This window comes from Corvus cornix, chromosome 9 (assembly GCF_000738735.6).
Source record: "Corvus cornix cornix isolate S_Up_H32 chromosome 9, ASM73873v5, whole genome shotgun sequence".
Classification (NCBI taxonomy): Eukaryota; Metazoa; Chordata; class Aves; order Passeriformes; family Corvidae; genus Corvus; species Corvus cornix.
The window spans coordinates 2,667,908-2,739,606 of NC_046339.1; the positions used below are offsets into that span (position 1 = coordinate 2,667,908).

The 71,699-nt window shown below is 41.7% G+C and overlaps 1 protein-coding gene and 1 long non-coding RNA gene across 2 annotated transcripts; one reads left to right on the forward strand and one right to left on the reverse strand.

Moving 5' to 3' along the window:
• Positions 1 to 5,873: 5,873 nt before the first annotated feature.
• On the forward strand, positions 5,874 to 9,579 carry LOC109950973. Its single transcript, XR_002273365.2, has 3 exons — positions 5,874 to 7,375; positions 7,568 to 7,747; positions 9,137 to 9,579. It is a non-coding gene; the product is annotated as an uncharacterized LOC109950973 (long non-coding RNA).
• Positions 9,580 to 12,321: 2,742 nt separating this feature from the next.
• SI (sucrase-isomaltase) lies at positions 12,322 to 55,497 on the reverse strand. Its single transcript, XM_020584444.2, has 48 exons — positions 55,262 to 55,497; positions 53,784 to 53,904; positions 52,426 to 52,499; positions 48,187 to 48,307; positions 47,998 to 48,107; positions 47,181 to 47,332; positions 45,718 to 45,889; positions 44,299 to 44,398; positions 43,560 to 43,672; positions 42,902 to 43,027; positions 42,309 to 42,440; positions 42,029 to 42,148; positions 41,323 to 41,436; positions 41,013 to 41,097; positions 40,297 to 40,414; positions 39,754 to 39,925; positions 39,051 to 39,167; positions 38,451 to 38,605; positions 38,090 to 38,174; positions 37,287 to 37,343; positions 36,794 to 36,918; positions 36,341 to 36,429; positions 35,096 to 35,145; positions 33,619 to 33,789; positions 32,984 to 33,133; positions 31,512 to 31,718; positions 30,530 to 30,684; positions 29,376 to 29,544; positions 28,416 to 28,512; positions 27,892 to 28,004; positions 27,670 to 27,795; positions 26,815 to 26,943; positions 26,603 to 26,710; positions 26,443 to 26,505; positions 26,044 to 26,175; positions 25,361 to 25,445; positions 24,325 to 24,463; positions 20,919 to 21,052; positions 20,359 to 20,393; positions 20,151 to 20,267; positions 18,789 to 18,937; positions 18,204 to 18,288; positions 18,053 to 18,109; positions 17,302 to 17,426; positions 17,016 to 17,104; positions 15,717 to 15,766; positions 14,273 to 14,443; positions 12,322 to 12,935 (listed from the first exon to the last, which is right to left on the reverse strand). The coding sequence occupies exons 2-48, from the start codon at positions 53,902 to 53,904 to the stop codon at positions 12,873 to 12,875; spliced, it is 5,427 nt and encodes a 1,808-aa protein (XP_020440033.2). The 5' UTR covers positions 55,262 to 55,497; the 3' UTR covers positions 12,322 to 12,872.
• Positions 55,498 to 71,699: the final 16,202 nt, after the last annotated feature.

Here is a 71,699-nt window from a genome sequence, read left to right on the forward strand (position 1 = left end):
CCAGCATTCAGGATTCAATCCCTCCCTGCAAAACCTGCTGCCTTAGGTTTTTAATTTCCTTGAAACGTCCTTTTTTTTTTTTTTTTCCCTTTCTTTCTTTCCCTCCAAACAGCAAGAGTGTGCTAAAATGTTTATCAGGACTTGCTCTTTTCCCTGAGAAACTCCAAGGATAATTACATTTCATAATTATCCGCCGCTGCCTGGAAGAGCCTTGCTCACCCTCTGGACCTGTTGTTCCATTGCTGTTCTATCTCGTGCAGCAAAATTCTCCTCAGCTCCCTGAAACAACATTAATCCCATCAAAAGTGGCTCAGATAATGTCATCAGCTCTGACACGGCGCTCTCAGAACTCCCTGCCTCTGCTGAGGTGTAATGTCCTCGTAGGTGTAATTAAATTATGTCAAGCGGATTTTCTTGGTAGGAATAGAAAGGGAACATTTAGGTACAAGATTGTTTCATTTCAGCCTAAGCCTCAGCAGCTGCTGTTGGGTGATTGTTTATCTCCACCCCATCGCTGGGAGAGCTCATCCCTCTCCAGACTGAATCCCAAAATGGCTTGGGTTGGAAGGGATCTTAAAGATCCTCCAGCCCCATGGGCAGGGACACCTTCCATGAGCCCATGTTGCTCCAAACCCCATCCAACCTGGCCAGGAATACTTGGAATAATGAGGTCTCTGCAACTTCTGGGCAACCCTTCTGCTTCCTCTCCCCTCCTGAGCCACATTCCTTAATCAGGATAAGTGAACGCGCTCTAATTCGGGCTGATTTCTCGCAGCTGGAGAAGCTGGGGTGCTTTGTTCAGCTTGAAGCTGTGTGAGCAGCTCAAATGAGGTGAGTGGAGCCCCAGAAAGGGTCACTCCAGCAGAAACATGGAATAAATCACTGGATCATCGAGGTTGAAGGGGCTGGTGTGGAACAGGACAGGGAAAAGTGCCTGGAGCCTTCTCTTGTGGGTTGGAGATGCGGAGGGAGAAGGAAAGCTCCCAAGGGACCTGCTGTGGAAATAGTTGACTCACAATTCCTAAAGATCACCTCTCCCCATCCACAAAAGAGTATTTTAGCTCCGATTTGGCTCCACTATCCCGAAGTTTGCTGCTGCCTTTCTCCTGGGAGCGGCCCCCCCAGCGTCACGGGGAGAACACCACCGGTGGGGTGAGTGAAAGCGCCGGAATTCGGTCATCTGTTAATTTTATTAGCACTGTAAATCCTACTGCTCTGAGCTGTTATTTATGGAGCCTGGAGTGCAGGAACTGCTGGATTTATTGCCTCTGGTTGCTTCATTATCTATTTAAGATGCAAAGCAAACCATTATGTTTGTTGCATTATCTTAGTCAGATTTTATTGCTCTCATCGCTGGCGAGAGCTTTAACTCTGTTCCACCACGTCTGTGTGAGCAATAATTCTCCACAGGTTTTTTTCCAGCCATCCACTTCTTTTTGGAAGTGCTGTGGAAGCCTGATAGCAGCAATACTTGCACTCAATAAATCATTAATTTGATCAAAAGTATTATGGAAGGAACAGGTTCATTTTTAACGGAGCCTTTGTCTTTTTTTTCCTGCAGTCAGCTCTTGTTTAAAAGCTTTTCAGGAAGGAAATGCACATTTATGAGAAATTAGAGCTGTTTGAACTTTGTTCTGGTTGCCTTTGGATGCATCCAAAATAGGAAAGAGGTGGTGAGATCTAGAGGTGACACAGAATTAACCCCAAAATTCCAGGTGGATCTGGAGGCTGAGTTCCTTCCTGTCCGTGTTAAGAGAAATGAGTCTGTACCTGATTTGTTCACCTTCTCAAAGTCAGTAATTCCTGCTAAAAGAGCAACATTTGGAGTTTGCAGCGAAGACAAACAAGTTCCTGGTGTACAATAGGCTCTGCCCATCTTCTTTTTGAAAGACAGGTTTGTGTTCCCCTCCTTTGTCTGAGATCTACACGAACTTCTGTGGGTGGCGTTTCAAAACAACGTGCTCAGACCTCAGGTGAGCTTTCATTACTGCTAACTGCCTCCCACAGAACTCTGAAATGGGTGGAATTGGTGAAAAAAAATGTCTGGAGTGTTCAGGTATTTAGGAAGACACAAAGATTGACAGGGTGCATTTGTGTCGGGGGAGCCCCAGCATTCCCTCCTCAGTCCTGTGGACTTCTCTCTGTTGTGATTTTCAGAATTGAGACTCATTTTTTTGACTGCCACTGCAAAGTTTTCCCCACCTCAGACACTCCATAATTCTTTCCTTTCAGAGCAGTTTGTTAGAATGATGGAAAACAGTCAAACACTTCCCATCTTCTGACTCTGCATAGGGAAAAAACTATTAATATTTGATGCTAATCTTTCTGCAGGAGACCAAACACAATCCTCTGCAAAGTGGAATAAAACACAGCACAGCTGAGCCTGCAGAGGAAATGCCCCAAACTTGGCATGTGCTTGTCATTATTTTTTATAATTTGCTAAATTGCATGATCACTGTTCCAAATAACAAACCTGAATGCTCCATGCAGCATTTTTTGATGCAAAATATAATATCTGGTGGCTTTTTGCCTTCAAGTTTCTCATTATTCTCATGGCAAAATCATCCAAACTCCTCAGGCCAGCCATGGCCTTTGGAGATGGCAGAGACCAAAAGAAGGTGTCAGCTTTCCCCTAAAGAAGGCAGATTTTATTGTCCCTCTAACCAAGCCATAAGGGTGGGTTGTAGCATGAAACTCGGCACTAAAATCTCCATCAGTGCATTTTGTTTCCTGTTATTGTCCTCAGTGGTGATAACTTCATGGAGGATTGGTTTTTATGGAAGAGAGAAATAAAAATGGGGGGGAAAGAAGCCACCAGAGCAGTGTTCTTGCATGTGAAGGTACAATTTTAAGAGCCCTCTTGATACAGATAGACACAGGGTTATTGCTGAGTTAAAGGGAAACAAAGCAGCAGAGCATCTAATCTGGATTCTAGAGGATCTCTGATCCTGATAAAAATATCTGGTAGGAGACTGTTAAATCCTAAATTCCTTTCAATGTGTTTTGTAATACTTCCAGCTGAAATGTCCAGTATAAAGCCCGAGGCTGTTTCATGATTGCATAGGGAATGAGTTAAAAAAGGGGTTAATAAAATGCCCAGCATTTTTCAGATTTTGTGTCATTTGCACAAGCCAAAAACTTTTGGCAGCTATAATAGTGGAATATATAGATATATAAATAGATTTATAGATAATATATACAGAGAGGGCTCTGTAACAAGCAAACAATATATCAAATAATTACTGATGGCACAATGCTGAGAGAAAAGGAAAATCCCCACTTGTAGGAGAAAATCTAGGATTTATTACTAAAACCAATTCAGGATAGATTTTAAACCAACGAGTCAGCAGAATCACAGCATCCTGGAATGGTTTGGGCTGGGAGGGACCTTGAAGCTCCTCTCATTCCACCCCTGCCATGGACAGGGACACCTTCCAGGTTGCTCAGAGCTCCATCCAGCCTGGCCTTGAACACATTTTTTTAGCCAAAATTTCTGGATTTTTCTCCAAACAAAACCCCTGGAGGTGGTTTAGCTCTAAATTACACTGTCCTGAATCCAGGGTCCTTTGAGTGGCTGAGTGATGCCTCCACCTCACCCTCCCAACTTCCCACCCTGAATTTATTCCACGCTTGTCCCTAATGCATTCAGCCCTGCTAAGCTGTTAAATAAGAAACCACAGAGCACTAAAAATATTGCAATTTCTGCCTTTTCAGCCTCCCTGGCTGCTCTACTGGGCCTTCAAGCACACCTTGGTTGCCTCTCACAGCACTTTGTGCCAGCCCTTGCAGACAGATCCCTCCTGCTGCCCCGCTCGGCTCCGTGCGCTGCCTCAGATCAAACTGGAGCTGATTCCCAGCTCCCTGACAGGCTCGAGGCACCAGAGGAACAGCAGAATGTGCCTCTTTTCGTGGCTTTGTTTCTCAAGTCGTCAATTAGCAGGAGGGAAAGTGTCACTCTCGCCAGCAGCTTCAGTTCCGTGCCCAGATTTTTTTTGGTTTTTTGGGAGCGTCGTTTGTCAAAGTGTCGCTCGTGGAAGCTTGCTGGGGGTTTTTATGTCTCTGGAAATATTCTTAAAGGATGTTCTTTCATTATCTGGTGTTCGTTTAGACCAAGTGCTTTTGAAGTGATGTTGTTAGGCTTCGGGAATTTCTGAAGTTGACAACAATAAAGAAGGCTGGGAAGTTGAAATTCTTTGGTTTCGACAACAGTGTTCTCTTTTTTTTTTTTTCTCCTCTTGTTGTTAAAATCTGTGGCTTAGCATTTAAAAAAGAAGGGAAAAAAAGAAAAGAGAAGTTTCCCCAGTTTTTAGGTTTTTCTCATACTACAAGCAAACTTTTTTTCCGCTCATTTGCGGCTCTTGGTGCTGCTCCCCTGCTCGTGGCCTTAGGGATGCACTTTCCCAGCCTCATCCCTCCCAGCTGCTGAGGAGCTGCAGGGATTCAGGGATACAGGGTGCCCTTGGGATTCAGGGATGTAGAGTTGGGGATTTTGGGAGGCTCCACCTGGGCTGTCCCTCCTCATCTCTCTTCTTGTGCTGGAGCGTGTCCAGGGAAGGGAACAGAGATGGGGAAGGGGCTGGAGCACCAGGAGCAGCTGAGGGAGCTGGGAAAGGGGCTGAGCCTGGAGCAAAGGAGGCTCAGGGGGGACCTTGTGGCTCTGCACAAGTCCCTGACAGGAGGGGGCAGCCGGGGGGGTCGGGCTCTGCTCCCAGGGAACAGGGACAGGAGGAGAGGGAACGGCCTCAGGCTGGGCCAGGGGAGGCTCAGGGTGGATTTTGGGGAAATTCCTTCATGGAAAGGGTTGTAAAGCATTGGAAGGGGCTGCTCAGGGCTGTGGTGGAGTCCCTGGAACTGTTCAGGCCCTGTCCCTGGGATTGTTCAGAAAATGTGTGGATGTGGCACTGGAGGATGTGGTTCAGTGGGAGTGTGGTGGTGGTGCCAGGTCATAGTTGGACCTGACATTTTAAAAGTCTTTTCCACATTTTCCTGTCCCTGCTCTTCAGTAGGATGGCACTAAACCCTTTCATTGTCCCTGCAAGTGACACCCCTGGGTCACCTTGTGCTCAGGGCTCGTTGTGTTCCGTGGGCCTGTTCAAATTAAATATTGGTAAGGTACCCACAAAGCAAATAAGAGCAGAAGAGTGATCCTTGCAGTGAAGGGGCTGAGGGACTGACGTGGCTTTTTCTCTTCGTGTAAAACATTTCCTGCTGCTGCTTGGGTGGAAAATTCTGTGGATTTGCTGCAGCACAATCACATTTGCAGCAGCAGCACATACTCAGTGCTACCTCTGGTGAGTACCTGAAGGTGTTCTCATACTCATTTTGTGATAACTCCACAGCTGCTACCTTTACTTTTACAGGATACTGGAAACAACTGAAGGTTTTAAGGGTTTATTTTTTAATATTCAAGAAAATTATAAAGGATCATGCTCCAGGAAAATTAAGTACTTATTTTGTCCTCATTCTTGAAGATAATTGCCCAAATATTCAGAATGTAATGTTTTAACCTTGCTACTGCAGGTGTGCTACTTACTTATTTTATTTCTAGGTGTGGATTTCCATGTTATTTATGGATTTTCATTATTATTTAAAGTTATCTCAAAAAAATGAAGGAAGCAGACTGCTTATAATTCTACACAGGTGAACATATGTGAATACAGGGCATGTAGATAAAAGAGGAATATCCTAAAAACAAATCCAAATAAAAACAAACTCTGGACATGGTGACTTTTTACAGAGTCTCCATAGTATGAAAATTATATTCTCCAAAGATGCAGGAATTAATATTACAATATATTATATTTTATATAATGTACAGCATGTATTATTTTTTAACATAAAAAGAAAAGAAAGGAGAGAAAAGAAAGGGGAAGGAAAAGTGAAAAGTGGGATTTTTTGTCAAGGAGCCAAATATTTTCCTTTGACGTAATCAGTTCTGCAGGATGTGGAAATGGGAGTCTGCATGTGTAAATATTTATCATAACAAACACATCCTCTATAGGCTCATGCTATAGATGAGTGTGAAAGCCACATTTCCAGCAGCTGAAAGTATTTCCTCTCTCAGGTGCTGTTCCTACACCAGAATAACAACAAAAAAATGTTCTGATTCATTCCCCAACATGGAACTTTGCATGTTGGAAGTATAGAACTTGAAATTTGACATTTTCACTATGTTGTCGTTATTTAAAAAGCTTCTTTTAGTTTTGTGCCCCCTTTATTTAAGGAAAAAAAATCACTTCATTTTGACCCATATATGCATTTGTATTCTCATAAATCAGCTTTATGGTATGGTGGGAAGTGAATTCCCTGTCTGACATCCAGAAGCAATAAATACAAAAATCTCACAGGATTATCTTGCAGGAGGTGGAGAATTTCAGCTTTTGTTATTCCCTTGCGAGGAAATGCTGAATAAAAGGAAAATCTGAACTACCTCTGCAGAGGCCTAATGGAAGACTCCATAAGAAGTGCATTAAAATGCATTGTGAGAGGCAAAAAGCCTGACCCAAAATTCTTCTCTTAAGATATTAATGAATGGTTCTATTCTCCAGGTACTCAGTGTTTAAATCATGGAATATCTGGAGTTGGAAGGGACTCGGAAAGGCTCTGGCCATGTGTGGGACACTGCCAGCGACAGCCTGGTGGCAACACTACCTTCTTGAAAGGCAGGAAAACATAAAAATGTGTGAAGAAATATCCAAAATTTCAGCTTGTGGGAAGTCAGCACAAGAAGGGCTTAAGTTATGTCCAGTAGTGGGAATGTTGGGCTGAACAAAGTTCCCAGGGTTCAGAGGAGAAACAGCAAATTCTGAGAAACAGTCAGAATAATCAGGCTGGAGAAGATGTGGGAATTCTCTTGTGGTAGGTTTATCCATGTAATTCCAGAGATTTCAGTGGTGACCTGCCTGGCATAAACCCTGTGGGAAAAGCCAGATCCAGGAAATGCTGAGGAAATGCAGAGGTGCTGTTACTGCTCAGGGTCTGCTTTGAGTTGGTCTTACTAAAACCAGTTTTGATTTATTGCTCTGTGTCCCTAGGTAAGAAAATAATTTCCATCTGGGATATGACAGTGGAAGAAGCGGGGTGGGATGTGGGACGAAAGGATATTTCCAAAGAAAAAGGAAAAAAGGGACAAAACAACCTTTGAATATGCCCCAAGCCTGCAAGTGCCACAGGATTTATAAATCACTTAGATCTGGGTAGTTTGAAACTATTTGGGGGACAAGGGGATTGATGGGAATTTGTTTGTCTGTGCTCTCTGAATGCAGAAATTCACTTCTCTCTTTGGAATTCATTTGGAAGCAAATATTAATAAGGAAGATTTTTACCTGCATCACTCTGAAGCAACAAGTCGTTGAATACAAGAACCTGAAAGGAGGTAATGATACAGTTTAGAACATTCTAAGCCATATCAAAAAAAGCAAAATTCAGACCACGACAGGATTTTTAACACGTTATTTTTTTCATTTATGCTGTATTTTCTGTAATTACTGTTGTTGTTCAACCACACACTCCCCCTGTGCTGAATTTTATTTAAAACTGTACAAACATCTTCGTTATTGTGTTCCAGATCTCCGTGGTGGTTACATTAAGAAACAAAAGAACAAAGTGAAGCTGTGCCTGTGAAGAAAAACAATAAAAGTTATTTCAGCAAAGAGAGAATTTGATTTTGATTTCTGAGGTTATGCAAGAGCTACAGGAGAAGTGGGACAAGGATGACAAGGAGGAGGTCGACATCCAGAGTTCAAAGGTAGGCAGCTGATCAAAGGTTAAACACAAGAAAAGAAATGATTCCATTCTAGTTAAATATAGGACGTCGTAACCTAAATAGGGGCTTGGCTTCAATTAAAACCCTTGGAAAAAGCTTTTGTGCTGTGGGGAAGTTCTCAAAGTCAGGCAAACTTTGTTTTTATTGCTTGGAAAGATCTGTGGGAAGGGATTAGGCTCTCCAAAGGATGGGATATCTCCATTTTCACTCCAAAATGTTTCTGGTTATTAAGGGTAGAGGGCAGAACCAATGAGATCCATTTAGGATTGTAACAAGCAGAGGTGGCATGGAAATATTTCCTGTTCTAAGGTAGAGATGGAATAGCAGAGCCTAGAAAAGCATTTTCTCCAGGCTGGTCATGGCTCAGAGCACTGAACAGAGCCGAAGGTGGTGGAAAAATGGGAAAGAGAGATCTGAGGGGGCCAGGAGTTCAATGGGGAGGGGGATTTCATGAAAGGAGTGAGCTGGAATCTTGTGAAGGAAGCAGGACCTGCCTGCATGGAAAACAACAAAATGCCCTTCCCAGCATCCCTGCACTGGAACATGGATGGGAATGCTGGAGAGCAAAGAGTAATTGGAGAGGTTGGATATGCAGAGCAGGAAATTCTGTTTTCTGTCATTAGTGAATATGAGGGAAAGGTGTGAGGAATTGTGTGGATCAAAACAGGAGAAAGAGGAGCTTCTGTGGCTGTTGTTGTTTGTCCAGAGTTGTGCTGTTCTGAGGAGAGGAAGTGTCACAACAGAGAACATTTATTAAATATTTATCTGAAAGTGTAAATACTTATAAGAGCTGCTTTTAATTTCTCTTTAATCTGTTAAAAATAATAACCAGTGGAATTAAATCTATTAGCGAAAGCAATAACAAGAAGTTGGACTTGAAGCAGAGCCCAGCTCTTTGCAGGTTTCTCTTTGCTGGCTTTGTCCAAACACATCAGAGTTTGTCACTCGCCAGTACATTCAAATTTAGGAAAAAATAGCACAAATCTGCAAATTCTGTCACTTTTAGGCAGCAGCTCTTTTGGATTCAACCCAACTCCCAAACTCCTCAGTCCTAGACTTTATCCAACTATGAAAACCAAGATCCCAAGGCCAGGTTGGACGGGGCTTGGAGCAGCCTGGGATGGTGGAAGGTGTCCCTGCCCATGGCAGGGATTGGAATGAGATTATTTTTAAGGTCCCTCCCAACCCAAACCATTCCATGATTCTACAAAACCCAGATCTGAGGAGAATTTTTCTCCATGGACACAGGGCATTGGAAGCTCTTACATCAATTCCTGGACATACCTGATTTAATTCCAGCCCCTGTGTCCTGATGAACTGGTTTGGATATCCAAATCCACAAAGATGTTGAATATTTTCTCTTTTCCACAGCAGATTCTCCCAGCTGCTCCCATGCTGGCAAAGAAAACCACGGATCTGGAGGGCCTGCTCCAGATTGGATTCCTCGCTCTCCTCCATCCCTGGGCTACTTTCAAGACTCAGTTAATGGCAAATAATGTTTTTAGCAGGTAATTTTTGGACATCCTGCTTGCATGTCATTTTTATTTGCCGCTCCTACACCCGGTACTCAATGCAAATTTTATCCATTTTTAAAAAGAGCTGGAATATTTCAGTATCAGCTGCTTTCTGGGCTGACCCTGAGTGTAGGGTTTGTATCAGGGGGACGAAAGGTCTCCTGAGATGATTAAAAAGGGACCCACTGGTCAGGGAGCATTTCTGAATCTCTTATGCCTTAATTATAGTAATGTGCATAATGCCTCATATGCATTAAACATTCAACTGGAACGACTCTGAATGTGAGAGCAACTATATAATAAAAGGAAAACAACCCTTACTTTAAATAATACAATTTAAATATTAATAATTTAAGTAATAGACATAGTGTGTGTTTAAGTGTGTCCACTTAACCATGCACTTGTGAATTATATATTTATATATAGCACACATCCCATGTGTATTTAAACACTTCAGCTTTCCACATGGGCTAATTTGAAGTGCATTGCATTGGATTAATTTTTAACATTTCAGTTGCAAATAATGATAATTCACAAATTCATATTGCAGTATATTTGTGTTGGTAATTGAAAGCACTGCCAAGCTTGGCTTAATCCTTGGAGTCACAGGAGATTGGTATTTCCAGCAAATGTAAAGAGGAACTTCCAAACTCTTCATCATTTATCAAAGATTTCCTGGTTTAGCTGAAAAAACCCCAAAGTTCCTCAACTGACCAGAAGAACAATCACAAAAGTGAGATTTTCGTATAAAAGGAGGGAAGGAAAAGGAAGGAAAAGGATCCCCAAAGGTGCCCAACCCTCTTTTCCCAGCCCACCACGCTCCAGCCGTGCTGCCAGATGTTGCCATCCACCTGCTCCTTCCAGCTCCAAGGAAAAACCCAATTATCTGTGCGTGTGTGGCAGCTTCATTAACGCAAGCACAGCCGAGCGTGACGAGGTTTTATCTTTTCCATGAGTGGAACTGTAATGCCAGGGCCATCAGTGTCTCTTTAGCACAATGTCTGCTCCTGTTCTACACAGCTACTCCTCCCCAGCCCCTCACTCCCACAGTTTGTACCCAGGAGGAGCCTTTCAGTGCAGGCAGCACTTGGGAACCCTTTGGAATGACACTGATGGGAAATGAGAGCTGCTTTTCCATCATTTCCTCCCCACCCTGGTTCGTGGTGCTTTCCCTCTGAGCTGCCCTAAGCGGGTACTTCTCTTCAGCTGCTGTCAGACCGCAACAGTTCCAACAAAATTCCAATGGTTCCAAAAACTAAAGCTCAGAAAAGAAGATTTCCAGTGCAGGACTTTGTGTCTTTCAGGCAAGGCTTTGTGCCTTCAGTGGGGATTTTCTAGTGGGGTGTGCAGCAGGATTGTGTCTGTAGGAACCCAGAGTGCCGAGAATATTTCTCTGCCTGTTTTGAAGGGTTCTTACCCCCCTGAACAACACTGTTTTAGCTTCAAACCTTGGAAAAAATTACCAACAGTCAGACAACAGCTAGAAAATACAGTGGTGTGAATTAGGTTATAGACTACTAGGTAAGATTGTCACAGGGTGAAAAATTTAGAGGCTTTGGGCTTCTCTTTATAGTAAATAGATAAGAGTAAAAAATACCAAAATGGAGGATTGTTGTTGTTCTCTAAACCTTCTTCTACCACTCCATATTCTGCAGTAAAAGAAGTTTGGAATGAGTGGATAGAAAATTCCGCAGTTCCTGGTCGTGTTACTGAATAATTGGTAAGAAAGTAAAACTAATGTACGTTTTTAGTAACTATTGGTTAAAATATCTTTAAAAGGCTGCGTAAGTCTTGATAATTAGACTTCATTCCTGCTTTCTGTGCTCTATGCTGTACCTGAGTCACACTAGTGGCTCTGTTCCTCTAGTAAGACTTAATAAACAACTATCTGGAAGCATTGAAACTCAAGGAAAAGTCTCGTTTTATCTTTGAAACTCCTTGCAAGGACTTTTAGAAAATTCTCTCCCATCAGGAGAGACTTGATTTACAGCACGGTTCAGTGTCAGTGTCAAACCTCTGGGTGTTGTTATTTTACAAGTGCTGGAAAGTCAAACTCCGAGGAGAGTGAGAGTTAAAAAATCCCATCTCAGCACAAGCAGGGTGTTTAATTCTGTGGGAAACTGGATTTTCGTGGGATTTCCTGCAATGGGACACATCTGGGCTGGATCCAGAGTGGCTGAGGGAATGTGGGATGGGAGAGGCTCTGGGGTGTGACCCCGGGGTGGCCAAGTGAGTTTGAAGCTGGGATTTCTCAACGTGGGCGAGTTTCTCAGGAATTGTTATCCTGGGCCCTCAGTACAACCATCCCCTGGGGCTGAAACTTGGGATTCAGGCGAGGTGCTGGGCCTCTCCAAGCTGAAAAGCAGACAAGGAGGTTCCCCAAATAAATAAGAAGAAATTATTTTTTTGGAAGCCTCTCAAAGGTGAAAAAAAGACAAAAATGAGGTTCCTCAAGTGAATAAGGACAAATTTGTTTTTTGGAAGCCTTTTTGCTGTCTCTAATATTTCCTATGTCAGATGAGAGGGTGCAAAGTGTGGCACATAAGGTGAAAGCTCACCCCTTGCTGCAGCAAAAGGACACATCCTCACATCTGCTTGCAGCTGGAGAAACAGGGAAGTTTTATTTGTCAAAATATGAAATATAAAATATTATATATATAATATAATATTTTATATTATAAAATGATTATTTTCTTTGCCAATTTCGTTACCATTTCACAGCAAAGTTTCAATAAATTCACCCCTATGATTGCACTAACCCACCTAGGAGATGTTGGCTATTGAGTTTTTTACCCCAAAATTTTAAAGCAAAGAGGAATCCTTTAAATGAATGTAAAGCACAGTCCCTGGAGATCACCACTACCTCCAACAGCCATTTCTTCCCCTCAAATTTAATTGTAAGTATGTTTTCCTAGTCTCTTTAGTTCACGTGCTGCACTCTTGGGATAAAAGGAGGCTTTAACATTAATTGTTATTATGGTAAAAACACAACAACAACATTTCCTTCCGTGAAATAAACACACAGAGACCAACACTCATTAATTAACCTTGAAACCTCAGGTTTAATTTTACAACTTCAGGTTCAAACATGGGAAACACAAAGATGTGACTGAAGTTGTACAAAACCCCCTCAACTTCAAATGATTTTTTCAAGTATTTGAGTATTTTGTAGATCAAAATCTTGAAATATTATTTCATGCTAAATCAGTCATCTGTAAACATTTGCTTTGACTTCAATTCTTTTCCATAGTAGTAACTTGCATGGGTGTAATTAAAATTAGGATGGAATTTAGATATGGGCAAAATAATGCCTTCAACTCCACTTAGGTAACAACAGCTGCATCTTTTTTCACAAAATGTATTAGATAATAAGTCAGACAGGAATTCTACTCTGAAAAAAACAGAGTTTTCCCTTCAGTTCTCAGCTTTCAAAGATGAAGTTCTCCTAAAGTGTCACCACTGGCACGTGACTGCTTTGTACACAAAATACCTGGATATGAACTGGCTGTGCTGGTGTGGTTTTAAGGGAAAAATTGAAAGAGGTGTTGCAAGTCTGAGAAAACCCAGTGGTGTGGCTGATGTTATTTTCCATTTCAGCTCCATTGCAGGGTGTAGTTCTGGCCCAGTTGCAGCTGGAGCTTGGTGATTGTCAGGAGCTGAGAATAAAACACACAAAATGGGCATTTAGGAATTCAGCCCTGAAGATCCACGGTGTTTTCTGTGCTCCAGGGAGATATTGGCTGCTCATTTTAACCTACAGGAATTGATTCCTCTTTTTTTTTTCATTTGTGTTTTTATCACTACAAACAGTTTAACCGGCACAGATCTGGGAGTCTGACCATGACTCTCTGATCCCTTCCTTCATTCACAGGCTCTTTTAGAAGTCAGGTTCCTTTTACTTTAAAAATAAAGGAATTTTTTAAAGACAGCCAAACTCAGAATACACTGTAATTCAGCAGTGCCTATGATTTTTTTTTCCATCAGAAAGTCAACAGCAGAATGAAACATTTCCATTCTCTTTTATATTTTTAACCCCCTTTTTTTTTGTTGTTGTTGCGTACAAAAATTTTATATTCTGATTTTGCACTGAAAGAGAGGACAAACTAGAACATGAGAGAAGGCTGAATCCCAAAGGAAGGCTAGGAACATCCCAGTAACAAGAGGTTTGTAACTCTCATTGTTTGGGGAGACAGGAGAGGGTGAATCCCTGGACAGACACAACCCACAGAGATGGAAATCCTGGTGCTCTGAAGTTGGCTGAAGGTTTCCCAATAACCTTAGAAAAAGTGGGATTTGCCTTGCCCGGGTGGGAACTGAGTGCTGCAGTGCCCAGAGCCAAAATGGGACAGGACAGAGCAGGAAATGGTGGGAGGCAAACAGGGCTGGGAGAGGGAAATGTTGTCAGACAAGAACGACAACAGCGGGGTCATGCAGAGACCAGGAATATACTCAGAGATGCTTTGCCTCCTGTCACAGCTCCAGGTTGCAGGGAAGCTGTTAGGGAACAAAATCCACTTTTCCAGAAGCAGTTTGGGTTCCTCAACAGGGACTTCTGGGCTTGAAAGCTCTAGCACGCACAATATTTTCTATGCATTAAATTGTATTAAAGAATCATTACCTGATGGCAGCTTGTGCATCTTTCTGAAAGATGGTATATTTTAAATATGGTAAATATATAAATATTTTAAATATGGTAAATATATAAATATTTTAAATGTGCTAAATACAGAAATATTTTAAATGTGCTAAATATATTAATATTTTAAATGTGCTAAATATATAAATATTTTTAAATACGCTAAACATAGAAATATCTTAAATGTGGTAAATATAGAAATATTTTAGATATGCTAAATAGATAAATAGGTAGATATATAAATAAATATGCTAAATAGATAACTATTTTAAATATGGTATTACAGCTGAATCTCCACAGGTTTCAGAGCACAAACGCAGGTGGGAAACCTTTTTTAACCCTTCAAGCAGATCTCACCTTCTTGTTGCTCTCATAGACCCTGTCGGGGGATGATGGGATTGCCTGCCCATTCTGAGACACTGTCACCTGCTGGACACTGGTGGGCACCCCCAGGACTTTGATGTCAGTAAACATCAGGTTGTTTGGATCAGTGTAATTCTGATGTATAACTCTGATATCCAAAACAGTCTGAAAGGAAAAGGGAAAATATCAGCGATTGGGATTAGACTGGGACAAATCCAGAGCAGCTGTGGCTGCCCCTGGATCCCTGGCAGTGTCCAAGGCCAGGTTGGACGGGGCTTGGAGCAGCCTGGGATGGTGGAAGGTGTCCCTGCCCATGGCAGGGATTGGAATGAGATTATTTTTAAGGTCCCTCCCAACCCAAACCATTCTGGGATTCTATGAAATCCACTTGAGTTTTCCATTTGCTGTCCTCACTCCAGGTTTTTGGTTCAAGTTTTTTTCCTAATTACCTGTGTGTTGTGATTTATTTTTCCAACACTGAAAGCTTTCCTCCACTTTGTTAACCTGGCCAAATCCTGGGCTTTTCAGGTCCTTAATTGCCACTCAGCTGATTGATGTGAGGAGTGAAGTAACGAGAAATTCTCAACCCCTGGCTGGGCAGCAAGTACTGCAGGACAAACCCCTCCTTCCCTGCCCCTGTCTCACTTTCCAGCTTCTGTGGGAGCAGCTCCAGGCTCTAATCCTTCTCCTTTTTGCCCTCCCAGAACAGCTCCTTCCTCCCCATCGCCTCCCTCAGCACTCACAGGCCCGCTCTCGTGCCATTACTGAGATTTTAAGGAGATTATGGATTTCTTCAGGATGTACCCAGATCCCACACAAATGTGCTGTGACACAATCCCACGTATTTAGGGCTCAGAGGGTGAGTGTTTTTCATTGTTGGTTGATTCAAGACCTCTTTAATTAAGCTTTTCCTTACCAAGTTTTTGTAGGAGCAGGGAAAGGTGCATTTATTTTATAATCTCCTTACAACTGCAAATACTGAGTGTTAGCAAAACAAACTCCCTGCCTTAGCAATTAACACCCTTTTATTTGACAAAGACAGAATTAAAGGAGAAGAAAGAACAGTGTGGATAAAATTAGAAGCACACTGGAAAGTAACGAAATAAGAAAGTGTGTTTTCTGCTACAATAGAAAGAGCTTTGCTTTTAAAGCAAAACTCCCTATAATTAGAGCCTAATTTATTTGCAGATACTCGATGGTTATGATAAGAAGTGAAATCTGACAATTGTACTTAACAATACACTCCAGGATCACTCCTAAGCTCATTCTTAACACAGTTTAATCACATTTCTTCTAGCCTAATCAACTGTGAGCACAGTTTAATGTAAGGTTGGGATATGTAGACATTAGGAAGACCCAAATTAAAATACCCACAGTTAAAACTACAATAAAATCACCCAAAAGTGCCTATTAAATACATATAAGCTAATGTGATTACCTGATTAGCAGTAAATGATGTTAGCAGGTAAACACCATCTTCATATGCATCTGTTGTAAAGAAAGAATAAAAGAATTAAAAGGAATCAAATGCCTTTTCTATCCACCTTATTTAACACATTATTGAAATTTCAGCTCAAGGATTGTGTCCATGGACAACTTACAAATATAAGGGATGTATTTGTATGTAAATAAAGAGAAGTCGTGCATTTCCAGAAGATAAATGCTGTTAGACATAAAATATTTTCAGTGTGTTTCAAGTTTAAATGAGGACAAAAGGAGAACATTTTAGAGGTAAGATATAAAAGCAGACAAAGAAGCAGCACTAGGAAGATCAGGAGAGTTTAGATGAGGAGAAAAATGTTCCTGTTTCTCACTGAAGAGTCATTTCCCACATCCCCCTCCATTCACTGCCCAATTACAGGTGACACCTGACCATGACAGAGGCTGCTGCCTGTCTGAAATGGCTGTTTTTATTTTCCCAGCCCTATAATTCAGCTAAGCCTGCCCTCAGAGCAGTGCTGACATCTGGGCATTGAGGCTCCTGCCTCGAGTGGTGCCTGTGAGATGCTCCTGGTAATCCACGTAAATCCCATTTATCATCAGATTCCCTAAACATCGCCATCATCTCTGGATTCCGGTGCTGACAGCGTGTGTGAAGCACCTCCAGATCCACCCCCAGTCTCCTGCAAACTCCCCCCACATCACATTTCCCGCATTCCTGATGGGAATCTCAAGCCAGAGCTCATTGTCATTATGAGGGTAAAGCACTCTGGGAGGGAAGGATAAATGACAGCATCATCCCTTACCTGCAGACAATTTAAATTTAGCTATGTTGAGGAAATCCATGAAAGTTCTCACACGATCTATGGTCATGGCTCCCATAGGATTGGGGATGGAACTTTGTTATCTGCGTTGCCTCAGGCCCAGGTCATGATTTCATTTATACAACATATCAATTCTATAAATCACAGCGTTGTGTGGCTCAGAATCAGGAAGAATCATGTTTCTGTAATGCTGATCTGCAGGTTTAATTCCGGTTTTGCCTCTGAGGGCGGGTTCAGATCTGTCCCCCAGAAATGGGGTGGCTGTGGCTGAGTCTCTCCCTTCCCCTCTCCTCCTCCTTGGACACCCCACAGTTTGTTTCATCTCTCTCTAATTCACATCCTCAGGTTTGGCTTTGTCTGCTTGAATTTGGTCTTTGAATATCTCCAAGGATAGAGCCTCTCTTGGCAGGATCCAGCCATTCCCACAGCAAAAAAAAAAAGGGTTTTAGGGAGGTAAGAAACCCTGGACGTACCAATGCGAACCCCATCATCCCAATAAAGGTGTCCTTCTGCAAACAGAGCATCATCCAGGGCCACCGTGAGTCCCATCGCGTTCTTCCGGCTGTGGAAATCACAATTTCCTCAGCTAATCTCATTCCATACTTCCCAAATGGCAATTTCTTTACAGAAATGTTGTGTACCACCCAGCCGACCTCCCACAGCCATCTTCCCATCCCATACTGTTAAAGGAGACCATTGGAAAAAAAACCAAAACCCCAAAAAAGATCACTTAAATTTAAAATTTTCACTTCTTCCTACCTGTAAGCAGTTGTATTAGCAGGTATCTGCCAAGGCAGGATGTATCCACCTCGGATATGCAGGTTGATATGATCCAAAGGAGCTTGTAAAGTTTGGAGCTGTCCCCTAAAGCCAGTATCTGCCTCCTGTGTGCAAAAACATTGAATCTTTTACAGAGTTTTCCTTCAGAATGCAGTGATAATATTTCTCTAGACAGGTTAATTAGGAGTTGTTACTGCAGGAGTAACTATTAACAAGAGGAACCCCGAAATTTCGGCCCTATAAAAGCCTGGGCTGACCGTGGGTGACAGCAGCTGAACCAAAGGGGCCAAGCAGTGAAACACAAACCTGTGATTAATGAAGGGAGTTTTGATCCTGCTCTTCCTGTTACCAAATCTTTTATTATATTCTGGGAAAAATTATGCAGGTAAACCTGGTTTGTTTTTTTCTTTATCAGAGCATTCCGTTACAAAAACCTTCTGTGTCTTGTTCAAGGGTTACAGAAAGTGAAAAGAGCTCTAAGTTAAAGGTATTACTTCACCTTTTCATTTACTGTAACTCTGGTCATGTTGTTACACATTATTATAAAGGAATCGAGGATTTTTAGTATTTTTTTAATCAGCTGAGTAGATTTTATGTTTCTAAGAACTTCTATTAAATGCAAATGAGGCAGGAGAGTGTTCCCACCTCCCTGCCACACAGCACTGTGGAAAGACAGAAGATACAAGTTAAAATATAAGTTTTAAAATGCAATTTTTATAGGATGACTTACTGTGTAGTAATCATACCAGCGGGCATTGGGGAAATAAGCCTCCACACTTCGAGCATCCTGCAATTAAACACACAAGTTTTAGGCACCTCAAATCAAAAAGTGAAGCTTAAATTAAATGACTTTAATAATTGGTGCTTAAATTGGTGCTCACTGGTTGCATCACGGGGCTGATGAGCAGGGCAGGACCCCAGAGGAACTGCTGGTCGATATCCCACGTTTTTCTGTCCTCCACAAACCTGTCAGGATGAGACAGCAAGAGCTGAACTTTCCCAAAGTGTTCCTCCTTGAAGACCCTTCTGTCAGTAATTGAACCCACTCTTTCTAATATCTATTGCCTCGTTACTGCTGTTAATAATTCAGAGATCAATTAATGGTTGCCAGGAACGCACAAAGTGAAACTCATTAGAGAAATGCAAGTTAGTACTTTAGATTTCTTTCCATTTCTTCGCTTTTGCTTTTCAGTATGCTGAGACAACAAAACTCTGAAGGTCTTATGTTTATTATTACAATAATAACAACTTGGACAACCTGGGACAGATTTTCTAATTTAAGCCACTATTTTCTGAGTTTCTTGGAAAAAAGTAAATCACCACATGTAAAAACCTCTGTTTTTCCCAGCCAGGACTTATGTTTATAATTGAAGGGGAAAATGCTGTAAACTCTGTTGTTAGGGGGTCACAACTAGAAGAGTTTTAAAGGGAATTCCTGGTCAGGAGAGCAGGGGAACTGCACTTACTCGTGGAGAAGGGGGCGGACCACGGTGCTGCCGTGGGCGTGGGCGTCATGCATTAAGGTGTAGAGATAAGGCAACAGGGTGTATCTGATGTTCAGCACGTCCCTGGAAATGCTGTGGAATGTGGCATTCCAGGCAGCAGGATCTTGCCTCTGGAGGAGAAGAGAGTGTTGTTAGAGAAGCTGGATTGGACTGCCTGGGAAAGCTAAGAAAAAAAACCAAACCCAAATCGACGTAGCAAAACAAACCAAGGAGATTTCGCCTCTGAAGCAGAGCATCCTCAGTTATTTATTCTTCAGCTCAGGAGAGAGTGAAAACAGTGGCTGCCACTGTCATCCCCAAGATGGCAACTGAAAGGAGGAAAGCTGATAAAAACTGTGGGGAAATGCTGCAAAAACGTTTAAAGCAAGGTGTCCCCAAGGCGTGACACGTCCCCCTGTGCAGCATCCACCAGCCCCCTGGGCCCGGCCTCGCAGCAAGGGTCTGAGGCACCAGTGACTGACGGCAGGAGAGCTCCCAGTCTTTAGGAAAGGTATGGAACAGTACCTTGGCAAAGTGGCTAAGACTGGAAGCACCATGATAACCCCAAATCTGCATTTTGAGGCTTTCCCAGGCCTGTGGAAGGTGTGTGCTGCGAGATAAAGCACCCGGCTCTCAAAAGGAGGCTTTAATCCATTAGATATTTGCCATCTAAATAGCTCCACTCTGCTAGACCTGAAGCTTTCCCCGGAACAGAAGTGTTGTTTCCCTTTCTTTTCTTTTCCCAGTTATCTTGTTGGACAGCTTTCTCCACTCCAGTCCTTAGCCTCCATTTAGGCAATTCTTTCCCTTTCCTTTTAACAGAACTACAATATCTGATGGTGGCAAATGTGCAAAGCACAGAAATTCCTGAGTCTCACTCCAGCATCTTATTCCACTGCCCCATTTTCTCATTTGTTGTGTAATTATGGGCAATTAGGGCTGAGAGCACTGAGGTCGGTTGTGCTCCTTGAAGTTTTTGCCATAAAATCTCCACTTTAGCTCTGCTGTAGCACATTGAAATCCAAATGGCCCAGAGGAGAAAATATGTAGAGTTTGATTCAGTCTGAGCAAAGTCAGAACATACTTCCTTCAAGTGTCCAAATCCCAGAGCTGCCCCTCTGTGGGCATAAAACCTCCCAGGTGATGGGAAGGCTTGTAGCAGAGCCAGCATAGAAAAAATGTCAATTTTCACTTGATAAAGAGCCAAAAGTGTTCTTTTCTTCTCCATTTTAATTGAAATGTGGGGAGTTGTTGTGCCAGGCCAGTTGTGAGTTGTTCTGGCTGGCTTTTCCTGGGTGTTGCAAGGGCCCAGGTGTTAACAGCTATTAAAATATTGCCACTCACCCTTGCTCCTTTCCCATTGTGATTCCTCGAAAATGGGTAAAATGCACCCAGCTGCATCCAGCGGAGGCACATCTCATACTCTGCGTCTTGGAAGAAGCCACAGATATCAGCTCCTGTCTGAAATTTTCAGAATAACTCAAATGGGAAACTGTATTACCATGTCCAGCATCAGGGTAATTAAATAGAAGTTAATAACTCATTAGCTTACATAAGATATTCCAAAGAGACTGAACTCCAGCATGCCTGAAAAGAGAAATAAATTGGTGTTACTGGCTGGGTTTTTTCACTTGATGGTTACACAGACAATGTTTATTGCACTGCTGAATCAAAAGAGAAAACAACAAACAAAAGCCCCACAATTTCTCGAATGTGTGGTGTTTTCCTACTGCAGGGATGTGGGTGGACAGGAGCAAAGAAAAAAGTGAGTGGCAGGACACAGTGCATTGAGGAGTCTGGTCCCAAGGGAATTAAAGGGGTTCCCAGCACCTGGCACAGAAAAGGTATAAGAAGAAAAAGGAAAAATAGGAATTGACCACAAATTCTGGTTGCTGAGCCAATTTTTTACATCTAAAATCACAGGAATAGAGAAAGCAAGGAAATGAAAGAGAAGCAAAATCAGGCTGGATAAAGCTTGGAGCAGCCTGGGACAGTTCAAGGTGTCCCTGCCATGGCAGGGGTGGAACTGGATGGGCTTTAAGGTCCCTCCCAACCCAAACCATTCCATGACTCAGTGATCCCAGGAATGCAGACCCTTTTCCTGCCACGTACCAACCACAGATTTGGGCAGCTGATCCCAGGCTGCCGTATTGTCCCCCAGCCAGTGCCCTGACCACCGCCCGCTGCTGGGGTACGTGGACCGGGTGATGACGATCCCGCGCTCCTTGGTGATGTTCTGCAAAGCCCTGGATGGAAAACAGACAGAGAAGCGAGTTACAGGAGAACTACTGCAGGAGAATTTATTGCATAAGGGCCTCTGAAAAGAAATCTGTGGGTTTATATTATCATAGGGAAGGGCTGCATTATATACATCCAATCCATTCGTGCTTTTTATGGCAATTCAGTATGATCCACACACAATCCCAGCAGTGTTGGCCAAGCTGCAGCTGCAAAGAGAACTGGCAAACAAAGAAGGATTAAAATACATTTTTCCAGCTCAGGCTCACTCCTGTATGGGAAAATAGGAACATAGCAAAGCTTTTCTAAGCGCATTTTCCAAAGGCTCCACAATGTGTTCCAGGGCACATCATTCCTTTGTTAAAGTACCTGAAAATTTGAAGCAATAGTTGAAAATAATTCAGCAAAAATCAAACCAAAGGAGTAAAAACAGAGGTAGCAGGATTACTGGATGTCTCAGTGTAAGTTTAGTTGACTAAAAGGTACCGGAATAAAAGAAAAAAGAAAAAAAAGAGTCAGGGATTTGTAATCCCTTCAGAAAGACCAAGGTGACAAGATATCAATAGGAATATTAGTCAGAAAATCGCCCTGATTAAATCCCACTGCTCTTCCAGCGAGAGCTCCACCTTAATTGCCCAAGCTGCTGCTTCACTAAGGCACTATTTGCTTATTTTTCTATAGAATTTGCAGCTTTAGTGACACCATAATTACAGCAAAGATACACAAGTCACTTAAATTACCACAGCAATTAGACCAGACTAATGTGCCACAGTTATTTCCTCCAGGACAAACAGTAACTTTTCCAGGATCCTTTATTCTTTTGCAACACACTGCCCAACATTTTCATTCTCCCTTTGCTTTCCCTGTGCCAATAATGCTTTGTAAGTGGCAGCTAAAATTTCAAAAGTGAAGGCAGTGAATGTCACGTGTAGACCTGCTCAGGGATGAGCACAACCTGAGTGTTCTGGGACTGGAGGCTCAGGCCTAGAGCTCCATAGCTCTATCCATGAAAATCAATTATTCAGATCACAAAGGCTGAATTAACCTCTAAACAGTTCCTGTGTTCACTAATAAAGGTTCTGGCCATGCAAAAACCTCATTACAAAAGAACAGCATCAAGGTAATATCCTGAAGTTTCTGTGTTTTAAGGATGGAGAACTGAAATGACACCAGGTTACATAAAATACTGATGCTCACTTTTCAGTAACAGTCTTTGCTGAGTTTTGTGTGCAAATAATCTTTCTGTTTGGATGGTTTAGTATCAAAATAAATTATTACATTTCTTCAGTTTCACAACTACCCCTTCAGTTACTGCCAAAAAATAAGTTTGGGACTGAAATATATGTGTGTATATATTTTGTAGATAACATTTCCTATAAATTTCCAGTGTGAGAATATCTGTGGGAACTGAGAGATTTATTGTAGTGATTTCTGTTGCAGTGCCTTGCAAAAGAGAGGGGAATATTTCAGTTCATACTTAAAGCACAGAAATGATGGCAATGTTCCTTTTCCTATCAAACTATTGTCTATTCCATTGAGTTTGCACAGCAAGGTTTTGGCAATGGGGGGGCTGCAGGGGTGGCTCCAGTGAGAAACTTCCTGGAGCTTCCCCGTTTCTGATGGAGCCAAGAGGGACCTGCCCATGGCTGAGCCCATCAGCAGCACTGAGTGGCTTCGGGATAACAGGAATAGGAAAGGGAAACATTGCTCCCAACAGCAACTGGAGCTGGAGAGAGGGGTGAGGGTATGTGGGAGCAGCAGCCCTACAGATCCCAGCTCAGTGCAGGAGGGGCAGGAGATGCTCCAGGCTCCAGAGTTGGGATTTCCCCAGGATGTTCCATGGGGGAGCAGAGATCCACCTGCAGCTCCTGGAGGAGCCCAAACCAGAGCAGGAGGATGCCCAAAGGAGGTTGTGATCCCGTGGGACGCCTGTGCCAGAGCTGGATCCTGGCAGGAAGCTGTGGACCCCTGGGGAGAGGAAGAGAGTGGGGAGGAGAGAGACAGCGTGAGATGAACTGACTGCAACCCCTGCTCCATGTCCCCTCTGCCTCTGCTGGGGAGCAGGTAGAACAAGAAATGAATTAGGAAAGAAGTGAAGATGGGGGGGAATTGAGATTTAGTTTTCATTGTCATGATCCTCTCTGATTTGATTGGTTATAAATTAGTGTCCACAACTGAGTTGCTTCACCTGTGGCAGTAACTGGGGAGTGATCTCTCTCTGTCCTTGTCTCAATCCATGAATCTTTCTTTATATTTTCTTTCCTCTTCCCAGCTGAGGAGGGGAGAGCTGGAGGGGCTTTGGTGGCACCTGGAGCTCAGCCAGGTTCCAACCCACCACATTTTGTGATGCACAAATCCCGTGACATCCAGCTGACAGCACAGGGATCAGACATTCCCTCCTGTCCTGTCAGCAATTTCACCCCTGCCTTGACTGGCAGGGCTGTGCTGGCAGGCTGCCAGTGGAGCATCCTCTCACAAATCCAAACAGCCCTGATATTTTCTCTCTTTATGGTAATATCAAAGTTACCCAGGGCTTTAAGGTCGTTAGGACCTGCACAGAAAATCTGCGCCTTGCTCACTCATTGAATTGTAAATGAAACAGCCCAGCTCCATTATCATTAGATCGGGCGTTATCTAAAGCAGGCTGAGGACAATTCAGAGGGACAGATAATGACGTTTGCCTTGGAACTGGGAAAAGAAATGCTGAAAAGTAAAGCTTTCCTCTCACACTTTGCATTTTAAAAGTCACCCTTCCCCCTTTTCACTGCATTTTAGATAGAGAACATAATCGAGCCCGTCTGAAATTCACATGATTGAAAAACTCGCTTCATTTTCCCTCACTGGATGTGAAGTGTGAGGAAAACCAGAACCAACCTGGAGTAAACCAGGCAGTCCCAGCAACACCTAGAAACAGTAAGTACATGGTGTTTTAATTACAGTAATTATGTGCCGAAGGGATTTATCGCAGGGGAACCATGGAAGCACAGCTCCAGCTCAGCCCAGCACAGACCCCCCTCACCTTCTCCTGCAGCTCTGGTCCCACCTCTTTTCCTTCACCACAGGGAGATCCCTGACTGGAATAACTCCAGGAGCTGCCCAGTCCTTGGAGCATCCAACTCCACTTGGAGCTGGATTGAAGAACCAAATTAATCAGAGTGAAGAGAAAGATCACTCAGGCATCTGAAATAAACCGCTGACAGTTTTGGCTGTAGGAATGTAGACATGGAATATCCATTTGGAACACATTTTGGAGACAGCATGCAATATGCAAAGCACTTACTCCAGCGTGGGTTTGGTTTGGGACCATCCATAAAGGTTGTGGACATCGTAGTGTCTGACTGGGGTCCCATCTGCGAGGTATTGTTGAGCTTCCATGCATATGGTTTTGTAGGATAATCCTGCCGACCTGGATCCCAAACCTCGTGGAAAGGGAAGAAATATATTTATTATTATCAATAGGCATATACTAATCATTTGAGTTACTTTTCCTTAATTTTCCTAATCTGTTAGGTATTCAGTCTCTTTATACTGTCGCTTATTTATAATTATAAAAATGTCTTCTCCAAAATGGACTATTTCCAATATTCCTCTGCAGGTGTCTGGGTCTGTGAATGTTTTAATAGTTCGGTTACAGATGCTCTTACTACAGAGGCTCAAAGAATAACCAGAGTAGATCAGAAAATGTTTCAAATCTTTTTAAACACTGTCACACCAACCACATAAACAGAAAAATGGGTGTGGTGGGGGTATGATCTGTGTCTGAATATTAATTTCCTGGAAATTCCTGACAAACCACTCATGAAACCTGAATACAACAGTAAGCAGCGAGATATGCTAATAAACCATTAATAAATAATTCCTAATTAGTACAGCACTTCAGGAAAGCTGAGCTAAGAAACCAAAGCATTTCAAGCATTTGACTGCTCACATAAATGATAATGAAAGGAAACACATGGATATTTTCTAAATTTTTAATTAATTGCATTATTCATCTGAGAAAACTGCAAAACAGAGAGCTCAATTCTCTTCCATGCCTCAAGCAAAGCACTTAGACACAAAATAGGGAACAAAATCCATATGCAGCAAGGAGCTGGAAAGAACTTTATTTTTATGAAGTGCTGCGCAGCTCCTGCCCCTGCTGAAGTGTCTGGGCTTGCAGTGTGCCCATAATCTCAGAAATAAAGGGCCACGTTCAGTGAGGAGCTGTGGGTTTATAAACCCATCTTTATTTAGGCTTTTAGGCCCCATCTACCGGGTAAGAATTTACGTAGGAACCAGAAAAACCTAAAACTGTTCTAAGGAGGGATCAGACTTACGAGGCATGTAGGGAGGATTATTTAGGAGGTCATTCCTACAGCCATCCACGGCACCATTCACAAAAGCTGCTGGTTCATTCATGTCCTAAAAACACAGAGAAAAACCCCATAGTCTGCTGCAGAACACCATAAATTCTGAATTACACATAAGCAGCGTTGCAGGGTTCCTCAGGAGCCCCTGCAGCTGCCATCTCAGCTGGACATCCCATGTTCCATAAAGGGGCTGACAAAAAGGCAGGAAAGGGCATGAGGGCATGGAGTGACAGAAAAGAAAAAGGGGGAATGGCCTTGAGCTGAAGGAGGGCAAGATTAGATGGGATATTGAGAAGGAATTGTTCCCTGGGAGGCCCCGGCACAGGGTGCCCAGAGCAGCTGGGGCTGCCCCTGGATCCCTGGCAGTGTCCAAGGCCAGGCTGGACATTGGGGCTTGGAGAACCCTGGGATAATGGAAGGTGTGGGAATAGAAGATTTTTTTAAGATCTCTTCCAATCCAAACCATTCTGTGATTCAGCGAGTCTTTGTTTCAAGGGAACACCCTCCAAGATCATCAAGTCCAACATTTCCTTACTGAGAATTTAACATGGGATACTTCTGCCAGAGCAGTGCAGATATTGGGAACTGGGGCCCTCTCCACCAATGTCTGGCAGAGAAAAACAATCCAGAAACCCGATTTCTACACTTACAATCCACAGGCCATCAAACTTGAGGCTTCTTGAGGCGTTGGGGTTGCTGTAGACCTCCAGAATTTCCTTCTTCCACCACTCCGCCGTGGAATTGCGGAAGAAGTCTGGGAAAGCAGAATGTGCTGCGTAGAGCTGTAAAAACAGAAGAAAAACAAGTCAGATAAGGGGGCAGAAGACATCCCATAGCTAAATTCTGGGATTTTTAAACGAAAATTTTAAAAAAGATGAAAAATAGTTACTTGTTCACTGATTTTTTTTTGGCTCTTAGGATGATTTAGCCAGTTCCTGCAACTTATTTTTCCATGAGATTTATCAATGAGTTTGCATCTATTTTCATTAATTAATTCCATTAATTAATGTCTATATTTGAGTCAAGAACCAAACCATGTCAATATTTACCTCTACTTGTGTTTCATGAGGTAGTGACTCGTTGATTTGGACATTGGGAAGAAATGACCAGACCTAGCAGGACAAAGAATATTTCAAATACTCCAACCACACTGAATCCAAACTGCGCATCAACAACACACAGGTTTCAATACTCCTCCCTGCACAGTACCTTGGAATATAAAATTTCATTGGTATCAGGCCGTTTTATGAAGACATCATTGTCCACGCCTCTGGAGAAGGCAGGATAATCGGTTTCATTCCCAGAAATGGCTGGATCCTACAATTAAAAACACTTTTATCCTTATGCTCAAAACTCAAGTTGAATATATTCTCCATTTTGTGATGCCGTACTGAAATTTGAAAGCAATGTTCCAAACTGACCAGGATAATGATAAATCTCATTCCTTCTGCTTTGATTTTGTCGATCAGAGCCGGTAATCCAGCAAAGTGTGTGCTAATGGTGAAGTCCGTTTGCCTGTCCATGTAGTCAATATCTGAATACTGGACATCCTGCAGTTCAAAAAAAAAAACCCAATTAATTTTAAATGGTTTTTTTCCCTTTTTTTGCCAAATATTGAAAATCTGCCAAAATAAGTAAAATACAGAACTTTTGAGGTATAAAACTGGAAGCAGTGGTAACATCAGGCTGCAGTTGTTAAATGAATATTACACATCTGTTATCAAGTCCAAAACAAAATAAACCTTTCACTGCTGCATCTGATCTGAGGGTAGGAATTGATACATGATGATAGAGGAAAAAACTGGGTTTGTCCGGATGTGTGTACACAGAAATTGCACCTATATTTCCATTGCTATGGGGAAACAATGGAAACTGTTGTTCTACCTTGAAACACTGATGTTATTATATTTAAAATGAAGACACATTCAATTTATAGCACAATTTTGTTAGATCTCTGTGCTATTCCAACTATCCCAACAACAACCTGGGCCAAATCACAGCTGATTTGACCAGGAGCATTACAGCACTGAAAAGATTGCTGCTTCATTTTTTCCTTGCTTGTTTTTCTTCTCGATCACTGCTCCTTCCTGTCATTCTTTGGTGTGAATGATAAAGAAAATTAAGCAACTTTTAACACAGCCCAGAGTCTGTGGAGCTAAACCTGCTCTTCTCTACCCCAGTGGGGTTTTTTTGGTTGGTTTGTGGTTTAGCGTTTAAATGGTTCTAGTCAATGCTACAAAGCCAAAAAGCTCAAATGTTATTTGCTCCCAACGTACGTAGGGAATCTGAGCTGCCTTCATTTCCTCCACCAGCTGGGCGATCTCCGAGTCGTTCGCGTATCCGTAGCGGCACAGCTGGAATCCCAAGGACCAGTAGGGTGGCATGACTGGGCGGCCAACCAGCTGAAAATAGGAAAGGAGGTTTGTGGTGAAGAGGTGAAGAGGAACCAAACCAACCCCCCCCCCCCCACCCAAGCCCAGCATTAGTCAGGCTCCTACTTCAGTGTATTCTTGAACCACGAGTTCAGGAGTTGGGCCCAAGACCATGTAGAAGTCGAGAATTCCTCCGATGGTGCGGTAGGTCAGGGCAGGGGTGGGCTGGAAAGTCACATCTGGAAATGGAGGGAAGGAAAGGACAAAAGGAGGCCTGGATTTGCCACTAGTGCAAAACACTGACTGTACAAAAGGAACACACGGAGGAGGATGGAGAGAGACAATTTACAAAGGTCTGGAGGGACTGGAAAAGAGGGAAAGGCTTCAAACTGACAGAGAGGAGGTTTAGATGGGATGTTGGGAAGAAATTGTTCCCTCTGAGGTCGGGGGATGAGGCCCTGAGGTTGCCCAGAGAAGCTGTGGCTGCCCCTGGATCCCTGGAAGTGTCTAAGGCCAGGTTGGATGGGGCTTGGAGCAACCTGGGGCAGTGGAAGGTGTCCCTGCAGGGGGGTGGAACAGGATGAGCTTTAATGCCCCTTCCAACCAAGACCATTTCATGATTTTATGAAATAAAGTGAAGGGTTTCTTACCCATCGCATTGCTGTTAAGCAAGAGAACACCGTGGGCATTGCCATCTTCTTCAAGAGCCATATAAAATGGCTGATAACCATAGGAGTTCATCTTGTACTGCGAATAAAATAAAATACATTTTACTGGGGAAACAGTGCAAACATTTGATTATTAACATTTAGTAATAAATTCAATAAAAGACGAGACAATTACCAAACATAGCAAATAAACCTGAAATTTATACACCTAAACCCTACCTAACCACAAAACAGATCTGCAGAAGGTCACTTTGAACTCCACAATTTGTCAGTCTCGTCCAGACTGCTCAGGCAGGAAGGAAAGCAAAGGTATTGCTGCACGTAAATGTCACTGATGAGAAGGTGCTTCCTCAGGACAAAACCTTCCCTGCTTTGCAAACAGGACCAAGTGTCTACGTGCTCAGGAGGTACTGGTGGCATTCTGTTATATTTTATTATCTCAAAATATATTCAAAACCTGAACTGGAAGTTAGAGCTATAATTAGCTGCTGCTATTTCATTGGCCATTCCCTGATAATTGGAAATTTGCTATCTTGTAGGAAATAAGATAAATAAATAGAGGTAAGATTTCTGCTTTACCCCTGTAAGTACTAAATTAATCCCCAAGCAATAGGAATTGTTCTGACTCATGTCTAATTTTCAAAACAATGAGCTGAGAGGAATAAAAAAAAGGAGGAACGTGCTGTTACTCCTAAGCCATTTGTCACCTTCCAACATCTGACCGAGGGCCTGAACTCTTCACATTGTTCTTGCAGATCACAAATAATGGGTTTACAGAAGGCTTTTGCCATGGAGACACCATCTAAATTATAAGTGATGATAAATACAGCCAGAGCCAATGCCCAGTACCAGCAGATACTTAGTGGATTTTAAAGTCCTGCCAAATATTTCTGCACTCTATTGGTCCAAAACATCACATTTTCTTCTTCTTTGCCTACTTACAGTTGGAGGCTGGTCCCTGGTGAACATTCCCCAGGTGTGCCAGTCCATGTTGTGTCGGAACGTGGGGTGCTCAGCTTCTCCGAATCCGTAGATGTACTGGGATGCCAAGCGGGTGGAAATCTGAATGAACATGTCGCTGAAGGTGAAGGTGGGCAGGCCTGAATCCCAGCTGGAATGGGAAGAGGAAAGGGAAAATAAGAATAGAGTGTGCTCAGTGCTGTGTTTGTGGCAGACACTTTGTTTTAGGCCACTCTTTTTCTCTGGAAATCGGTAAAAGTGGGCTAAGAGTGTTGTGGTTATCAAGAAAACTTAAAGCACACGAAATGGGGGTGTCTAATAACTGCTGAAGAGTTTAGGGACACGAAGTCCTCTGTGTCTCTCAGAGAGGAATTACACACAGGCATCAAGCACTGCAAGTTGCATCGTATTTTGGCAATTTAGTGAGAAAATGCATTTCAGGACACTGCAATCCTATTTTCCCCTCAGACTGAGCACTGGAGCCACATGGAATAGAGTAAATAAAGTGCTTTATACAGTTCACTGAACTTTCTGTGCAGATTACACTGAAATTCCATTCACAGGTCACATTTATTATAAATCAGCATCTTTCCAGTTAGAAACCAAACTGCAGCCTGGTGGGCTCTGCCAGAGAATTCCATTGTTCCAGGAGATTCAATTGCAGGCTGAACTACTATTCTGGCTGGCAAAAGGCAACTCAACTCACAATTAAGTTTTGAGTACTTTAAGAAATATCTAAAAATTGGTTTTTTGACTAAAAAACACATTCAACTGTTCTCTGTTTTCTAGCTCTGACTTAATCAAGGAAGAAAATGCAGCTCATGCTAGACTTGTGTATCATGTTACCAAAATCCATCTCAAGGTAGTTGGGACACTACTTCCTTCAATTTTTTTCCTAACCATTTCCCAAAACTGACCCAAATGGCCAACCCTTAATGATCAGTGCTGTGGTCACCCTAAGGAACATTTTAGGAAGTGTAGAAAATCATTGTGCCTGCCAGAAACTTGGGAAGCACATGAGAAGCAGCCTTCAGAACTGCCAGTGTTCCTCACTCCAATACATGCACAGAGAAAAGGTTTGGCTTGGAAGGAGCTACCAAAACAAGGAGAGATAAGATAAAGGGGCAGTGGCTTACATGACTGTCCCCGTGCTTTTGCGGCGGATTTGGATCCCAAAGGGTTTGATCTGGATTGCGACCTCATAGAGCCGGTCCTGGCTCGTGCTCGTGGGGGAGCTGGGCAGGTTCAGGGGCACTGGAACCTCATATCGTGGGCTTTGGGAATCAGAGATCTGTGAAGTAAAAATCAGGTTATTTCAGCAGGTCAGTTGTCTGAAATATGAACCTGATACCAGTTTAAAAATTCTTGCTGTGATGAGTATTTTCTTTCAAATGCATATTTCTTGAATCAGTTCCTTCACAGGATTTTGTTGGGGAAAAAAAATCCCAACCAACAAACCTTAAAAATTTATTTTGGATCAGGAGCAGCTCGTACAATTATCTATATTAATTTAAAGTATAAACTTATATTTAAAATATAGATGCATATACTTTGCAAGTGTAATAAAATAATTTTCTGGTTCATCTTTTACTCAACTTTTAGAGATCCTTTTTAATGTTTTCTGAAAAAACATTAAAAATGTATTTATTTTTAATGCAATTTAATGTATTTAATGTATTCTGAAAGTGGAAAGAAGTTCGTTTTTGATGTCTCACCACTTGGCTCAATATTATTAAACTCATGGCAATAAATTACAGTTACCCAGTGTATAGAATATTTTAGAATGATTTAGAATAATGGACGTAAAAATAAGTTGTAGAGTCATGATAGCGCTTACAGATACGTTTACCTGCATATTAACAAAATATTTTCAAAGGTCCTGGTTGACATGACATCTACACACTGACATTACACCTTTGATTCATGTGATTTCTTTGTAAAATGGAGTGCTAGGATTCTAGGACGCAAAAAGATGCAAGCTAAGAGCAATAATAATTGGTTAGAAGGAGAAGCATATTTACACAAGGCTGCTACAGTCTGTGAAGTATAAATTTGGCTACAAAAAGCCCTTTGAATTTCCATAAATAAAACATTCTAGGAGTTCTGGGCTGGCATTACCTTGAACTGCAGCATGTTGTTGAGATGATATTTCACCTCCAGGAGTAGGGTGCTGATCGGGGCCGTGGCATTCTCGTTAGCTCTGACCTTGGCACTGTCCAAGCTGAGGGTGGCTACGATTCCAGTGGAGGAATAATTTAGGCTCATGACAGAGTAAGGATTGTTGGAGCTGTAATAGCAGGCAGGAACACTCGAATTTGGTGTCTCCTGGTGCAAACAGAAAGAGTTTCAGGTTAGTGAGCCAGCTGGATTTTTTATTAGGTATTAGCGTGGAATCCTGTTTTTATCAGATCTCTATTAAATGTAGAATTTGGGGGAAGGTTAATGGAATCCTGAATAATAAAATAATACAGAATAATCTCTACACTGAAGCAGATATCCAGTGAAGGCTGTACAAATAGTTCAGTCAGGAAACTGAATCCTCATGCAGTGAGGATGGATTTCATTTCCCCATCTCTGTGATCTTCAGGTCAATCCCTCAACATGGTTTAATCTTGGCTTCTGGAAATTCCTAAAGCTTCCTCCCTTTTAATCCCATTGCTCTCTGGTTGCCTTCAAGGGGATGTGCCCAAAACCCATTTCATACTCAGGCAACGTCAGAGCAGATCTTTCCACTGGCTTTATTCACACAAATTATCCTTAATATATCCAGTGAAAATTACATCCTGCTCTTCTGATATCTTCTGACATTTCCAAAAGTCAAAAATTACAAAAAATTCTTTTAATAGTGCAACAAAACCAGAGCAGTTCATCACCCACTTCAGCAGGTGCTGGTGCAGGAGCAGCCAGCACAGAATTCTGAGCTTCATTCCTATGAGAAAGGCCCAAAATGGACATTTGAGATTTAGAAGAACATGGAATAATTTAGTTGGAGGCACCTCTGAAGTTCAACCCTGCCAGGACATGTTGCTCCCACATGTTTATTAATAATTAATAATAAAACCACATGTTAAAGAACTTCACGTCAGGGATTGTGGTTTGGAAATAGCTCCTTGGTGTGGATACAAACAATTAAGTTCACAAATGAACCAAAATTTCTGTCCAATTCAAGGATTTCCTCTCAAACTGAGATCCAGGGGAGTTGGTTTGACTTAAAATGTCCCTCAGTGACTGTGAAGGTGACACAAAGGGGCTGAGCCTTGCAGGCCACGGTGCCAGGGAGATGCAGAAGGGGCAGCTGAAGATGCAATTCTACTTTTTCATAACTCTAACATTATTTCTTTCCATCTTTCAAAAAATACCACATTTTTCCTCAACTTCTGATATGATTTGGAGGAGAATTTACATGGTTGCCAACTGGTGAGGTAAATAAAATCCACCAGTACAGGCCAGCTGAGGCCTGTGCCCCCATTGTATTTAAACCTGACAAATCTCCCAGACTACATTTATTCTGTAACAACCACAGAGGAAAACCTTTTATTCTGGATTTTTTTTTTTTTTTGTCTAATTAGCTTAGAGAAATAACGACTTACTTCCCAGGTACAGCCAAGTTGTTCACATTTTTCTTTTGTTGGATCGAGGTTGGGATAACAATCAAACCTTTCATTGGTGCTCACACCGAGAGTCCAGCTGATTGTGTAAGATTTTCCCAGTTCAAGCTGAAGTCCTCTTATAACAGCAACCTTATAAATATTAAACAATAAACAGTTATTAAATGCCAAACCCCATCCAGCTTTCCTTTGGTCAGAAGACGTGCTGGTCCTCAAGAATAATACACTTAAAACTTGAAAATTCACAAAATCCCATCTTGTAAGATTTGGTACAGTCTCACTTCCACAAACGCACACAACTGATATTTTTACAGATAAAATCTGAAAAATTAAGATTCTAAACAAATGGAATGAATCCCACAGCTTCCTTGGAAGCAAACAGGAATAAATCCAGGAACAACTGCATAACTAAACTGCCTGCTGCACTGAGAGCATAACTGAGGTGCACTTTTATGCGGCAGACTTGAATGCAATTGTACTTTTATTCTGTAATAAAACTCGCATTGTATTTCATTGGAGCAACACTGGCACTAAGTACTGTCCTTTGCAATGCATAAAATAAAGGTGATGCAATTGTAAATATATGTTTACTTTCCATTCTCCTGTTATTGCTTTACCTTTCTCACAGGATCATAGGTGATATTAAGGGGATAATTTTGCACAACATTGTCCTGAGACACAGAAACTGCTGTCACTTCCTGGGACAATCCCAGAATCTTGATTTCCTCAAATTTCAGGTTGTTTGGATCAGTGTAATTGCTGTGTGTAGCAGTCATTTGTAGAACATTCTGAAAAATAATATAGTAGTCATATTCTTATGGTAAAAATCTGCCCCAAATCCTCCTGATTTAACCATTTTTTTTCTGTGAAGATTTTCACACTGGAGCATAAATAAGCCAATACATTTTTCTTATGCATTAATTATTACCCTGCTTGTTGTTATCACAATAAAGCTTTCTATCATATATACAATAATCTTCAGATTAGTTTTTCAGCTTTTTCTCCTTGCTTGGGAAATAAGGAAAGGCTGGGGCGGGTCTGTGACAGGGCAGATAAACTCCACCTGTCTGGGATCTCGCTGGGTTCCAACAACCAAAGGTTCTTACTCACTTCTCTTGATATAAAAATACCACTTCCTAGTCCATGTCATTAATTATTTTTAGATTAAGAGTCCAAGCAGAGGAACTGCACCTTGGCTGTCACACGTGAGTAGAACTTCCTTATTGCTCTCCATGGGAACATTTAGGTTTATTTTTAATTCAGTGTCATCACAGTCAAGGTATGATTGGGCTACAGGAGTTTCAAACTCCAACAGTGATCAGGGTGTCTTATCTACAAATGACTCTTTGATTAATTATGATTTTAAAAAATAACATTCATGCTCTTCACTCGTGTTTCGCTGCGTTCTCTCACTTGTTCTATGCTCTTTCATCACGGCAAAGGAATGAATACCTTTACCAGAGATTATTATTATTATCATTATTATTATTGTAAAAATAATATGTTATCATGTTATTTGCAATCCTTGTTATGCAATAGTTACTGTCAATGTTGGATAGAAGCACTCTCAGGACTCCACCCTGATGTCAATTAACCCTGCAAAGGCACTTTCAGCTTAAAATAATCAACACAATAAAACTTAACCCTCATGTAGTTTCTGGGGGTTCAGACAAGGTGTGGGTTTTCCTCACTCTTTGGAGACGTTCAGCTGTATTTTCACAGTATAAAAACATATATTTTTTACATTCCCACTATCTTCAGAGTCACAAACACTCCATGCTTCTCCTTTTTTACTCCATTTTAAATGCCTCTTATGCTTTAGAGTTCTCTTGTTCAGTAAATATTGCTGCTGAGTTTATAATGTGAAAGCAAATAGGAGTTATTTAGATATTTGTATTAACTAGGAGGAGAAAAGACAACAGATCTCATCCCAGTTAAATGGGAGTACTTTGAACATGATTCCTCTTGGCTTTGGCAAATATTTTGTTTCCCAGCGGATCTTACAGGAGAAAAAAAGAGAGAAAAGAATGCTCTTGGAAGACACTGGATAAAAATCAAAAATGGAGAGAAGATCATTTAAAATCAAATACTTACATTGGAAACTTTAAACTCATAGTAAATGTAGGCTTTATTCTCAATTGTACCTAAAAAGTAAAGGGAGAAGTTACACTTGGAGTGCAGAAAATAATAAAAATAAAATAGGGCGGTGCCACTGCTAGAGACCAATAAACTATTAATTACCAGGACTGCATTCAAAGCTGCACTAAGCAACCCAAATATTTACTAATGTTTCTTTGAGGAACTGAAATGTCCCTTTTTCTTTTTTCCTTTGGCCAGTCTCCCAGGAGATCTCATTTTTTCTGCAAAAACTCATTGAAATCAGCTCTTCTAAAATGCAATGATATTTATTCTACTGTTATTTCTTCTCAGTTTGTCTTAAATATAAAAATTTGGGTCAAAACTAATCCTTTTAAGTACCCTAAATAAGGGTTGCTCATGCAAAAATAATGGTGGTGATGATGATGATGATAATAATGATAAATGCCATGGAACAATATGAGAGGAAATAACACATGACCAGGAAAAACAAATATAAAGCGTGGTCAATCTGGCAGTTTTTTCCATGTACAAATCCTGTCACCACAAGCAAATTGTAAATGGTTCCCCTGGAAAACTGCAACCTGTAAGTTTTGGGCAGGCCATGAAATGATCAAATGTTTTATTGCTTTGTTTGGCAGCAGCAGTGAGGGCAGTAATGGCTTTGTTATTTTAGGCCAAAGGAGCTCATCGAGCTGTCACCCCCACGCACAGCAGCCACCCAAGGCCTGCCGTGTTTATGGCAGCAATAATCAGCTGAACCACTGCTCTATTTCTTAAAAGCATCCCTAACTTTCCCTAAATTCCCAAAAGCAGAGGCTTGGGAGTTTTCCTGGGAGATATGGTTGGTGTAGCCCACAAGAAGATGGAGTTGTGCGAGTGGAATGCGCAAAGTTTTCCAATGTTGATATTCAGATACCTCCCTGGATGGGCAGTGGTTTGCCTAAATTCCATGGGAAAACTCTGTCATCTCCTGTCAATCTAAAGATTTCTCCTGAAAACCAGAGGTTTGACCTTAAAGTAGAGCCTAGTGTCTTTTTTCTTCACCTGTGTCATATTAAGTTGCTACTTTAATCTTACATTAATAATAGTCACAGTTTTCTACTTAAAACTGATGCAAACCTGATTTATGAGCAAGTAGCAGTAGTGTGTTACAGCATCTTCTGTTCAGTGGGGACACTGAAATTTGAGCATACTAAATCTTTGTTAATCTAATTTATTTCACTATTGATGGCTGCTCACCTGTAGATTCTCCATCATCCCAGAACAAATCCCCAGAAGCTTCATTGTTGATATCCAGGGCAATTATGAGTCCCATTGGATTCTTGCGGCTGTGGAAAGAGATTTATGCCTATAACAAATGTTTAAACAGCCTCACTACATCCTCCATGTTCATGTAAGAGTGTGACACCCAGCAGGGTCACAATCCTTGGAGAATTGCCTTAGCTTAATCCTCGGTTGCCTTTTATTTTCATGCAAATGCATTAAAATACCCAGTGAGTTTACAAATTGCTATGCAAATAAAGCCACAACTCATCCCTGAAGGTGTGGAAGGGAGGTTTGTCTCCCAGCAATTCCCACACTTCAAGGTGAAAAATCCTAAATACAATGGGCTGCTCCTTATTTGTAACCTGAAAGTCTTCAGCCCAGTTGTGGGGGAAAAAAAGCATAAAAGTTTTCAGTTTGGGAGCCTACCTTGCCACTGTGGTGTTGCCTGGTTGCTGAGTAGGGAAAATGTATCCTCCTCTCAGGTGCAGCCCCATTTTTTCCTTTGGGGTTTGTAAATCATGCCACAATTTCCTCATAAGGACTGGTTCGCCCTTATGGAATGGAAAAGAGAACAGGAATTTTGTATGACCCACTCCTAGGAGTGTTTTCTTAACACTCTTGAGTTTCATCAGATTGTTCCTTATAAAAGAAGCTTCAGTTATGTAAATACCAATGGGCTAATGGGCACATAAAGGTAAAGTAACTGCATATCACTGTGATTTAATGTCATAATCTGAGCCCTTTCTTTAGTCACCAATTCTTGTGCTTATCCCACCACCCTTCATCCCTTGTCTCCCAAGTAACACCAAAGGCTTTACTTCAGCTCTCTGTCCCCAAAGCAGGGCTGACAATCCTAGCTCATCACATTCCTATTTAGAAAATGGTGTAATATCCCATAATATTGCCTGCATTTCCTTACCGTGTCATACTCGTACCACGCTGCATCAGGAAAGTACACACGAGTGTACTCCACACCCTAAAAGTGAATAAAGAAACAACTCTCATTATTCAACTTCATCAAATAAACTCAATTCTCCCACAAAGCTAAAGTCCACTGTGAGAAAATCATTGATACTTCTGCTCTTTGCTGTTTGCTTTCCTGGTGTTTAGGATGGTGCCCAGACAGGAGGAAGGGCAATCCAAGCACAGTTTCTGCAAAGCTGCTGGGCTGTAACTGAAGTGCTGCTCTGCAAAGTGGCAGCTCATTGGAAGCCACCCAAAGTCACAGTGCTTCAAAGCCAGTGAACCAGATCATATCCACAAGAATCTCTCTATCTCCTCTATTTCCACATTTTTGGGGGCTGGCACCTTTCAGATTCCTCGCTTTCCCTTTCTGTATTTAACAAATGTTTTCTGTTTCTTCATGGCTAACATGTTGCTGGCAGGAGAGATCATTATTTACAAGATTCTGCCACTGAATAACCCACAATCTTTTTGCTTTCTTGTTGCACCGCAGAGAAGCTGAAATGCAGCAAGAGAAGCTGACTCCAAAGGAAGTTCAGAGATGATGTGAGGAAGAGGTAAACCAGAATATCAGACCAGATGTCTTTGATTCCATAGAGGAGTGGAAAACAGGAGTGGGATTTAACTACAAGATTTTCCATTTCAGCAGGGATAAAAATGTGCTGTGGGCTCTCTCACTGGAAGCAATAAATGAAGGGGGGAAACGTGACTCAACATGGCCCATAGTTACAAGATAGATCCCAAAACATCTGAACCTACCGGCTCAAGAACAGGGGAAATCAGCAGCCCAGGGCCCCACAGGAACTGCCTGTCGATGTTCCATGTTATTTCATCAGAGTAGAACCTGGATACAGGTGAAGGAGAGAGCAGAAATTGGTTTTTTTTGTGATTTATATCAGCAGCAATCCCAAGGTTTCAGGGTACTGATTGTCCTCCATCATGAGTACAGAACGTCACACAAAAATCACCCTCCTGATTAAACCAAAATGAGATTTCATGAATTGGGAAGTTGTCTACAGATATCCCGATGTGCATTTTCACAGGATAGAGGTTTAGAAAGTCCCCCAACCATATTAAATGTGTCAGATTTTCTCATTGGTTATAAAACTCCCAAACTCACTCGTGTAGCAGTGGCCTCACGACCGTGTGCCCTTGGGTGTGAGCTTTGTAGAGCAGCGTGTACAGGTAGGGCAGCAAAGTGTAGCGAATGTTCAGGTAATGCTTGGAGCTGTTCACCAACAAGGAGTTGGCTCCAAATACAGCTGGATCTTGAGACTGGAAACAAATATCCACTATTATTATTTCCAAGTTTTCAAAAACACTTCGCCAAGCGTGTGAAAAGCTGGTTCAGAGAGGCTGGGGTTCGGCAGGGCAGCTCTGTACTGGTGCTGTGACCTGATGTCCTGTCCCCCATCCCTCCTTGTCCACCAGGGTTATTCCAGGTTTCATCCTGGCAGTCAGGTTGATGCCAAGGAGCTCCCAGGAGTCAGCCTGGTGGCTCACAGAAACCTCAGTGTTCCTTGGTGGTAGGAACAACCCATGTTCATAAAACTGTTGCCAAGTAAGTGTATTCTCAATTAACCCTTACAAAAGCAAACCTCTCATATTTCATAAAGACAGTTCTGTTTTCAAACTCAGTGAGAGTGATGATTAGAAGTGATATTAAAGGAAATGTGTAACACAGTACACAAAGTAATTTTTAACAGAAAGCACAACTTACTATGGCATCTATAGCATTGTGGTTCCTGGAGAATGGGTAAAATGCTCCCACCTGCATCCATCGTCTGCAAAGTTCCTCTGTGGTGTCGCCACCAAAACCACAAATATCTGCTCCAATCTTTAAAACAAAATTTAAAAAAAAAACAGAATTCATTGGATGTACAGTGTTCTGCACCTCAAAATCTACAACACATTTGTACCTTTCTCCTTCCAAATCCAGCTATGCTGTCCAAAAAATTAAACTGACACCCTGCTAACACCACCCATCATTCTGCTTCTTCCAAATCTTTACCTTCTTGTTTGGTGATAATATGCACAGAACGGGAAAAAAGCTTCAAAGCCGTTCAAATTTAAACCATAAAAAGGAATTTGGCTGTTTCCCTTCTAAATGGATGTCTCTAATTTGAAATGATAAGAAAACCAGGAAGTGTTTCACATCCCTCACTAGTGTTTAAAAATTACTAAAATAAGAGGTGGATTGGGATATAAAAGAGAATAAGTTTGTTACCCACATTTATGTCACCACAGCCACAAAAATGAAAATAAATGGCCTAAATCAAAAATCGACAATTGAAAAGAAATGTTCAAAGGAGATTCCTAAAAAGGGTTCATTTTGAGGTGACAATGTAAGTGGTTATTTAGAGAGTGCTTGGTCAGATAATCTGTTATCTGTTTTGAAAGGATGGCACAAACTGATGTCCTACATAAGGAATTCCAAAGAGGTTAAACTCCAGCATTCCAGGGATTGCCCATCTCAGGTGATCCCACGTTGCTGCATTATCCCCCAGCCAGTGTCCTGAGTGCTTTCCCGATCCCGCAAAAGTAGACCTCGAAATGAGGAAGCTTCTCTTTCCAGGAAAGACCTCCTCAATGGCTCTGAAAAGTAAATGAGACTGGAATTACACAGAGGAACAGACAACTCAGACATCGATAATTCTGTACGAAGCTTTATACTGATTTGCACTGATTATTCATCCCAGGAATGGGGACCTCTTTGCAGCTGTATTTTAGCAAAGTTCAAGATATTCATTTGAAATAATCTTTTTACACAGCTCTGACAACCAATTTGTGGCTTTTCCTGCCAACTCCAGGCTCTGGATTTTGCCTTGGCTAAATTGGCTCAAGTATAACGCAGTGTTTTCCAGGAATCTCATTCCTTTAGGAGTCAAGTCTCATGGTACTTTGGAAAATGCAGGTCATGCACTGCTCCAAAACCTTTCTGCAGGATTTTAGGATGCTTTCCTTACTTTTTACTGGATAAGATCATGGAATATCCATAAAGATTGTGGACATCATACTGCTTCCCCCAGTTCTGCACTGCGTCCATGCAAATTGTCTTGGAATACAAGAGTCTGTCAAGAATATCTTGAAGAAAGGAATACAAATAGCACTGTTAAGGTACATTTTTATTATTAATATTTCCAATCTTTAATGCTTATGATATCCAAGCCCCTTTTTCCTCTTTATTTTTGCACTCAGGCAGTTTAATTACTCCAGACCCAAAATGCTGCTCTTGGCTGTTGGTTTGGTTCATCTTTGCTCTGTGAAACCCCCACTCCTGAGCTTTGCACCCATGCGAGGAACTGAGAACTGTGCTCTGAATTCCTGAATCACCACCTGACAACACGCTGGCAAAGGTTACTTAAACTACTATTAATACAAACCATGAACTCTGTTTTAGTTCTGCAAATATCTCAAAAACTACTGACAGTGCAAGAGGATCGTTACGTCATCAGACATAATTAATGTAATGACAAATATCCAGTAGTTATTTGGCAAGAGAAAAGAGGCAGTCCTATAAACCACACCTGAAGTAAACAAATATAAGCAGATCAATATTTTCCATCAACAGGAATGTCCAACCCCCACCCATAAGAACTACACTAAAATCACGTTGTATCCTTGAAGGCAGTTAAAATTTTATTTGGTATTTTATTGTTCTGATAAAAGCAGCTGGACTTACGGGGAGTGTAAGGAGGGTAGTTTAACTCATTCTGTGCACAACCACCTTTTGAGCCTTGAACAAAGTTGCACACTTCATTCATATCCTGGGAAGGAAAGATGCAGGATGTAATAAAGTTACCTTAATTCCTTTTTTCTAAAAAAAGTCTTCCATTCTATTCTGTCATCCTTTAAGGAATTATTAGTAGCTATTCTTCAACATCTGCTTTCTGATATCAAAAATACCGTCCAATCCAATAAAAACTTAATGTAATAAACATCTGCTATCATCAATATTTTAAAAATAGAAATGAAAATTGTGAATTACTCACAATCCAGAGCCCATCATAGGGCACAGTGTCATGGAACAATTTGCACTCGTTCACCCACCAGCTCGTGCATTCAGGGTTGGTGAAGTCTGGGAACACAGTTTCCCCTGGCCACACCTGGAATATTCAAAGGGAAACGATTAATACACTTTGAGCAAGAATAAAAAGAGTTTATAGAATCATAGATCTGCTCAGGTGGGACACAGAAAGAGGAGTCTAACTTTGGGTTTTTCAATTCTTTTTCTTGTAAGGAACCATGCACAGCTGAGAAAATTCTCAATAGAAGTTAAGAATATAAATTAAAAGGATAATGGGAGGTCAGGATCTTCAGTAGCTACTGGAAATAAATAGGAGCTGGCTGATGAAATGTCCCTTGAGCCTTCAAATCACACTTTAATGTAAAAAAATTTTAGTGTTAATATAAACAAAATGCAGGGCTAATGTGAACAAATGTGATTTTAATTGCAATTTTAATTCTATTTTTCTTTTAAAAACCTAAAATTTTAAAAAATATTAATTTGAATGTAAGATTAATGAAAAATACTGTTTTAATGGAAAAAATGGAAAAAAAGTTTAAAAAGTTTGAGAATTCATTCCATCTACAAGAGACCTTACACACTTTTCTGTCACTGGTAGATAGGTCCCCTGAGCTAAATTAAATCCTAACAGGGACAACAGATCAGGTCCCAGTGTGTGGAACCACGATTACCTCCCCAAGCAGTGCTGTTACTCCATCTGATTCATTAATCCAGACTTTTCTCTGCGTTCCCCTGACGTAGCTTCCATAGGAACTTCCATCAACCAGATTTTGGGTGCTAATGGCAGGATCCTAAAGAAATCAGAAAGCAACAAAGAAAAGAAGAAATCAGGATATGCCATCAATTATTACAGGCTATACGTGCAATAATTACATAGAATAAGAATAATAATAAATAAATAACTGTAATGAAAGTGTTTACAAGGGAAAAAATGAGTAATTAAATGCTTACCAATATGATGACATATTTTTGTCCATAGTCATGCAAATAAGCTGCAAATTCAGGGAGATTTTTGAAGTTCACTTTGTCATAAGTAAAATCTTTCCTTTCCTCCATATAATCAATGTCAATGACTTGGGTATCCTGAAAGAGAAGGGAGTTCAGCTTTTCCAGGAGAAGTGTTAGGTAAAGATTTTTATTAGTCCATTTTCTTCCCAAATATTAGCTTAATATCAGGGTATTCTTATTCTGTTGAAGACACCAGGTTCATATCCCCCAAAAATCTAATTTTAAAAGTTAATTGTACTTTGCCTATGACTGTCAATTAAGAACAATATATGGTTCCATACCTGTCCACAGATAATAAAAAAAATGTTCCATGAGAAGAAAAATGGATAGAGTTGGAAAGAATAAAAGACAAATTATTACAGTAAAGTGTTTGAATAAATCTTACTGCAGTTCACCCCTCCCCCATCCCATGCTCTGGTAATGGGTCTAACATCAAAATGTACAAAAACATTTGACACCACACATTTCCTAATCCAAACTGATGGAGAATGAACCGGGGGCAGGATCTCTGTGTCCTTCCCTAATCCCATACTCACGTAGGGCAGCCCGATGGCCCTGTTCCTCTCCACAACTTCCTTCACCTCATCCAGGGAGCTGTAACCATAGCGGCTGAGCTGGAATCCCAGGCTCCAGTAGGAGGGCAGTGCTGGCAGTCCCACGAGCTGCGAGGGGACAGCAAAAATCCCACGTGCTGTTGGACACCTTGTGTCAACTCATCCCCTTTCCCTGCATCCACATTCCCCAAATCTGCTCGAATAATGCACACTAAATGAGCAGCCCGACTCAAAATACAATATTTTTCCCCATTATTTCTTTATTTTAGGAATTACCAGTGTTTTGGGACAATGCCTGTTCTTTAAAGTGCCACTGGAACCTAAAGACACCCAGTGATATCTTATGATCATAAAATCCAGACAGCCTATAAACACACTCTCTATCCCGTAACATAGCCATAGGAACAGGAATTTGTCCTTATGGCAGGAGCAAGGAAACATAAATTATTCTAGAGACCACCTGCAGCTCTAATGATTATGGTGTAAATTACAGATTAATGAATGTTGGAGCTCTTGCGCCTCGAGCATGGTCGCCTCTCCAGCACCCAGAGAAAAAATATTATAAATAAAATATTATAAAATAAATCCCAAGCACTTAAAAAAAGTCTTTTCAATGCATAATCCCAGTAGGTGAAGGTACCTTCAGGTACTCCTGGACTACTTGCTCTGGAGTGTTCCCCAGGAAGATGTAGAAATCCAGGATGCCCCCGATGGTTCTGTAGGTCACAGCTGGAGCAGGCTGCACCACAAACTCTGCCAGACAAGAGTGCACAAAAACAGTTCTGAAGGACAGGAAATTCTAAAATAACTTTGCCGTTTTCTAATTGATAATCAGAGAGTTTACTGAAGTAAAAACCACAAAATGCCTAAGGAACACAAACTTTTAACTGAACAAAGAGGGGGAAATCAGACAACTCTTTATGTGCCCCTATTTCCATTCCTTTACATGCTGTAGAGAAGAGAATCAGAAGAAATCCAACAGTTCAACCTTTTATCTTTTAAGTTTGGGTACAACTTTCCAGCCTCAAGACATGCAGAGCTCTGTAAATATAAATATGCTTATCAGAAGGGACTAAAGGACATTTACTTCCAAGTGTTGTTCACTACAAATTTAACCCTTTCTTCCAGTTCAGACCTGTACAGACTTTGGATCAGTTGCTGACCCTCAGATTTCCATCAAAATCCTCCAGTTAACTGGGAGCTACCCACTGCTTGTACTGTGTATGTGAAATATTATTAAACACAGAGTAATGATGCCTCAGATATTGGGGGTGTTTTTAAGAAGGGACATCTACATCAGCTCAGTTTTGATCACAGTCTCACAGATTTCAAAAGAATTTTAACTGCACTGCTCAGAGCCACAGAGAAAGGTTTCTTACCCATGGCATTGCTGTTCATCAGGAAAACACCAAAGGAGGCTCCAGTGTCATCTTCCAAACACAGGAAGAAAGTCTGGGCTCCATATAAGTTATCCATTGCCTAAAATAATGGAGGGAACAGGCAAGCTGGTTAAAAGCTAACAACAGGATCTGCTCTGGAATATTTCAAAATATATCATGGGTAGAACTTGAAACGTCTCAAAATAGAACAAACTACAAAAATTTAAGTCCTGACACTTCCCTGTTTCATATGTTCTGGTTTTCCTGGCGTTATTCTCCTTTATTTTCCATTAAAACAAGAGTTTCCTCAATAAATAGATAACAGATCTGATGGATCTCCAGGAGAGCTGGCAGATATTGCAGCTCTATTTCTGGAGAATAAATGTGCTCATCAAGGAGAACTTGAGAGGTGCTTCCATCCCCTTTCACCATAGATTAGATTTTACATCTAATCTATATTTCTATTCATCCTGCAAGGCAATAATTTTGATGTCTAATCTAAGGAAATATTGCTGCTTTTTCATTTCCTTGCTAATATTTTTCTTTAATTCCTTTCTGTTGCTATTATTAGCAATAAAACCCCTTAGAGCTGTTAACAATTGTTGCAAGAGTTGTGCTTTTTCTCCTGAAGAAGCAAATTCAGTTCAAATGAACAAGGAGCAGAACATGAGCAATTTGCAACCAGCCTAACTTAGTTCACTGTTACTTTCTCTTAATGAGTCTACATTCAGTGGAGCCATTGCGTTGAGCTATCTTCAAACCAGAGGAAAGAGTGAGAAGGAATCTCAAGGCCATGGGTACAAATTCCAGATTATTAATTAACTACATCCAGTCATCTCACCCTCAGGTTTCTGTCAGTACAGTTCCCACTGCTGTGGAACAAAAGTTCTCTCTCAAAGCAGGGAATTACTTTATGAAGCTGATGTAATGGTGAAAGTAATCTTAACAGTTATCAAAAAATGGGTGCCATAGAAATTGTTTCATACAGGGACAGCCAGAAAAATTCTAGAAACAAGTAACAGCTGACAGACATATTTTGTCTTGGAAAGAGACACCTGTTAAGGAGAATTTTTCCATAATTTGAGCTTCAAGGATGTTGCTGAATCAGCCTGTGCCATGTGAACTGAACCCTGCACACAGCAATGCATTAAGACATATTGTTATATATTAGTATGTTATTTATTCTGATTATCACTGGAAGCTGCAGACTCATCTGTTAAGGTTTATCCATTGGTTTTCCACTGCACACCAACACAAAAAATCAGGGAGCATCCATCCGTACCACGGAGCTTTCGGTAACAACATGCAGTGCCTGAAAGATCTTTAGGGAAAACTCAGTGGATACAGGAATGTGTTCACTGCCCGAGAGGTTTGGGTTCCAGAACTGCAAAGAACGAGGGGAAAGAACCCCAAACTTACTGCAGAGGGGGCAGTGTCCCTGCTGAAAATAGGCCAGGTTTTCCAGTTGACATCGTGCCTGTACTGTTTGTGCACGTGCTCCCCCACGCCGTAGATGTTGCTGCTGGGCAGTTTGATGGAGAGCTGCAGGAACTGGTCAGAGTACTGCAGGGGGCCAATGGTTGTGTCAAACCTGGTGAAAAAAAGCAAAAAAAAGGGGAAAAAGAAGAGTTTTACAAAGAATTGTTGCGAGAACTCTTTCTGCTCCTTTTAGCTGGGGCTGGATGGCAGAGTCAAGTCTCCACCCAGATCTTTCAAGTTTTCTTCCAACTGTTGATGGAATCAGAACTCTCCTTCGGGGCCTCAGGTGGAAAAAATGATGATGGAAGGTCGCAGACTTTATCAGAATAATCAGGATTTTGGTAATGAACTGTTGTAACACATTGGTCCCTGCTTGTCCTTTTATAAAGATGTCTCTCTTTTGTTGGGCTCTTTTAAGGGTGGGGGAAAATCAGTGATCTTGTGCAAACAGATTTATCAGGTATTTACTCTGAGGGGCTGCTCTTATCCCATGGTAGCAACAGCTTCCTTTGAGATCCTCAAACTCAAAGTCCAACATCACTGTCATTTTTTTTTAGAGAACCAAAAGCAAACACATTTATGAAATTAAGCAAAGGCCTAAGGAAAATTTTCCAGAGACAATATCCCAGAGAATTGTTTCAACATGGTCCCACAGGTGTCTTACCCACCTCCCTGTACCTGTTTCATCAGTCAGGCACTGCTGACTGCCAAGTCCATCCTCTGTGCCCTCTATAATTGCAAATCAATCATTACAGAGGATTCCAGGCAAGAAAACAATGCTAAGAAGAGCAAAAAGTAACCCTTAATTAATTAAACTCGAAGCCTTGCTAATCCACATGGCCCAGCCCCTTCATCCTGGCACTTCCCCTCTCTGAGGGCACTTGGGCACCTGTGGGTCAGTAGGTTTGGTTTATTTATTTAGTTTTAGAATGTAAATGGGATGAGAGAATTCAGTGTTCAAGTTCATTAAATAGTTTACACACAGCCTTGCACGATCAGCTGTCCTTGGATATCACAGGTCTAAAGGGCAGCCTGGTTTTGGTGATTCAGGCCCTCAGCACAGGTGAGACAAAAGGTGCAATGAGGACTTTTCCCACGTGGTTTGAAGCATTGGCAAAGAGTCCCTCAGATAATAAAAGTTCCTCCAATTGACAGGACAAAGTAGCTGTGGAGATTTCCCCAGCACTAGGGGAAAGTGATCAGAGAGCCACACCTGAAACCTTTCAGACAGAGCTCACAGACTTTGTTCCCAAAGGCACCCCGAGAGTCCTTGAGGGACATCCACCAGCCAAAAGAAGAGAAGCAGACTCTGTGTCCAAGAGGACACCTCACAGGTGGCATCCCCAGCTTTCACAGAGCCCCAGTGACATCTGTGGCCCCGAGGGAGCCCCACCACGACTTACAGCACTTTGCCATTGCTCGCTCTGGTCACCACGATGCCGAAGGGTTCCTGCTTCAGCTCCACCTTGTAGTTGAGGCCGGTGGCCGCGGACCCCGTGAACGGCCGCACGTGCTCGTGAGGGACCTCGAATCTTTGTGAGTTGGGGTCAGTGATCTGCACATTTTTACAAAACACAAGTGTTGGGCCTTCGCAAATTGATCCCTAATGCAAATCTTTTACAGCATTTACACATAGTTCTCACTCAGGTATTTCCACCCTTACCCCAGTCTCCTCTTTCTTTTATTGTTATTCACTTCCAAGTTTAATTACTCACTTTCAGCCATTTTCCTCAGAATATTTGACTCTGTGTTTCCCTGCCTCACCAGGAGCCCACCACAGCACAAAGTCTCCCACAGAAGGTTTTCAATCCTATAAACCCCTGATACCCCACATCCACGGCACAGAGTCCTGAGCTTTCCAGAGAAAACACAAATCTGGAAAAGCTGATGTTGTGTGTCAAAATGATTGAGAGATGTGACTGGGCCATAAATAAAAAGTAAGTAAATACATTTATCCCCCAAATCTTCCTGGGATGAGGACAAATGGTAGATAATAGAAAAGCTGAGCTTTACAAAGGTCTCAGTGACTTTTCAAGCAGAATTCCCACTGTGCCAAGTGCCTGTTAACCTGAGGCACTGCAACAGCAGGAAGGACAGCAAAAGGGCTTCAGTGGGAATCATGAGAGTGCTCCAGAGGCATCAATCCTACATTCCCTGCACAGGCAACCTCACATCTTGCAGAGAAAATGGACCTTGAAGCAGAACAGGGCACGCACTGACCTTGAATCGGAAGCGATTGGGTGTCTGATACTCTCCTGTGAGCAGCACCGTGTGGATGTCGTTCCCGAAGAGGGAAGGGGATGGCAGCCTTTTCAACGTGGCCTCAAATCCTTGGGAGACAAGCACAAGGTGTTGTGTGGAATGGGACATCAGGGGGTGGGAACTGGGGGAACCCAGCCCAGAGCTTACCTGCCTGGGTGGATTTCTGGGAGCCCTGCACTTTGTAGCCGTGTTTGGGGGAGAAGAAGCACCAGGGCACACTGGTGTCGCTCTGGGGGCTCCAGCAGCAGCCACGGAGGGAGCAGGTGCTCTGAGCAAGGACAGGAGGGGCACAGATCAGCTGGGCTTACACAAATAAATCCATACTAAACCAGCTAAAGTGCACACGGAGTGCATTTCACCCCAAACACCAGAAACCTTCACAATCTCTGCACTCAGGTCAAGTCCTTCTTTGAAAAACTCTGTAAGTGAACTCAGTGGCACAGAACTCACAAAAGAGGATTTTTTTCTGGATTCAGAGTAAACTTGCTTATTAGATGTACATTCTGAAAACCACAAGATCCACAGGTAAAATGGACACTTCAAAAGAATTATCGAACCATTTGAGCTGTGACAGATGCAGCAGAGTCTGGCCAAAAGTCACGCCCTGGAGAGGGGCTGAAATTTATATCTAATAAATATTTATATATACATAATTGAACACTGTGTATAATATCTACATCTTAATGTGATTTTTTTTAGTATCAGAAATACTCCAATCGTTTCTACAAAACCTCGAATTGAGACAAATCAATTTTTTTAAAAAAAATAAGCCTATTGTTTCAAGCCTCTCTCTCAGTGTAGTGGGACCAACCTTTACACTCCCATTCACTAGAAAGCTGAAATTCCCTTGCTTTGCTGTTGGGAATTAACTTGCTCACGTGCTCTGTGTGTGAGGTTTATGTTTGGAGATAAGATTTGGGCAATTTATCACTAAGTTTCTCTCCTTTAAAACCCCATTCATTACTTAGGGCAAAGGGCAGTGGTAGAACAACCACTCTCACTGAGGGTGAAGGGCAATGTCCATCAGTGATCTCAGGTATCCAAATCCAACAGGGACACCTTCAAAACCTCACTTTCCACCTATCCGCTACCAGAAGCTCTTTCTGCCTTCATCTGATTGTGCTCAAATGCTTTTGGTGTTTGTGATAAATATCTAAAATTTTCTGCAGCTTGAAATAGGTGGACACAACCCAAAAGCTTCATTGCTGCTGTCCTTGTTTTGGGGTTAGAGAGCCCAACCCGGTTAATGCAGCTCAAGTTATTTTCAGAGGCTCTGAACAGATAAAAGATAAGGCAGCTCCAGCCCAACAATCAGGCAGGTGCTGAAGGAAGCACTGAGGGAGCTCACAAAGCCACCGCCTTGGGGAGTGTCTGCGCATTTATTTGATAGTGGTTTTACAGAGCACAGAAATGGCTCAGAATCACCCAAAATAAACCCCAGATTCACCAAACAGGTAAATATGTGTCTGTTTGTAATGGATTTATCCCATCAGAAAAACATTTGCTGTCATTTCCATCAGGTTCCAAGTGACAAACGGTTGGAGGAGAGATGTAGGGACGCATTTTCCCTCCTTTGATACACAAAGAGACGTAAGCCCTTTGTAACGCTGGGAAAAACCCAGGCTCACTTCCCACCTTCCCAGATGCCACCAGGAGAACTCCCTATTTCCCCTTTAAAAACTATTGCAAAGGAGAGGAAGCACCAAGCCCTCCAAGGCTGCAGAGATCACAGCTTCATTCCCTGACTTCATTTCCTTCATATATAGGGGAATATCCTAAATGTACAAGAACAGTTACTACCTCCATCCTCTTATCCCTCCCTAGACCAGTGATCATCCCATAAAAAGCAGAATAACTTGAACTGATTTTCCTAGAACCTGGCAGTTCAAGCATCCACATTCCCAGCTTCCTAAGCACCTTTTTCTTTTCCCCAGCCATTTCTCATGAATAGTTCTCGGCCATTTTCAGCAGCTACTTCACAGTCCAGTGATACTTTTCCAGCTGGATCTTATCCAGGCAGATTTCTATTTTGGTGGCCTATTGAGCTTTCTGCACAAGGAAGTAGACACAGGAGTTCAGGATTGGTTAGGCCTGGCACAGTGAAAGGAGCAGAGTTCACCAGAGACACTGGGGAGCCTGTTGTAAAAGCAATCATCTGCTATAAATAAAGATGTGATCCCAGCCTGTGAGCTGTAAAAGCAGCACAATAGGAAAGCCAACACCCAGGAAAGCCAAAGCTTAATTGGGAACAACCCTAGATACAAGGAAACCGTTTCCACTGGGGCACAGCATGAACTGAGCACCAAGGACTCAAAGAGCTTGGCCATGTGCTGAACTAAAATGTGCTGTTCTGTGCATCCACACAGCCCTCTACCAGCAGGGTAGTTTGGGAAGAAAAGCACAAAACCCAAAATCAAACCAACAATGCCCCTTTCCATGAGCTGGCAGAGGTGTCAGCCTGGCCTGCATGAGCTCTGCTCAGAGGAATTCATGTTTTACTGGTGTGTTCTGCCTGTCTGATCAGACCTCCCGGCAATGTTCCACAGCAGTGAACAGTTACTAAATACCTTCCTTCTTTCAGCATCTCTATCTTCACCAACCATATGATCAGATAGGAAGAAAAGAAGAAAGAAAATAAACAGCTATTTTTCTTTCTCTTAATTTTTTCCTCCCTTCCTCTTCTTTTTTTCTTTCTTTCCTCCTGTTTTTTTTTTTTTTTTCCCCTTTCATTTTCTTTCTTCTATTTTCTGCAATCCTACTCATTTTCTGGCTCCATCCTGGACATCTTCAGTGACTCAGGAAATCAAGGCAGACACTAAACGTTCCAGATCAGCTTAGGTGAATCCTAATTTTCCGTGCTGCTCTTTATTCTGAAAACCATTAACACAAACCACTGCAGAAGAGTGATGCAGGTACCTGTGGTTTCACAGGTTGCTGCGTTTGTGTGGCCTGACACACCCAAATCACTTCCAGGAAAAATGTACACAGGAGTGAAGGGAACCACTGAGATGGGACCCTGCACCTCACAGCACAGAGTAAAGGTGATATTTATCTCTAATCCTGTGAAATCTGCTGCCTGGTCTTCACTAATATTCAGGAATCATTTCTTTTACCCCAAATTCCAGATCTGGCACCCTCAGTGTTGCAATCTGCACCTACTCTTCTGCTGGGAGCTATGATTTGATTGTTTTCAATTCCTTCCTGCCTCCAGCCTTGCAGCTGCAAGCAGAGCACCCCGGGTTCCCTCCCTGCTTGAGGGGTGCAGCCCGTAACACAGGGTGACTGCTTCAAAGGCAGTAATTACAGATTTAAATGATCTGCATGGCTTCTCCTGCAGTGCTGTGCCTGTTCCTGGGGCAGGGAAGGAACCTGAGGAGTCGAGGAACAGGCTGTGATTTGAACTTTTCCTAACCTGTCCCCTGTAGCACTTTATTGAACTACAAATCATAACAGAACCCGTGGCATGAGAGGCTTTAACAACGGCCAGCTCTGGAATTAGATGGGAAGTCCCTCAGAGGTTCAGACAGCTGGTGAACAATTTTTATACCTCTGTGAATGACAGAAGTAACCCACACTGGTTTTTTTCTCCTTAGCTGCCTGTCCCCAAATCAAAGAAGGATGTCAGGCATCCACCAGAAAACAAGAAAATCCATAATAAAGATGAATAATAATAATAATAATTAAAATAATAATAGTGTTTCCAGGCTAACTATTACAGAAAGGTTCTCAAAGTGGAAGCACTGAAAAGTAAAGAGCATCATAAAATCATGGAATGGTTTGGGTTGGAAGGGACCTCAGAGCTCATCTCATTCTACCCCTGCCACGGGTAGGGAACCTTCCACCATCCCAGGTTGCTCCAAGCCTCATCCAGCCTCAGGTGATGCTTTTCACCGGGAATTTTATCTCAGAGATTCTTCAGCCAAAAGGTCTTTTCCATACTCTGCTCTCTCAGACACCCCAACCAGGGGAGGAAGACACTGGGATCCAAACTGGGTCCGAAAGGAAACTCTGACCACGTCTTGTACATTCTAAAATTGCACATCTCAGTAAAGCCCATCATTTCTGCATTATTATAAATGCCAGTTTTTGACCATCACACCAAATGAAACTGTTCAGAAAAAGTTGTTAAAAACCAAGAGTGACTTTTTTAACTGCTTGATGTCTGACCAATTTTGTTGCCACCTCTCCCCAAATCAGACCCTCTGTCCATGGGCTGAAGTGGTGGTAGAGGAGTTGAACTCCCCTGCAGATGTTGGGGAAATCACAGATTTTAAAAATATAAGAAAATACCTGATCTAGTAGAGACAAATTACATTTTCATAAACACACAAGGAGGTTTTATGGGATGAAACCTGTTTTCTATTATTTTCCAGAATGTTTCCAGACCTGTGTTGCCAATTGATCCGGGATGCAGTCGATTCTCTCTGCTACTGGTATCTCCTGACATTGTGGGTAAAAGTCTGTCAAGGAAATAAAGGAATGGGTTATTACCAGCATCCCTAAACTGCAGGAATAACTTGATTCCCTCTGAACTCAGCACGTGCTTCTGCTGGCTGCCTCTCACCAGCTGGAACCCCTGAAACAACATGGGTTCAAATCACAATAAACCATTGCTTCTGTGACTTACTCTTACCTTTGGAACATGGTGCACAACTATCTCAAACGTGACACCTTCACCTCAAAGCTTTTGAGCATGTGGGTGATATTGATAACTTTATTTCATTAGTCCACTTTTCAGTGACTCCTGTGGGCCAACAGGCTCTGCTTTACGTGAAAATATGTGCAAAACTATAAATTGGAAGAACTTTATTTTCTTACACTCCTTCCCCAGAGCCACAGTTTCCCACAGGAGCTGTGGGAGCATCAGGGAAAAGCACCTCAAAGCTCCATTAAGATGCTCCTTTAGATTTCAGGTTTGTGGGACTGAATTTAGCATGGGCAGCTTTAGCTGATTAAAGGGAGCACTGAAGGTTACTTTATGTATTTGGGAACATTGTTTATGTCTGGAACACGGACTGTGAAGTGCAGGGATGTGCCCTGGGCTCAGATGGACACGCTCCCCCACATTTGCCTCTTTGCATCATCTGCACTTGTGCTTTTTGCTCAGGGAAACTCCTGCTCATGACAGAAACAGGAAAAAATCTGCAGATCTTGGTCTGGATGGGCAGTGTTACTAAAACACCGAGGTGTTTGCTTTGTATAAGCAGTAATTTTTATTTTTCTGCCATTTTCACCTCCAAGCTTTTTTGCTTCAGTCCCTGTGTGTGAATGGAATTACTCACACAAAACAGAGCTGGAAGTAAAACAGGTGCTCTGCATCACATCCCTGGAACACAAGGGGTTTCTGATGTATCAATTAGCAAGAAACACTGTTGGATTTTAGGATTGTAATGTATGTTCCACACAATTTGGCTGCTCTCACAAAAAGAAGGGATCAGAGAAACTGTTTTTTCTCTGTCACCTTGTTTTATACTCAAAAGAAAAATTGAAATTATCTGAGCTCTATGTTCCTAAAGAAAGTCCAGTCACGGGAGGGAGAGATAAAAGCTTTTTCATGACATTAAATCCTGAGTCACACCATTTATTACATTCATGGCTGGTGACTTTGATTGTATCATCCATAGGAAGTTCTGGCCATGATTCACCTTTGGCTAAAGATAAGCACAGAACAGAGACCCTGAGTCAGAGCTGAGCAGATCCTACTCAGGGTTTTTGATCCTCCAGCAGCCGTAGGAAGCACTTACCTGGAGATTTCACTCCGGATTGCCCCGTGGCCAGCAACCCAATGAGGACACAGAGGATCACTACCACCACGGAGAAGAGGATGATCAGGGTGAGCTCCAGCCCACTGAACTTCTTGCCCATCTAGAAATCCAGAAAAACCACCATTGGTAAAAGCAAAACACAAGGAACAGCTATAAATTACATTTCCAATTTATTAAATTAGCAACAATTGTAAATTATTCAGGTTTTAAGCCAGGCCACCTAATCCTGAGGCTTAAATAAAATGCTTCTTAAAGACCGTGTGCAATAAATCTCCAGTCCAGGATAATTCACCCAGTGCAGATTATGAAATTATTACACTGAGAAATTTATTTTGCTTCCTGTAAATCACTTAAACAGAACAATTTACTCCTGAGATTAACCATGGAGTTTCCTATAGGTTACTAAAATTCCTGAAACAGAAAAGAAATTAAATCTTCTTCCCCTTTTTTTTCCTTTTCTTTCATTTTCCCTTAGATCAATCACAAGTCTGTTCTTTCTTACAAGGGAGGAACGTGATTTGTTAAAAATATACCTGAGAAAAGCTCAAATAAACTCTGGGGGCGTGTCCAGGACACGTGGGGAAGGCAAGACAGAGGCACATTGGTCATTTGTACAGTGGGAGAACAGATTGTGTACAAGCTCATGGCACAGTGGTTGCTGCTGAAATCACAACTGAAATATGGGAAATAAGTCACTGGAGTCAGTGCCTTAAAAAGCTGTGGAAAACACGAGGTTTTTCCCAAATTCCTTCTGTATTTTTTTGGTGAGTAAATTGTGCTGAGCCAAGGGGGATGTGCTGGCTAAAAGAACAACTCAGAACCATCACCACTGAACTGTGCACCAGCAATCAAACTGATTAAAACTAATTAAAACTAATCTCAGCAGCCATGTCAATACACACACTGGCAGCTCTCACTGCATTTAACTTGTGGTTAAGAGCACTTAACCTCATAAAACAATCTCAAATACAAAGAAATTGGTGCTGTTTAGTTGAGAAAGTGTGGGAGCACACGTGCATTACACTGGCACATCAGAACACTTTTATATGTTTTAGTGATAACCCACAGGAGTGAAAAATACTTCAGAATAAACTATTTTGTATGTGAAATAACAGTTTAAGCCATTGTATGCTCTTGGTGCCATTTTTAACCCATCAGCCTCCCTCTATCCAAGCCAAAAACCCCCTCTTGCTGTGTTGCCCCAGATGTTATCATACTAAAAGTTAAAAAAACCTAATGGTCATTTATCTGAAAAGTTGATTTCATTCCAATTCTTGTCATGAAAGCCTCCTATCTCATTGAATTTCAGTTCTTTCTTCACATAGTCTCCCTCCAAACCCTAAAGCATTGGAAATAAGTATTTATAATTTATAAATTTAAGTTCTGTTGTATGATGAGCACTCCCCAGCAAGGCAAAGATCTCCAGAACCTTGGAAGCAATAAAACAAATGCCATACCTTAAAGTTTCTGTGGTTCCTTCATCTGCTGCTCCTCACTGTGAAGTCCAGCATCAACCCAGGGGTTTTATGAGCTGCTGTTATCAGTTCTCAGCTGTGTTTGCAAAGCCCTGGGCCAATGGCAGGCACAGCCAGAATTACAGGCAGATTGCAGACACTCTTTGGACTGAACACTGGGATTATTGCAGCCTGGGAATGGCTGGTTAATTAATAATATTTTGTTTAATATGAAGCATCAGATTCTGCAAAGGAGAGATAAACATCCATAAAATGCCAGTCAGCTCATCCAGTTGCATGACTAGGTTTTTTTTTTAATCTCTTCTTTTTCTGTATCTTTGGTACTTTAACCTTCATGGAACTCTCAGATTCTTTGTCTATTATTTCTGCTTTAATCACCACAGGAAGTCATTAAACTTTCCCAAATGAGGGAAAGAGCTGCTGAACTCATTGCAGGGGAGAATCAAATTTATGACCATTAAAATTTTTATTGGAATTAATGATAAAATATGAATCTTAAATCAATATAAACAGATTTCATGGGATACTACTAATAAATGTCAAAAGCAGATGAAAAAGATGAAAGATTAACACAGAAATGTTAAAATTTTATAGCAAAGAGGCTTCAATCATAACCTTAATATGAATCCTTCACACTTAACTGGGTTTTGTCTTTTTCTCACAAATGATAGGTGGGATTTTAACATTAAATCCCTATTTTCCAAAAGCAAGCTTTCAATTCATATTATTGAAGCATTTACAAGTAATTTTTCAATAATAATGAAATGGCTGAGAAGGGCCACTTGTATTTTTTGTACTGCTCATGAATTTATCCCAATTTCTCCTTCCCTCAGCTCTGCCTGTGGAGCCCAGGAATGAGAAATTTGGAATATTTCCTGATGAAGCACAGATAGGATGGGCCCCTTTTCCTCAGTCAGCACTTGAAGGAAAGAAAATCAATGCACATCCAGAGCACTGGGGGTCTCCTGCATCCTTCCTTCCTTCCATCCATCCACCCCCTCAGATCAATGCCACCACTCCCAGAGACTCAGGGAAACAACAGGCAGAGTTTCCAAACCAATCTCAGCCCTCCTTTCCATGGGAACACCCCCCATGTCCAAGTAAACTCTAGAAACATTGCTAAAAATTGCTGAATACTCTGCTTTGTAAGTGTCTATTGAGACAAAAATAATGGTTTAGTGTGGATTATGAGGCTGATAATGGTTAGGGAAGCCTGAGGGGGTTGTTTGATGGATATTTGTTTTCCAAAGCTTATTTATTTCACGTAAGTGTTCCAGGAAAGCTCTGGGCCCAGCACAGCATATTCCGTGGGTCCCATTTAGCAATCTCCCTGCCATCAATAAAACCATTTGCTTAAGTGCTTCTCTGAATTGGTGGTGCCACAAACCTCTGTCATCCATCACCCAGGGAACGCTTTCCCTGCCACTCCAGAGCACAAAAGCAGGGAACACAAAGGTCTCCAGGGAGGGTTTCCCAGCAGGTTTCCCAGCTGAGTGCGTTTTCATTACTCCACAAAGGAGATCGAGCATGGGGCTTTCAGGGCAAGGTGTAATATTGAACTCCAAGGAGGAGGGACAGGGAAGGCTCCTCAGTCAGGGACACTGAGAGGCCGTAAAAACAATGAGAACTCCATTAAAAGAAGAGCTGGAGCAGCGTGGTCTCTGCTGGCTCCTGCTTTGGTTCCCAGGAATTCTGAGCTGATTCCTTTCTGACAAAAAGCTGGGAAGAAGAATTGCTAGAAGCCCAGGGGTACAGGCTAGGCTGGAGAGAATGGCACAGGAAAGCAATCTAGGAAATTAGGTACTCTTAAAAACGTGGTCATTTAAGAAGAGACATTTATCTCTTTGCTTTGAACAGGTCCATTTTTAATTAAATCACACACAACTTGCAAAGCTCCTGAGCTGGGCAGAGTGAGCTCCCTGGTTGTATTAATTCAGTCAGCTGGGATAATATTTGGGGTTTCAGCTAAGGGACCACGCTAGGAAATAGAAATACCTTTTACTTTTTCTACAGTTTCACAAGATGTGTTTTTTCACTGTTTTGGTATCAAATATTTAATATAAGTTACAGTTAAATTTCAGTCCTTCGTTCCTGTAAGAATCTGTTTGCAGTTACCAGTCCAGCCAGGAACATAATTACTATTATGGAAGGACATCTGGCACAGATCCAGTGGGAACACACTCCCCTACTTCCCACATTCCACGTTTGCATGGCTGAACCCACCCTGCAATCCCAATTCTCCCAACTGGGAGCGCTCCAGGGCAGCACTGGTCACATCCAAGCAAGGAAAAAGGTTGAGCTGTTTTCAGAGGTCTGGAGTCTCCTCCAGACATTCAACTGAGCAAGACAAGGAGCTGTGAAGCCTCACCAATGCATTGAAAACAGATTTTCCTCCAATGAGACTCTGGAGAGAATGAATTTGGATTCATCCCATGCTGTGTCATTTTCCCAAAGCACATCACAATTCAAGATCAGATGCTGTGAGCTCCGTCTCAGACAAAAGCAGTTTTCATTTTATAGTAATTGACAACCAAAATATTTTGATTTTGTTTACCAAACAGAGAAATAATTCAGCTGAGTCATTTCATTGCAGTGGGAAAGCAGAACATATTTGAAGTTCATTTTCAAAGTATGTGCAGTTCTTCTGAAAGAAATGCAAATAAACATTGCACAGAAACTATATTTTGAAAGTAAATATGTTTCTTTACGGCTAAACAATGATCTTTATCCTCGTTCCAATACCACTTTTGATCCAACAAAGTACGGCAGAGGTAATGAAAATTAAAATCGAATTTTTATGTGTTATTTATGAATTTTTATGAGGTCAAATTAGACACCAGTGATAATTAGATACCAGTGATCATGAGAATGATCACAAATATAAGAATTCCAGTGGATCTATGGGGTATAGAAAGAGGAATAAATTTTGCGGTTCTCAATGCAAATGAGGAAATGACTTGCTGGGAATCTCTAAAATACAGTAATTACTGCAAGTCAGTGCAGAACACACTGCTCAGGTGATGACTCAGTGGGTAAGACCTGAAATCAGAGGAGAAACATTGTAACAATACTCCCAAAAAACCCCAAACCCTCTCATTCTTATTTTAATCGCTGCTGAACACAGAAAGCACGAAGCGAGAAGGTGTCTGATGTAGAAGGAACAAGTGTCAGGATGGCTTGAACCATAATCATGAATATAAATCACTTGATTATGTCTGAAAATTAATAACTGCTGCTGCTCAAGATAGCAAGGGTAGCTCTTAGCAGAGCCAAGTCTTATGTATTGCCAATATTTATTATCTACCTTCTCAGCTGACAAAGAAATTACGAGATTGCACTAAAAAAAAAGAATATTTTTCCTTTGGCCACTCATGCATAAATATGTGGAAATATCAAAATGTGCCTGACATTATTAATTGATCAAAATCTATCAGCTCCTTTTTGATTTTTGTAAGGTGTACTGGGAGAACATCAGGGATATTCCAAAATGGAAAGTGTCCTACAAGCAAGAGATTTGAACCTGGCATTTGCAGCTGACAATGCTCACTCCAGGATAGAGTTCACTGCCTGGAAATGAAGGGGAAAAGGACAATTAATGTTTGCTTCCAGCTAATTGCTGGCTCCTGATAATGCACCAAGTTGAAAGTGACTCTCAGCTGCATCGTCCCAGCTCTGCTTTGGGCAGAACGGAGAGAAAGGAATTCTTCATTTGCAGTTGGAAGAAAACACCAACCGCAGCAAAGCTAAAAAAAAACCCCAAACAAGCAGAAAGAAATTTAATTCATTAGCAATTATCCTTCCTCCTCAAATACCTGAATTCACAATGCACTGATTTTTCAGACCAAGCCCTCTGTGGGTGCTGGTTTTGGGGTCCTTTTGCTGGGAATGATCCTCAGGTTTTACTCTCAAATCCTTCTTCTCTCAACTTCTTCAGCTTTTTGTGATTTTTTTTTCCATGTCCCTTCCTACCTGGAATGTACCAGAAGAAAGGAATTTTCACTCCTGCTAGCAGACCTAGAAACATCAGAGACATTTTCTGAACGGGGACATATCAAGGTTAATATTCAAGTTAAATTTGAATAAAGTTTTGAATAAAAAAGTGGGTATTGCTTCCTATGGAACCTAATTGGTGAAAAGCTGAAGAACTGGTTAAAAGAGCTTGTATCAGGTTTTAAATCCCTTTAAAAAGACTGTCCTTCCTTCTCCTTTGATTCCTTAAAAACAGGGAGAACTCTTAAACCTCCCAAGGCACGTCATTAATTTTGTGCCTTCTAGAAATGGATAAATTCATGTGTGATGTGCTTAACTAAAGCAGATACTCTTCAATAATTCAAATATGGGCAAATGAGAGTCTTGGATTTAAGAACCTAAATCACCCCCCTGTACTTAGGCTGCCCAAAGGCTCACTAATAAAAAATAAATATTGACACAACCACCTCTTCGTGCCAGTTTGGAGACACATATGCACAGACCACCAGGAAGCCCAGGAGCCTGCCAGCTCCAAAGTCATACTCCTTGAGTCATACATGCATCAGGCAGTTCCAAAATAGCCTTTGATGGGTTTTGTAATGCTAGTTAAGAAAAAAAAACCCACCACAATAAATTGGGGACTCTTAATTTCTTGGCTTGTAAATATGCATATTTTTACAACCAGGAAGAGCAGAAACTTTAGTTATTATTTTTAAATGAAGGTTAATAGCTAGGTTGATAATTACAGTAATAATAATAATTAAAAGAAAGCATTTTAAGGTGAAATTACTGATCTGCAATAATGACAACACCCTAAAGGGAATAAAAAACTCCAGTTAATAAATAACACTCAAAATGCACCTTATTAAGTCCTAACTTCATTATCCACCATTCCTAACCTATTCCATTGAGTTTTCTCCTGTTTTTCTTGAACAAAAGCTGCAATGACAGATTTAGCAGAGAGGAAAAGATAATTCTGAAAGGAGCTGCTTAATGAAATCAGGGCTTTGACCCTTTGCAGTTTTTTTGTCAGAGCTTTTCTGCTGCTCCCATGACTTTCCCTGTCCTTGCTGCAGATGGTCCTCCAGCCAATTCCTGTGTTCCTTGCTGCTCCTGAGCAGGAAACAAAGCAAAGCCACCTTTATTATCTCTTGATTCCTCGCCAGCTTTTTGCTTATTTAGACATGATACTGCTGGATGTTATTCAGCTTTGCATTTCATACCAGTGAAAAATAATAGATGGCTATTGTAGGAAAACAAAAGGATTAAAGGCTTAGGAGCTTCAGGAGCATGTTTAATATTCAGATATTTGTAATAACAACTGAGAGATGTGAACAACATCAGTGCCAAGAAAGTGATTTCCTTACACCTGTTTTTGTGTGGTAATTCAGGGAGCGCTGCCCAGGAGGGCTGGTCTGGGCAAGGGACACTCCTGAGGCAGAATCCAGCAGCTCATCCTGACACCATCCAAGGTGTGGGACACTCAAAGCTCACAGACACATAACCTTCATTGTCACTGTCACCTCCATGGAATTTCAACTTCTAGTGACCTCTAAACCTGCACCCAGGGTTTTTTTTGTATCACTGGGATGAAGGATTCCAATCCCTCATGAAAAAATGTTAAACCATGCCATTAGATGCCTCTGTCTTACACAAATCCTTGCCAATTCTGATCATACCAGTTCCAAGGTTTTCTCTCCAAACAGAGCAGCTGGATGATTTGTTTGTTTGGGGGTTTTTAATGATATTTTAAGTGGGAGTGGGAACGAAAGCATCAGACAGCGCCAGACTTTGAACAAAGCCTCGGGGGCCAGCAGGGCTGTGAGTGTTGGTGTGTGGGTGTTGTTCCTCACACCTTCTGCAGACACCAGTGCAGAGGGAGCTGCACCTACACCCACCCCAGAGAACCCTCACCCCGCCCCCCCAGTGTAAATCTGGGTGCATTGACTGGCTCTCAGTTGTTTTCCCCTCTCTGAAGATCTGCTGTGCTCAGCAGGAGGCTGCTGCTCCTTTCCCCTCTTGCACATGTCCAGATCACAAAATGGGATCCTGTTCTTCAGCCCACTGGATGGTCCTCTGCAGGCTCTGAGCCCGGGTGAGTTCAGAGCAGAAGCATCAAGCAATGCAAAGGTCCATGTGGAGGTGTGGAGGCTTTGCTGGGCTGACTTTGTCACAACAAACACAAAAACCCCATCAAGGCACAGAAGCTGAAAATTCTTAAAAGCAGCTCCAAAATCAGCAAGTTTTCCACGTTAAGGAAGACACAGAGATCCCTTCCCTCTACACCCTGAGGTGTTAACACCATCACTCACTAACCAGAAGATTTTATGTCTTGAAGCTCATGTGAGGTTAATATCTCTGTCACCAGAAATTTTGGCATTGTTCTATCCCATTAATATTTACCTTGTGATAATTTATTTACCTCGTCCTTAGGAGGTGTTTACCCTCTCCACACGACAAAACTCCCAGCATTTGTGCCCGTTTATTTCCACTCTCAGCTGCTCTCTCATCCAAACTCCTCTCCTTTAAACACCACAGTGAAATTCTTGACTCAAGCTCTTGTCATTACTTAATATCATGAAATATAGAGGAAAATACCTTGGGAATCAGTCTGGGGTAGAAATCTACGTGAACCAGGCAATTCTCTGCTCTTACGAGGCAGCTTTGAGAGCAAAGCTCCCTGTCCAGCCTGCAGAAAAATGATTTTACAGCTTGACCGACCCCAAGGCGCACAGGGGGGACTGAACAGTCTTGATCAGCAGAGAAATGGACACTGAGGTGTCCCCAAGATCAGCAGAAGAGACTCCAGGAAAAGGGAGGGGAGACAATGGAAATGCAGGAGCAGGGAACCAGCCAAACCAAGGGAAAAACCTCAATCCCAGCATTTTTCCAGCCTAAAATTGGTGTTTCCACAGGACGCAGGAGTGGCCATGGAGCACTGATAACGTTTTTTCCTAAGAGCAGGATAACTTTGATGGTAAGAGTTCAGGAGCCAAGCTTGGAGACAGGAGTGCCTGCACCATCCCTGGGCAGACAGGAAAATTATGGATTATGCTAAAGCTGTGTTGGTAATGAATTTCACCGTGAGCAGTAAGAAACCCCCACAAAATACCCCTTAAATTCCCAACTCAACAGCAGGAGCTCTGCTGAGCCTTGGAAAACATTTATACTTACAGCTAATATTGAACTGCATTTTTAAGGAAATATGGCTAAGGAAGGAATCATTTATGAATGCCACAGAATTCCCAAAGCAGCACTCACTCCAGGAAAACTGTGCTCCAAGGAAGGAACACTGGACTACTACAGTGACCTTGTGCTGCCTAGAAAGTTTACTAGAGCTGCATAAAGGATTTCACTGCAGTTGATAATACACATATAATTAACCCAAATTAACACAAAAATTAATCAATAAATTAAAGAGAATGAAGTCATTACCATAGCAATATAAAACTTCCCATAACATCCAGATTTATTGGAAAGGAAATGTGAAAGCCAATGAAAGGAGTGATGGAGGGGTACTGTTACAGGCTGTTGGATCTAAGTTACTATAAATTAAGCACCTTTTTAAATGAAACATTTTTCTGTGTGGTTTGGAAGAATTGAAGCTGGTGGAACAGATCCCAAAGGAATGGGAAGTGATCCCAATGATAAAATAAAAATAAATGCCAGAACCGCTGTGATAATATTGACAGAAATAATTATTATTCACCCACAAGGAAACATCTCAGGATCATCAAAAATGAACTGGCCACAAACACTCAGGTGGAGATAGAGGTGAAAAATAAGAAAGAGAAAATAATATTGTGGCACAAAAATGTCTGAAATAGACATAAATGTCCCAAAAACTTGATGAAGAGAGTTACGTAATGCCATTAAAACATGGGAGAATAATAAAGCAAAGGACAATTGGTGACAATGATGACTCATGGATAGAAGGAATTTTTGATCCTTTTTTGTTAGAAAAAATGTAATGCACCTAATTTGAAATATAATGGTTGTCTGGTATTTGTACCAGGCTGAAGCAATAACACAATAGACACTTAATTGCATCATTTAAGCTTTACTGTCTGAGTCAAAAAAATTGAGATATTGTCAAATCAATATCACTACCTGGTGATTATTGCAATTAGAATGAGGGGAATGCTCCAAAGAAAAGGGTTAAACTCAGGATCAAGCAAGTTTTAAACTAATTTTTCCCATCCAAAAATCAACTTCCATCACTTTTTCATTTTTAACTCTTTTTTTTTTTTTTGTTTTGGTTCTGTACAACACTTCTAAAGTTCTGGGTGAGATTTAACAGAACGTCGAATTTCAGAGGCAGGGTAGGAAGATCCCAGCAACAGAAGAGGTTGGGGCTGTCCCTCTGTCAGAAAACTGGGAAGGTTGAACACCTCAGCACTTCTGTTCCTATTTGGAAGATTCTCCATAGGAGTGACACCTCCTCAATTCTTGTACACGTTGATTTCCATAAACACACTCATATACATTTCTTTCAGCTGCCTTTAGGAGTCCTTGATCAGGGAGATGCCCTGGTCAGGCACAAACCATGAGGATGGAAATCCATGCAGAGGTTTAGAACTGAGACAATCCAAATGTCAGTTCAACAAATTATTTAAGCACCTCCATTCATTTATTCTTCAGTCATGGAGAAAGCAACACTAAAAACAATAAGAAGGGAACTAAAAAGGGAAAAGCTGATAAAAACTGTGGGGAAATGCTGCAAAAACGTTTAATGCAAGGTGTCCCCAAGGCGTGACACGTCCCCCTGTGCAGCATCCACCAGCCCCCTGAGCCCGGCCTCGCAGCAAGGGTCTGAGGCACCAGTGACTGACAGCAGGAGAGCTCCCAGTCTTTAGGAAAGGCATGGAACAGTACCTTGGCAAAGTGGCTAAGACTGGAAGCACCATGATAACCCCAAATCTGCATTTTGAGGCTTTCCCAGGCCTGTGGAAGGTGTGTGCTGCGAGATAAAGCACCCGGCTCTCAAAAGGAGGCTTTAATCCATTAGATATTTGCCATCTAAATAGCTCCACTCTGCTAGACCTGAAGCTTTCCCTTGAACAGAAGTGCTGTTGCCCTTTCTTTTCTTTTCCCAGTTATCTTGTTGGACAGCTTTCTCCACTCCAGTCCTTAGCCTCCATTTAGGCAATTCTTTCCCTTTCCTTTTAACAGAACTACAATATCTGATGGTGGCAAATGTGCAAAGCACAGAAATTCCTGAGTCTCACTCCAGCATCTTATTCCACTGCCCCATTTTCTCATTTGTTGTGTAATTATGGGCAATTAGGGCTGAGAGCACCGAGGTCAGTTCTATTTCTTTAAGCATGTTTGCCATAAAATCTCCATTTTAGCCCTGCTCATTGAAATCCAAATGGCCCAGAAGAGAAAATATGCAGGAATTTGATTCAGTCTGAGCAAAGTCAGAACATGCTTCTTTCAAGTGTCCAAATCCCAGAGCTGGCCCTCTGTGGGCATAAAATCAAAACTGGGACTCACCCTTGTTCCTTTCTGGTTGCAGTTCCTGGAATATGGGTAAAACACTTCCAGGGAAGACACAGCTGATACTCGGAGTCTCTGAAGAAGTCACAGATATCACTTCCTGTCTGAAAGTTTAAAAATTATCTGATTGCAACACTATAAAACCAAGTAAAACTTCAAGGTAAATCAGTGTAAGGAGATAACTCATTAATTTATGTGATACTCCAGAGAGACTGAACCTCACACCTGGAAGAAAAATATTTCCTTACACTTCGCCTCCCTTTGGTGTGCTGATGGTCACATAGATTATGCCCATTCAACAATTAACTCCATTCCTCAAATCATTGAATACATCACTCAGTTCATGGGAGTTTCTGCTTCCTGGTTGCTGCAGCAGGGATACAAGCACCTTTCTCTGTCTGGTGCGGATGCACTTCTGCTCCACTTCCTCGGAACAATCCCTGTGCACCCTGAATCACTGCAGCAAAAACCAAACACAAAACAAGTCAGAAACTTGCCCTGATTAAATCCTACTTCTCTCCAATGAGAGCTCCATAGTTGCCCAAGCTGCTGCTTCACTAAGGCACTATTTGCTTATTTTTCTATAGGATTTGCAGCTTTAGTGACACCATAATTACAGCAAAGATACACAAGTCACTTAAATTACCACAGCAATTAGACCAGACTAATGTGCCACAGTTATTTCCTCCAGGACAAACAGTAACTTTTCCAGGATCCTTTATTCCTTTGTAAGGTGCCAGCCAACACTTCCAGCCTCTCTTTGCTTTCCCTGTGCCAATAATGCTTTGGAAGTGGCAGCTAAAGTTTCAGAAGTGAAGGCAGTGAATGTCACGTGTAGACCTGCTCAGGGATGAGCACAGCTCAAGTGTTTTGCTGTTGAGGTGGCAGCTCTCTGCTCTAGAATTGAACCAAAATATCCATGGAAAGCAATTGTTCGTGTTAGAAAGGTTGAACTTATCTCCAAATGGTTCCTGCATTCAGAGTTCTGGCCATGCAAAACCTCATTGCAAAAGAACAGCATCAAGGTGATATCCTGAAGTTCCTGTGTCTCACAGATGGAGAAATGAAGTGACACCAGGTTACATAAAATATTGATGTTCACTTTTCAGTTACAGGGTTTTATGTGTTTTGCATGTAAAAGGTCTTTCCTGCTTGGAAGGTTTACTACCAGAATAAATTATTATTACAACGTGTCTTCATTTGCACAAGTGCTTCTTCACCTGGCAGCAAAGAATAACTTGGGAGCTGATATAGAGACATTTTTTTTAAAACTCACATTTTTCTAGAAAATTTAAGTGCAAGGATATCTGTACAAGCTGTGTAATTTATCACAGTGATTTCTGTTACGGCACCTCTGCAAACAGGAGGAAGTTTTTCACTGCATTTCAGTTCATACATAATCCACAGCAAAGATGGTAATATTTCTCTTAGTGTTAAATTATTTCCCTCTTGCAATGCCCAAATCCCATCAGATTGGGCTGACAGGGATCAGACATTCCCTCCTGTCCTGTCAGCAATTTCGCCCCTGCCTTGACTGGCAGGGCTGTGCTGGCAGGCTGCCAGTGGAGCATCCTCTCACAAATCCAAACAGCCCTGATATCTCCATTACAGCAACCTGGGAGTTACCCAGGGCAATAAAGTTGTTAAGACCTGCACAGAAAATCTGCGCCTTGCTCACTCGTTGAACTGTAAATGAAACAGCCCAGCTCCATTATCATTAGATCGGGCGTTATCTAAAGCAGGCTGAGGACAATTCAGAGGGACAGATAATGACGTTTGCCTTGGAACTGGGAAAAGAAATGCTGAAAAGTAAAGCTTTCCTCTCACACTTTGCATTTTAAAAGTCACCCTTCCCCCTTTCCACCGGTACTTGATTTGTTTCAAATAGGGAACAGAGTTTTTTCAATAATGGGAATTTCAGGAGGGCTCAATTATCTTCATTTTCTCTCACTCAATGTGAAGTGTAAAGGAAAACCAGGAATATTATTCAACCCTAGGAACAAACCAGGCAGGCCCAGCATCACCTAGAAACAATATGTATGTTATACGTTAATTACAGTAATTATGAGACTCTTGCTGAGCAATTACTGTTCACAGCTGATCCAAACCCTGCTCTCTGCTCTGCCCTGGGAATGAACATCCGAGTTCTGGCATCTCCTGCTCCCTTTGGCAATGCAGAGGTACCCTCGGTGCCTGGCTCATCCCAGACACCTCTGCCAGAAAGGCAGCTTGCTCTCTTGGAATGTGTCAGGACAGGGAAATGCTCGATAATTTGGAGTAATTACATCCAAATTAAAGGATCTGAGCAACAGCACCAGAGCCACCTCATTTCACAATGTGAGTCAGCAAAGAAACTTTTCCAACAGAACGTTGATAGGGATGAAGCCCTCAGAACTGGAATACCAAGAATTCCTTCCCAGCTGGGTGAGAAGTGAGTTTCTTTAGGACCAGACTTGGGTGAACCGACTTTAAAATGTACCTTGTAAATCGTGTCTGTGCAGGATCGGTGATTTTAAAGCTGCTGAACTCAAAATAAACTCTTTTCCTGCTTGTCTGGAGCTGGAATGAAGAACCAAAGAGACCAGAGGGAAAAGAAAGATCACTCAGGCATCTTAAATAAACCAATGCAAGTTTTGGCCATAGGAATGCAGGCATGGAATATTCATTTATAACATATTCTGGGAATTCCAAGGTGACAAGAAGAGAGTATTTACTTATTTAGAAGATGATGCAAATCTTTTCAAACAAAGGCATATCAGCCATAGGAATAAAAAACTGAAAGAGAACTTCCTGAAAATTCCTGAGAAACTGTTCTTAATAACAGAGGACAACAGTGAGACTAGAAATACTTTAATAAACCATTAATAAATAATTGCTAATTAGTACTTTACGCCCATACTTAAATAAAGTCAAGCAAGACAGAGAAATATTTCAATTATTTTAGTCTACAGATAAATGCTAACAAAAGGATAATAAAGGGATGTACTCAAACTCCCTTAGATATCCAGGCAACATAAAATGAGACCTCTCCATTGGCTTTATTCATACAAATTATCCTTAAAGCACCCACTGGGAATTCCATCCTATTTATCAGAGATCAAAATGATCGAAATGATTTCGGTGTCCTGCTAGAGCTGAACAGAAACACTCACATGAGGTGTCCCGTGGTTGGATGAGCTGATGTAGGTTAATCCATCAGCCTTCCACCTCTGGATGCTTCCCCTCAATCCTGCCTCGTTCTCCAAAGGAATCTGTGCTTGCTCCACACAGCTTAATTGCTAATGAATGCTTGTTTATTCAGCTGGTGTCCTCAAAACCAGAGCAGTTCATCAAGTTCAGCTGCTGCTGGTGCAGGAGCAGCCAGCACAGAATTCTGAGCTTCATTCCTATGGGAAAGGCCCAAAATGGACATTTTAGATAGAAGAACATGGAATAATTTAGTTGGAGGCACCTCTGAGGTTCAGAACCCTCCCAGGCCACGTTGCTCCCACATGTTGAGAGCTGTGGGATATTAATAAATAAACCAGGCATTAAAGAAATACACGTCAGGGATTGTGGTTTGGAAATAGCTCCTTGGTGTGGATACAAACAATTAAGTTCACAAATGAACCAAAATTTCTGTGCAATTCAAGGATTTCCTCTCAATCCAGGGGAGTTGGTTTGACTTAAAATGTCCCTCAGTGACTGTGAAGGTGACACAAAGGGGCTGAGCCTTGCAGGCCACGGTGCCAGGGAGGCAGAAGGGGCAGCTGAAGATGCAATTCTACTTTTTCATAATTCTAACAATATTTCTTTCCCTCTTTCAAAGAATATCAATTTTTTCCTCAACTTCTGATATGATTTGGAGGAGATCACATTGTTGTAAGCTCTACTAACACTTTATTATCCTAACCCTTGTGGTAGAGGATTTCCCTTTCCTAACAGAAACCAAATTAAAGCTTTTCCTTTCTCCCTGTTCATTGGCAATGTGGGAGGTTATTGGCCATTGGAACATTTGACACTGTCAGACTCTCTTAAGTATTTTCTCTCTTCTCTTGTGGTTTAGATAATACATTTTATAGACCTTTAACTGCACTTTCTGCTCTCCTGGTGTTCAATTGACCCAAATCTCTGCAGAGTAGTGACATTTGGCACAGATTGAGCTCTCCAGAAAAGGCCCACCAAAGTCAAGAGGAAAGATTGTTCATTGCTTTTCCACTCTAACCCTAAGAACAGATTTTCTGGCCAGAAATCCTCTTTCCATAGGAACAAAGAACGTAAATTATATCTGAATTTACAAAGGTTAAGTGTATGTTAGAGTAACTGAAGGTGGCTCTGCTCACACCATTATTTCTTTGAGGAACTGACAGCTCCCTTACACTCCTTTCTTTCTTAGGTCACTCTCCAAAAAACCCAAATTTTCCACTTGGTTTTCAAAAAAAAAATTACTGATCTAAGCTTTTTTAGCGTGTACTAATTGTTCATCATACGGTTATTCCTTCTTAAAAGTAGATCTACAACTCAAAGTTAATCCTTTAAAATACCCTAAATAAGGATTTTTTCGTACCATAGTATTAAATAATCCTCATCATCTATGCCATGAAAACATACGAGAGGAAATAACACAACGCTGGGAAACAGAAATACAAAAGTGAGGTCAAGCAATCTGGCATTTTTTGTCTGTGTCTGAAAAGACAAATCCCGTCACCACAAGTGAACTGCAAACGTTTTCCCTGGAAAGACCGTAACCTGTAAGTTTTGGGCAGGCCATAAACTGATCAAATGTTTTATTGCTCTGTTTGGCAGCAGCAGTGAGGGCAGTAATGGCTTTGTTATTTTAGGCCAAAGGAGCTCATCGAGCTGTCACCCCCACGCACAGCAGCCACCCAAGGCCTGCCGTGTTTATGGCAGCAGTAATCAGCTGAACCACTGCTCTATTTCTTAAAAGCATCCCTAACTTTCCCTAAATTCCCAAAAGCAGAGGCTTGGGAGTTTTCCTGGGAGATATGGTTGGTGTAGCCCACAAGAAAAAGGAGTTAAACAGCTGAAAGTCACAAAGTTTTCCAATTATTTTTCTTTTCTTTCCAATTAATTTTCTAATATTGCCACCACTTCACCTCTTGCGTATGAGAGCGTTGCTTTTTGGCATTTTCTGTGGTTGTCACCTCAAGAGACCGCACAAAAACCTCCACCAGCATCTTCTCCTCCAGGGTGCAGAATTCTGAGATTTCCAATGTCCACATCCAGGGAGGAGAAGTTTGGAATCCCAAGGTTGTTTTAACGGAGGTTTAGTCAGAGCCTTGGACCTTGAAAAAGTGAAAATAAAATTGTGAGTGAGGATAAAAGTAATTTTTAACATCTGGAGGATAAACCAGAGAAATTGGACTGGTTAAGTATTTAGAAGAGGGTGAGTTGTACCGGAGAAAAGGTAAAAATGCATGAATCGGGATCCTGGATTTGCACCTGCATGGTTGGACAAAACCTCTCCATGAACAGCTGTCTGCAGGAGCTCTGCCACTTCTTCAGAATGATAAATTAAACATCCACATAACATTGCAGCATTGATTATTTTTACATGATAATATTGCAACAAGAATGCAGTCAGAGTAGCTCTTCTTATTCCTTAAACTACAGGAAAACACCAAAGGAGGCTCCAGTGTCATCTTCCAAACACAGGAAGAAAGTCTGGGCTCCATATAAGTTATCCATTGCCTAAAATAATGGAGGGAACAGGCAAGCTGGTTAAAAGCTAATAACAGGATCTGCTCTGGAATATTTCAAAATATATCATGGGTAGAACTTGAAACGTCTCAAAATAGAACAAACTACAAAAATTTAAGTCCTGACACTTCCCTGTTTCATATGTTCTGGTTTTCCTGGCGTTATTCTCCTTTATTTTCCATTAAAACAAGAGTTTCCCCAATAAATAGATAACAGATCTGATGGATCTCCAGGAGAGCTGGCAGATATTGCAGCTCTATTTCTGGAGAATAAATGTGCTCATCAAGGAGAACTTGAGAGGTGCTTCCATCCCCTTTCACCATAGATTAGATTTTACATCTAATCTATATTTCTATTCATCCTGCAAGGCAATAATTTTGATGTCTAATCTAAGGAAATATTGCTGCTTTTTCATTTCCTTGCTAGTATTTTTCCTTAATTCCTTTCTGTTGCTATTATTAGCAATAAAACCCCTTAGAGCTGTTAACAATTGTTGCAAGAGTTGTGCTTTTTCTCCTGAAGAAGCAAATTCAGTTCAAATGAACAAGGAACAGAACATGAGCAATTTGCAACCAGCCTAATTTGGTTCACTGTTATTTTATCTTAATGAGTCTACATTCAGTGGAGCCATTCCCTTAAAATCATCTTCAAACCTCAACACAGTAATTGTTAAGATGAGGCAGTTTATAAGTGGAATATTTAGCAAAGCCAGGAAATAAATGTGATTATTTCTATAACAGACCTTGTTTATCGTGAGAAAAATGTGAGCTAATTCAGACTTTGGTCCTGAAAACCAAATTCATGATGTTTCACCAAATCATGCTCTGCACTGCCTTCTTTAGTAATTACATCCTGACAGTGCATAATTAGTGTCTCAAGCTAAATTCCCCACAGCCATCAAATTTGCAAAGAAAATAAAAATATATTCAAAACAAGGAGCAGGTAGAAGGAGACACGAGGAGCAGGAGTGGGGGTGAGTGGGATGTGTGTGTTTAGCGCAGTCACACACGGGGCTGATTTAGAACCACAATTTTCCTGACTCCAGCTCGATCTAGACAAGAACAGGAGCCTCTGGGTCCTGTGGAGAGTCCGCCAGCAGAGCCGGGAATATCCATTTTCCAGAGGAGGCGGCTGAGCACAGCAATTTTTATCCTATTCCTGCTCTTCCAGCACAGACCTTCCTCTGTGACCCCTCCTTGCCAGCTCTGGGGGGAGAGACAGGTACCAAAATACAGGAAGGACATCTTAAAGA

Excerpts from the sequence above, each read along its gene's own strand:
- SI (XM_020584444.2), bottom strand. The coding sequence starts at position 53,904 with ATGGGCAAGAAGTTCAGTGGGCTGGAGCTCACCCTGATCATCCTCTTC. Across the intron at positions 35,146-36,340 it reads GGATGATGGAGAATCTACAG|GTACAATTGAGAATAAAGCC; the intron begins GTGAGCAGCCAT and ends TTTACTTTTTAG. Across the intron at positions 27,796-27,891 it reads TGGTTCAAGAATACACTGAA|CTGGTTGGCCGCCCAGTCAT; the intron begins GTAGGAGCCTGA and ends TCCTATTTTCAG.